General features: G+C 41.8%; 1 protein-coding gene across 3 annotated transcripts; it reads left to right on the top strand.

Moving 5' to 3' along the window:
- The first annotated feature begins 26,137 nt into the window (after positions 1–26,137).
- On the top strand, positions 26,138–53,560 carry MYLIP (myosin regulatory light chain interacting protein). 3 transcript variants are annotated; one of them, XR_014295529.1, is made up of 10 exons: positions 26,138–26,434; positions 27,531–27,721; positions 38,815–39,000; positions 40,317–40,514; positions 41,012–41,176; positions 42,116–42,536; positions 44,105–44,519; positions 46,084–46,244; positions 49,324–49,462; positions 53,375–53,560. XR_014295529.1 is itself a non-coding variant. In XM_082638702.1 (7 exons), the coding sequence occupies exons 1-7, from the start codon at positions 26,348–26,350 to the stop codon at positions 44,192–44,194; spliced, it is 1,338 nt and encodes a 445-aa protein (XP_082494828.1). In that variant the 5' UTR covers positions 26,138–26,347; the 3' UTR covers positions 44,195–45,892. The 3 variants fall into 3 exon arrangements, 1 of the variants encoding a protein (XP_082494828.1); XR_014295528.1 differs by lacking the exon at positions 46,084–46,244; XM_082638702.1 differs by lacking the exons at positions 46,084–46,244; positions 49,324–49,462; positions 53,375–53,560 and having other exon boundaries at positions 44,105–45,892.
- Positions 53,561–72,089: the final 18,529 nt, after the last annotated feature.

The following is a 72,089-nucleotide window of genomic DNA, read 5'->3' as shown; positions in this document are numbered from 1 at the left end:
ACCAAGACCATAACCAAGTTTTGAAGAACTAGATAAGGAGGCAGAAGACACAATCTCAGGGCTATTAGCATGAACCAGAAAATCACCAGGCTAATACCAGTTGTAGGGTGCACAAGTTTTGCTTGCAGCTGTAGTTTGCTGCTCCCTAAGTAGAAGATCCTTCTTCCTTCTTCTCATCTTGATCATTTCCCTCAAGTGTCTCTTACAGTGATGATGAATAATCATAATCCTTGGAAAGGTATGATCATAGCTTCATGACTATATAGATTTAAGTGTGGATTCGTACACCCAGGAGCAGGTTGACAAGGGAGACCAGCCGCTCCATCATCAAAGTAACTTGATAACACATATCATACATTCTAAATGTTTAAAACATAGCTAACAAAAATATTCCTAATTTTTCACTCCCTCAAGGTCATAGCCCTTTTGTTCTTCAATAAATACTGTGACTCCCTTTCTTTTAAAATGGATACCTGAATCTCTCTTCAGATATATACCACACTTTGTTTATTACCCTTGCTTTCAAAATATATGCTTGGATCTGGTTTCAAAACATGGGCTATGGGGCTCCCCTGGTGGCGCAGTGGTTGAGAGTCCGCCTGCCGATGCAGGGGACACGGGTTCGTGACCCGGTCCGGGAGGATCCCACATGCCGCGGAGCGGCTAGGCCCGTGAGCCATGGCTGCTGAGCCTGCGCGTCTGGAGCCTGTGCTCCGCAACAGGAGAGGCCACAACAGTGAGAGGCCCGCGTGTCGCAAAAAAAAAAAAAAAAAAAACAAACATGGGCTATGGGACTTCCCTGGTGGCGCAGTGGTTGAGAATCTGCCTGCCAATGCAGGGGACGCTGGTTTGAGCCCTGGTCTGGGGAGATCCCACATACTGCGGAGCAACTAAGCCCGTGAGCCACAGCTACTGAGCCTGCATGCCATAACTACTGAAGCCCGCGTGCCTAGAGCCCGAGCTCTGCAACAAGAGAAGCCACCACAATGAGAAGCCCGCACACCGCAAAGAAGAGTTGCCCCCGCTCGCAGCAACTAGAGAAAGCCCGCGTGCAGCAACAAAGACCCAGCAACGAAGACCCAATGCAGCCAAAAATAAATAAATTTATTAAAAAAAAACAGAAACACAGGCTAGAGTTTATATGTTTGGTAACTTGTGAGTACAAAGACCTAACTAACTTCCCTTGTGGACTGCAGAACAGTTTCCAGAAAGGTGGTGAGGAGGGAGGCTTAGGTTATAGTCAAAACAGTAAAAAACAATGTGTTAAGAATTCAGATGAGGTAGTGACCTGACTCCTAGCTGGTGGATGCTCCTTCATTTCTTCTTGCATGCAGATTTTTTTAGGCAAAAGCCTTTTTATTAAAAAAAAAATCACTAGTGGAGCATTTGCTAACATAGATCTTTAGAAGACTTTAAAACGTTATTTAATGTGTTCATAAATGTGAAGCATGAAAGTGTGAACAAAAGTGTCATGGAGGGCTTCCCTGGTGGCACAGTGGTTGAGAGTCTGCCTGCCGATGCAGGGGACATGGGTTTGTGCCCCGGTCTGGGAAGATCCCACATGCCGCGGAGCGGCTGGGCCCGTGAGCCATGGCCGCTGAGCCTGCGCGTCCGGAGCCTGTGCTCCACAACCAGAGAGACCACAACAGTGAGAGGCCCGCGTACAAACAAACAAACAAACAAAAAAAGTGTCATGGAGACCTGATTCCAGGTACTGTTATATTTTCATCTCTTATGTTAACAGTAGCCATCTGTGTTGTATTCATATTACTAATTGGAAGAAAGTTGGTATCAGGCAGGCTGAAACAGTTTTTAAATAGCATGAGTGAGAGCAAAGGGCAAAGCCACTTAATGAATCAAGCTATGTTTTACAGCACTCATTCACTCATGCATTCAGCATTTATAGATTGCCTTCTGTGAGCCAGACCCCATGCCCAGCCCCATAGTTATAAAGCTTAGTAGGGTGAGATAAAGAATAAAAGTACTAACTGACAAGCAGAACAGTGGAAAGATTGACAAGTTATAAGAGTAGGGCAGAGAAACGAGTGCTTAATTCTACCTGGGAGAAATCTCTCAGAGAAGATCTCTGGGTACTTGAACTGATTTGAAAGAATGAGAATTTTTTTTCCATTGGGTTTTAGAGGGAAGGAACGAAGAGATTCTAGGAGAGACAAGCACATGTTCAAGTGCGTGATTCAGCATGGCACGTGTATAAAATTTCAACTATTTAATATTATTGGAGCAAAGTATGCAAAGGACAGAGCAGCAGTTGATAAGGCTGAATTTTAGTTAATATCCAATCTTAAGTCACTACTGTTCTCTGTCTCTTCTTTATTCTTTTTCCCAATTCAACAACTAGTTTCTTTTATTACCTTTCCATTCTCTCTGCAATTCCCTAAAAAAATGGAGTCAAGGCAAATGTTTTTAAGGGTCATTGAATTAAATTCCAGATATGCAAGGAAATGCTGCCACCTGCTACTCTCAGAAACCGCCTCCTTGTGCGTCGATGTGCCATGCCATCAAATATTCCAGTAGGGTTGCTAAGGTGATGGCAGTCTTCTTCGGGGATGCAGAGTCAGAGTCCCTATCCCAGCTTCTCCCTCTGTGAGCTCTGTGCCCCGAGTAAATTACTGTAGCTGAACTCCGGTTTCCTCTTCTGTGAGATTTGGGCAGCTTCACAGGGTTGTTGTCTTAAACACCATGCAAAGCCCTCAGACAGAGCCGGGCATGGAGCAAGCACTCTGAAAGGTGGCTGTAGCATTGGGGTGGGGATTCATGCCCACACAGGCTTCAGAGCCCAAGCCCCACTCTGCAATCTTTAAGCAGCAAAGCAACACTGCTGCTCCCGTGGGAGAGAAGGGAGAAAGTTGAACGTGGTCCCTCCCTTGTTGTACGGCAGGGTGTATTCATTTCCTGTGACCTCTGTAACAAAAGCCCACAAACTGAGCGGCATAAAACAACAGAAATTTATTCTCTCGCCATCCTGGAAGCTAGAAGTCTAAAGTCGAGGTATTGCCAGGTTGGTTCCTACTAGAGGCTCTGAGAGAGAATCTGTTTCATGCTTCTCTCCTACCTTCTGGTGGTGGCTGACATCCCTTGGTTTGTAGGTGCATCAATCCAATCTCTGTCTCCATCTGCCCATGGCGTTCTCCCCTGTGTGTGCCTGTATCTCTGTTTTCTCTTCTTTTAAGGACACCAGTCATTGGATTAGGGCTCACCCCAATCCAGTATAAACTCAATCTTTTTCCAAATGAGGTCACATTCACAGGTGCTGGGGATTAGGACTTCAATGTATCTTTTGGGGGACACCATTCAAACCATAATATAGGGTGAAAAAGAAATAACATTGTTTCTGTTTAGTGTTCCACTTCCTTCACTGCCCTGGAATACCTTGTACCCTTTGTCTTGGCAAAGGGACAACAGCGAAGAGAGAGCTTTTCCCACAGAAAACCTAAGATCATTCAATCTACACCAAGCAACACTTGGACCAGCCCATGGGAAAGCAGAGCAGTGCCTGGCAGGATTTTGGATGAGAGCTTATTTCTCTCTTTCTCGTTGATAGTTTCAGAGAGGAGGACCTGGGGTTGTCCACTGACCATTTCTACATCTTCTTCCCTTGAGCCTCTGTCTTGACTGACAGCATGAAAATAAAAAAGCATGTTGAAATCCCTCCTGAGCTGAAGGATAGTGCAATGGACACAAAGAAAATTGTCCCTGTGAAATATGCTATCTCCTTCCAACTCTGCCCCATTCAGGTAGGAAGAGGTTCAAATTCAAGGTGTTCATCATATGGTATCTTTATTAAAACCTGCTCAACTATCTGAGTTAACACTCTAGCTTTAGATCAGAATGGATAAGACTTTTCGGTGATGCTTGTCAACACCCAAAGGTTGGTACAGGCATATCTTGTTTTATTGTACTTCACAGATACTGTGTTTTATTTGTTTTGGGTTTTTTTTTTTTTTTTTTTACGAAGTGAAGGTTTGTGTTAACCCCACATCCAGCAAGTCTATTGGCACCTTTTTTCCAACAGCATTTGCTCACTTCGTGTCTCTGGGTCACATTTTAGTAATTCTCAAAATACTTCAAAATTTTTCATTACCATTATATTTTTTATGGTGATCTGTGATCTGTGATGTTTAATGTTACCATTGCAAAAAGATTACTGAAGGCTTAGATGATAGTTAGCATTTTGTAGTAATAAAGGTTTTTTTTTTTTTGCGGTACGCAGCCCTCTCACTGTTGTGGCCTCTCCTGTTGTGGAGCACAGGCTCCGGATGCGCAGGCTCAGGGGCCGTGGCTCACGGGCCCAGCCGCATGTGGAATCTTCCCGGACCGGGGCACGAACCCGTGTCCCCTGCATCGGCAGGCGGACTCTCAACCACTGCACCACCAGGGAAGCCCTAAATGTAACTTCTATATGCACTGGGAAACCAAAAAAATTCATGTGACTCACTTTATTGCAATATTCGCTTTATTGCAGTGGTCTGGAACCGAACCTGAAATATCTCCGAGGCACGCCTGTAATACATTACCACACCTCAGTTATTTTATTTTCTTCTTGGTCTCTTCAACTGTTCTGTGTCTGTCATGAGAAATAACACTTGGAAAGAAGGACATACAGGGCATTAAAAATATCAAATTATCTGCATGCGTGATTAAAACTTATACAAATCATTTAAGATAGCAGAATTGCTTTGAGAAAAAAGGTTTCAATCCTGAACTGTGAGTGCAGTTCAAGATTTGGGGATGAAGACCAGTGCCTGTAGCAGCTGTCTGAATTTTGTCATGATCAGCAATGACCCAAAATCCTATAGTAGTAACCCTTGTTGACATGTCTTAAAATATATGACAGTTAAGGGGACTCCTCCCCAAATTCATCTTGGGCACTATTTTAATTACTGTTAAATGGATTTTACCTTACAGATAATCAAAAAAAGTAGACCATGGAGTCTGCATTATTGGCTTATTGAATATAATTGTTCAGCCTTTGTTTGTAGTTATAAAAGAAGAATGAAAGGCATACAGCACAGAATTCTTTGGAAGCAGCAGTGCACTTCTACTTCCCATATGTATCCTATTGGGTCCTTTTAAATTGTTCAGAACCCTCAAGAGGGGCCACTTTCACATCAAATCACTTTGACCAAACGAAGGTGTAATTAATACTAATCTTTCAGCCTGGTTTGACAACAATATCTGATCTAAAGTACAAGTGTGAAGTCAGCCTACAAAGGATTAAAGCTGCTACATGGTATAAGATGAGACAAAGTCCAACAAAAGACCAACAGGTGTTTAAAGCCTGGTAAGTTAAAGGTGTTACAGTAAATATAGTATTGAAAAAGTCATAGCCAAAGCTTTGGTTGAGACTTGTTGATTATGACAATAAGAGGAAAAGGTTGAGTTTTGATGTTGCTGTACTGTCTTAGTCTGTTCAGGGTGCTATAAGAAAAATACCATAGACTAGGTGGCTTATAAACTCAGAAATTTATTTCTCCCACTTCTGGAGGGTGGGAAGTCCAAGACCAAGGTGCTGGCAGATTCAGTGTCTGGTGAGGAAGGCCCACATCCTGATTCATGGGCATCTTTTCACTGTATCCTCACATGGCAGAAGGCACAGGGACATCTCTGGGGTCTCTTTTATAGACATTAATCCCATTCATGAGGGTTCTAACCTCATGACCTAAACAACTCCCAAAGGCCCCACTTCCTAATACCAACACATTGGGGGTTAAGATTTCAAAATATGAATTTTGAGGGCACACAAACATTCAGTCCATAACATGTCCCAGGCATATTCCAAGAATTCCCTTAACTTAGTTTTTTGTAATGCTCAGAGATCTTTAAGATGACATCAATATGGCTGACACATAAAGGTAGTTACCTATGTGGGTTAGATCTAGCAAGGGCATTTTTATATCAGGAAATATACAAATTATAACAAACATGAATATATATATAACAATATATGAAAATATAACAATTTGAGCTTTCCTTAGATCATTAGATATATTGCTATGAGTTAAGCCAAAATGAAATGTCCAAAGGAAGAAAATCAAATCTGTGTTATATTAGTTATACTGGAAACCATGCTGTTGTTGTGTTTTTGTTTTGTTTTGTTTTGTTTTGTTTGTGGTACATGGGCCTCTCACTGTTGTGGCCTCTCCCATTGCAGAGCACAGGCTCCGGATGCTCAGGCTCAGTGGCCATGGCTCACGGGCCCAGCCACTCCACGGCGTGTGGGATCTTCCCGGACCGGGGCACGAACCCGTGTTCCCTGCATTGGCAGGTGAACTCTTAACCACTGCGCCACCAGGGAAGCCGTGTTGTGTTTTTGTATAATAAAATTCACCCAAAAAATGAAAGCATGACTTTGATAAGAAAAAATAATACAGCATCTAAAAGCACAGACTATCTTGCTTCTTAAAAATGTCATTCTAGGGCTTCCCTGGGGCTCAGTGGTTGAGAGTCCGCCTGCCGATGCAGGGGACACGGGTTCGTGCCCCGGTCTGGGAAGACCCCACATGCCGCGGAGCAGCTGGGCCCGTGAGCTGTGGCCGCTGAGCCTGCGCGTCCGGAGCCTGTGCTCCGCAACGGGAGAGGCCACAACAGTGAGAGGCCTGCGTACTACAAAAAAAAAAAAAAAAAAAAAAGTCATTCTAAACTAAGAGCCTGGAACTGTCGTCTTAAAACTGAACTGCTTCCTCTTTTAGTCTAACATAGTACTGAAGTGTACGGCTTTATCCTAAAGTAGAACTGACTAAAATGTAGCATGTAGAAAAAGTATAAAGATTTTAAAAATAAGCATGTAAAATCTAGGCACTGAGAAGTTTCTGAGTTAGATATTTTGTTATGGTTAGGTAAACAGTAGCTAAAGAGAGGGAAACATTCCAAGGTGAGTTTTAGATGATATCTTAGTTCCTCATTGGCTTTAAGCAAACTTGTGATGTATAAGGACAAATTTTTTCCATTCATTTTTTTCACCGTGAAAATATTTTCCATTGTAGTTCAGGGAAGGATGGAAGAATATCTTTTTTTGGCAGGCGTAAAATGCCAAATAGTATTGGCAGTCAAAACTTGTTGTGGTACAAGTATACAGATCACACAGACACACTGTGTGGTCGCTTCTATTTTTATTTTCTATATTGTTAATGGAAAATAACCGACTAGATGGTCATCTCTCTGGCCTCTACCCCCGCAGGTGCTCTGCCAGATGTCTGAGAAACACATGGTAAATGTGTTACCTAGGGGATGGCATCTTTCTGATGTCTGGTATTTCCCTTTGCTTGTGGCCCTGGGTCTCTGAATCTGATGACATTGCAATCCTATTTCAACCAGCAGTTGCTGGGAATGTCCCAACTAGAGGTTTTGTGAATTGCCGTACCAGATGGTGCATGTCTCAGTCTTCCCCAACGAGGACTGAGTTTATCACTGGCAAATTGAAAACAGTGATTGATGCAATAATTGCTGACAAGGAGCTTTCCTCCTTATTCCAGCCACTGTTTATTCCAGCATCTGTAAATGTAAACTTCCTTAAGTAGATTGGTTATGGGTGGCAGCACAAAAAGAGAAGAACTTTGTTGAAACCTTTGGATCCTGGTAAGGAAATCCAATGAGAGAAAACTCTTATTGTGGCCTGAAAGTTGATTAGTGCTCACTCCTCCTGAAGAAGCAAAACTCTTCATTCTAATTTCTGTCTTACTGCCGCCCCTATAGGAACATCAAGTAAATGAAGTATTGGATTATAACAATTATTTGTTGGAAAGGTACCAGCCTGGGCTAATATGGGTAGGAGGAGGGATGGGATTGATCCTAACCTGAAACCAGAGGTTTGTTCTGAAACACACTATGCCTGTGTAATTAAAGACTCATTTTCTCATTTTGAAGGTAGAGCCAGGAATAGGTTTACCTTCTGCTAAGCTGCTAAGGTTGTGCTCAGAAAGTGGGCTTGGTACTCACTGGGTACAAGGGAAACACAAGAAAATTTGAATGCCACCGGCCATTAGATCCCTAGCAAGAAGAGGACAAGAGATTCTGTTTCTCTCTACTCTGTAGGGGGCCCTGAGCATGCAAGGGGGTGGGAGAGGGAAATATCCTCAGAGTCTGCAGGCACATCTCAGGCACATCAGTCTGCCCCAGAGTGCGGGGCCACCATTTTCTCTCTCTTTATGGAGTCATCTGTCATGGAGAATCCCCAGGCACAAGCAATTAAGCAGTTTTTAAGAATATATTGCAATATACCACTAATATTCTTTAGGTTTTAATATAGAAGTTGCAACTAAATTTAAACTGCCATCCTAAATTCAAGTTGCCTGGGCCAGCTGTATGTGTTAGGGTCACCAGCTTCAGCTAACTCAGGAAAGTCGGCCAGCCAAAGGAAGGAAGTCTATTACAAAGCGGTATTTGTTTGAGAAAAATACAGACCACCCCCAAAGTCCCAGGATTCTTCTGCCAAAAATGCAGCATTTACATCAGAGTCATCTGAGTTTCAGTAGACATTTGGAGAGTACCAGTTTCCATGGCAAGTCCAAGGAAGATATAGTTTCCCCAACTGTTGATCTTTGAGTACAACCTAAAAATGGCATCACATAGGAAAGCCTGACCCACTTCAGTTTGAGGCATAAGATCACTTTCTGATTAAAGCTGTATTAATTCAGAACCTCCTATGCTATTGTATATATAGTAGATAATTAATGCCTGAATTCCTTTTCATGGAGACTGAAGGAAGCCGTAGGATATCCTGGAGAAAATTCTAGGAGTGGAAGCCAAGTGTTCTTCTGCTGGTCCAAAAATTTGTTGTGTGATCTTAGGCAAATGACTTTAAATCTCTGGACCTAGCCTCCCAGGCTGCACAGTGCAAAATTATACCTGGGTCTCTTAAGATCAGACTCAGCACTAAAACTCTAGCAACATCTAGCTGTGCTATAGCCTAGAAAAACTGTTCAGCATTCATTTTAAGTCTTATATCTAGAAATATACTTTCCAAGTTTCCTTGACTTGTTCAATTAATATTCGCATAGGAGAACTTCCACAATAATATTTCAGAGATAGTTACTCTATGCAAAAATGCAGAACTCTTAAGTGTTTCATCACGTTACATTTTTGTGTGTTTGCATTGTGATTTTTCACAAGACTGTTTCTTCTTCTTTTTACTCTTGAACATTAAAATATTGTTAATGATTATTAACACAACTGTGGATCAGGATTGAGTTTGCCTGCATGAGAAAGGGTTAATGTTATCCTTCTAGAGTGTTTTACTCTCTCCTGTCATAAATTTTGGATTTTCTGACAAGATAGGAGTAAGTAAACATTTTTAACCAGTCATGGGAAGTTAAAACACACACACACACACACAAACACACACACATATGTACGTATGCACATAGGCATATATGTCTATGTATATATGAAAACCATGCTAATTTTCATCAGATGTTAAAAGCTAATTACCAGGCTCCACTTACATAGTGCTCTAGAAATATCTATCAGGCAAAACATATAATATTTTAAAAAAAGAGGCTTTATTGGGCAAAGTTCCTAAACCACAAGGTATCATATTCAAATCAAGATTATAAGCACATTTAAACTTCTACCTGTCTTAAATGTCTACCTGTTTCATTTCAGATCCCAGTAAACCAGCCTTACTTTCACCAGTCTTTACAACTTGGAAAATGATTTGGCTTAAGTTTCTTAGGAGATTCTTGTCCTAAGAAATCTCTCCACGGTCTCACCATTACTGTGAAAGTCTCACATTTAAGAAGGCTGCTGTAAGCAAGTCTAGATTTGGAGAACTAGAGATTCTCTTCCTCCAACCTTACACAACTCCAGACAGTTTTTAAGGGTGTGTGTGTGTGTGTGTGTGTGTGTGTGTGTGCGTACACGTTTCCCCCTCTCCTTTTAGCTTGAGCAAACAAAAGTAATATATGCCAACTATTTATTTACAATTCCAACATACCTAAATAAGATTCAGTAAAAAATCTTTTAACCAGTTTTATCACAGTAACTGTAATAACCAGTCTTCAAGTTGTATTCAGCATCTGTCACAAATTATCTCAAATAGGAGTTGAATTTTACTTACACGCCCATAAAATAGAACCATTTTATTAAATATTTATAGCAGTATCATTTATGCACTGTACAAATATTTATGTAGCTCTTCGTCTATGCTAGGTACTTTGCTAAGCACTGAGTACTCAAAAAGCAAAAATCCAAGAAAATAAAGATATTATACTAAAGGCTATCACAAGACACCCTCTTATAGACACTCGCTTCATCTAGAGCTTGCTTCTTCTCACTCCCTTCAGAAACAAATCGTAAAATGCATAGAATCCAAGCAACGCACGAGGTTCTTACCATGTCTTCTTTCCATGCCAGGCTACTTTAAAAATATGCAAACTGTGTTGATGAGTATAAATAAGCTCACAATCTATTCAATGGGATTCCAATGTGCAAAACAAGAATCTTTATTTTCTTTAATGGATCTTATCTTGCTCTTGAGCTCAAAAGTGCTCCATTTTTGGTCAATTAAAAAGCGACAGATTGGGCTTCCCTGGCGCAGTGGTTGAGAGTCCGCCTGCCGATGCAGGGGACACGGGTTCGTGCCCCAGTCCGGGAGGATCCCACATGCCATGGAGCGGCTGGGCCCGTGAGCCATGGCCACTGAGCCTGCGCATCCGGAGCCTGTGCTCCACAGCGGGAGAGGTCACAACAGTGAGAGGCCTGCATACCACAAAAAAAAAAAAAAAAAAGTGACAGATTATTGTAACATACTGTGCAGAAAGAGTAAATGTGGCAAACCCGAGACTGCTGTCTTTAGAAAGGCCAGCTTGCAAGGTTGGCCCTTGGCTGGCATCCGGGAATTTGGATTTGGGAAGGGTTCTCACCAGTCCCAGAACTGATAAGAATGATTCATGGTTCCCAGGCTGTCTATGCAAACAACATGGTTTATGCCGCACACCTGCTTTGCTTTGGGGAGTCTGAGATTTTGGCACCTGCCAGGCAGAGGGTGCTTATGTGTGTGACCAACTTGCAAAACAAACCCTGGGCCCTGAGTCTCTAATGAAATTTCCTGGTAGACAACATTGTGTATGTTCTGTCACAACTCATTGCTGGTTGAATTAAGGGTGTCCTATGTGACTCCACTGGGAGAAGACCCTGGGAAGCTTGTGTCTGGTTTCCCTGGACTTCATCCTCTGTACCTTTTCTCTTGCTGAATGCACCAGGTAGCCTTTCTCTGTAAGCAGTCTTAGTTGTGAGTACGACTCTGTGATGACTGCTGCCAGTCCTTCTAGAAAATCACCAGATCTGGGAGTGGTCTTGGGGGCCTCCAACACACACATAATTATTATCTCCTATGTGCCAAGCACTTTTCTAGCACCTGAGGATATAGCAGTGAGCAAAACAAAATACCTGCTCCAGGAAGCTTACATTCTATTTGGAGGGGGTAGAGAGAAGACAGGGAGAGGAGGAAGGCGGCGTCAAGCAATAAAATATAAACAAGCAAGTGATGGACTGTGCCTGATGGTAAGAGGTGCTATGCCAAACAAGAAAGCAGGAAAGAAGGTATGGAATGTAGTCATGAAAGGCTTTGAGTTAAGAGTGGAAGGAGGTAAGGAAGTGAGTCATGGAAATACCCAGGGACAGAGCTTTCTAAGCAGAGAGAACAACTGGTACAGAGGCCCTGAGGCACAGCACGTTCAATTCAGGAATAGCAAGGGGGCCCGTGTGGCTGCAGGGTAATGAGCAACCAGCAGGAGGGGTAGGAGGTGGGCTGGAGAAGGAGGGGGACCAGATCACATGGGCCATTACCAGTTTTCTGGCTTTTATGCTGAGTGAGACAAGAAGCCATTGGAGGGTTATGAGAAGAGGAGTGATTCGATTTTAAAGCATCACTGTGGCTACTTATGGGGGACACACTGTAGAGCAGCTAAAGCAGAAGTAGGGACATGAGTGTAATAGCCCAGGATTTGTGGATGGATTAGATGTAGGGTGCGTATAAAAGAGAGGAGCCAGAAATTCTTTTCTCCTGAGCAATTGGTGAGGTGGTCATTTATTGAGGTGGGGATACTGAGGAAGGAGCAGATTTGGCAGATGTGGACGTAGGTTGGAATCAGAAATTTTGTTTTTGGGTGTGTTAAGTTTGAGATGCCTAATAGTCTAGCAAAGATGTACAATGATTTCCATTTTGTAGATGAGGAAACTGAAGCATAGAGAGGTTAAGTGACTTGCTCAAGGTCACACTTGCAATCATCAAAATTAAAGTGACTCTCCCATGGTGCAAGAATAAGCACATTTTCATAATAAATACATAAACATTATTTAAATAAGAGTATTATAATAAATACAATAAAAAACAAATATCATTGTCATTAATATGCTGCAGTTTATCAGTGTACGGTTGGTGGCTAAGTGATCTACCAAAGCCCAATTTTCCCCAGATAATTGTCTATTGGGAACAGAAATTCCAGGATTGTGCATTGCCATTTGATACGGGTTTCCAGCCTAGGATCAATGAATGATAGTTTAGGGATTGTTGAAATATTTCTTCAACAATATTGTCACAATGATTTAACATTTTGATTTGCGTGCAGTTTACTTTTAGAACTTTTTAACTTTAATATGGCAAAGAAAACACAGAAATAATCTTACTATGCATTCCAATGCAGTCACTGCACAGATATTTTAAGATAAGTAATAAATTGAATTATTCATTTAAAGGAGAGACAGCAATATCACTGGGATAAATATATAATCATTATTTGAATAAGTGGTATGCAATTGTAATTAAAATTCAATACTTTTTATATGTCAAGTTCATGTTTGTAAATATCTTACTTTACTATATCTGGAGGCTGCATTGATAGTTTTTTTTTAATTAGAGATAATTACATTAACCTGATATACATTCCCTTAACCAAGGGATCAAGGGCAACGATAAATCATGTTGATATCTTCTACCCCGACAGGGTGCAACGGGAATGGCACTTACAACTCTGCATCAAACTCAAATTGAGGGACATTCTACAAAATACCCAAGCTGTACTTTTCAAAGCTGTCAAGGTTGTGAAAAATGAAGGACGTTTGAAAAACTGTCACAGATCAGGGGAGACTAAGGATACATGACAACTAAATGTAACATGGTATCTTGGAGAGGATCCTGGAAGAGAAAAAGAGCATTAGTCGAAAAACTGGTGAAATCCAAAAAATGTCTGTAGTTTTATTTAATGGTATTGTACCAATGTCAGTTCTTAGTTTTGACAAATGTATCACAGTTATGCAAGATATTATCATTAGGGGAAACTCAGTGAAGGGTGTATGGAAACCCCCCGGGGACTATCTTTGCAAATTATTCTAAAATAAAAAGTTTGTTTTAAAAATGACTCCCTTAATATATATCGACTCATAAGTTTGCTAAAATATAACTTGCTTTGGGAGCTGAACATTTATTAACTCAAAAACATTTCCATACCCCTACTATTTGTCAAATAGTTCAGAAAGGACTGGTTTAGCCTGCTGAATACATTACTAAGCAATGAGAACTCAGGTTATATTAGCCCAGATGACAACCCATTTTCTACTTTAAAGAGTGGAGGAGGAGGGCTTCCCTGGTGGCGCAGTGGTTGAGAGTCCGCCTGCCGATGCAGGGGACACGGGTTCGTGCCCCGGTCCGCGAAGATCCCACATGCCGCGGAGTGGCTGGGCCCGTGAGTCATGGCCGCTGGGCCTGCGCGTCCGGAGCCTGTGCTCCGCAACGGGAGAGGCCACAACAGTGAGAGGCCCGCGTACCGCAGAAAAAAAAAAAAAGAATAGAGGGGGGAGAAGTTTTGAAAGCTTTGGTTGGAAGTGGAGGAAACCAGATAATGAAACCACAGACATAAAATAACAATCTGTGAGGATTCTATTCAAACTAGGAGTTTTGAAGAATATTAACTATTAATAAGTTGGATTGATGACCTGGAAAATAACTTCTGATTGAGGGGGAAAGGCCATGCTATTAGATTCTTTTTCATGAAGATAGAGGAAAGTAGATTTTTTAAACCAGATATGAAAATCAAAAGGATAAAATGTTTCACTTCCTCACACCTGTATAACTTTATATTGTATGTCAGCTCACCCTTTAGAAAACCGTATAATGTACAGTAAGTCATGACCAGGAAGGTAGAGACTAAAAAAGGAATGCCAGGGCTTCCCTGGTGGCGCAGTGGTTGAGAGTCCGCCTGCCAATGCAGGGGACACGGGTTCGTACCCCGGTCCGGGAGGATCCCACATGCCGCGGAGCGGCTGGGCCCGTGAGCCATGGCCGCTGAGCCTGCGCGTCCGGAGCCTGTGCTCCGCAGCGGGAGAGGCCACAGCAGTGAGAGGCCTGTGTACCGCAAAAAAACAAAACAAAAAAACCCCAAAAGAAACAAAAAAAAAGAATGCCACTCTTTTACTGAAACAAAAGGACAAAATAGGAGAAGAAAATTCCAGGATCAGCACAATTTTAAAGAATTCTATAATTTTAAAGCTCTGCATTTAATCTTAAAATCAGTATTGCTAGTTCAAAGAAACCATTTGGAATAAACTGTTTTGCTAATAGGTCCTTTTTGTTTGTTTGTTTATAAGTTAAAAGTCTAGCTAAGCCAAATAATAATGAAACTACCAGCATAACAGTTTAGTGATTTTTTTAGTAGTAAAACAAAAGGCCTCATAGAAATAACCCTGACTTAGAACTATAGTCCACACTTGATCATCTACACTTACCTAGATTATGCTACAGTCTCTACAGATGATCTAGAAGTGCTTTTCTGCCGTTCGACTATCATACCACCTACTTGGATTATATTAGTAGCCATGACTATGCTGAATGAATTGTGGTCACCACAGAGGACAGTGTTGATAGACCTACTTTCCAAGAGCCCAAGGCAAAAGACTATTTAGGACAATGCGCCCAGTTCAATAAAATGATGAATCAAGTTCAACAACAACAAAATGTAGCCCAAGTTAAATATTTTCTCCCATATTCAGTACAAAATGAAAGAAAATCATAAATTGGAAACCAGTAGAATTAAACTCAAAATGAAATATAACTGGTAATTAGAATTTTGATAATGAAGTTTCAGAATATATACTCAACAGCAGTGATTTTTAATCATTTACCAAGTAAGTTCCACTAAGGAAGAACATATAAGAGTCTGGTTCTTTTTAGGTAGCAGTAGGAAATTCTGAAAATGATTTTGACGTAATCTAATCAACCACCTTCTTTTCCAAATGAGGAAACCTATGGAGTTGTAATAATGGCCAATAATTATTGTAGGCTTATTGGGTGCCAAGGACCCTGCATAATTTCATTTAGTTCTCACCAAAATCAAACAGGCAAGTAAACTCCTCAGAGATTATGAAACTTAGGCTAAGCAAGGTGAGTAATTTACACATGATCACATAGAAAGTGGCAGACTTACAACGGAATGATCTTACAGTCAACGACTAGGAAACATTGGAGGTTGGTAACAAATGACTTACCGTTTAACTTAGCCCATAAGCTTTTAGAGAAAGCATCTCTTTATTTCTCTCTCGAAGTATCTCAGACATTGTCATATAAAATATATACTTGGTGTGTGTGTGTGTGTGTGTGTGTGTATATATATATATATATATATATATAAAGACATCCTTCCGTATGAAAATCTCTTTATTATGATACCGCTTGTTCCTCCAGTTAAATTGGTTCCTTCCTTTATATCTGAAACTACATATTGGTGTTACTGGAAGAACCGTCAAAAGGTTCTGCCTTAATATTTGTCCTGGGGCAATGAGATGATATTATTATAATTAACAAGGTTCAAAGGACTTTCAGGTAATTAGAATGTATGGTATTTTGGAAAATAAGAAACATGGGCTTAGTAGAATTTAAAGACTACCAGAACTACTACTTTTCCAGTAACCTACTTGTCCAAGTATAAATACCTGCTAAATATTATTTGGGGAAATAACCTGAATAGTTAATTAGTATCTTGAATTGACAGAGTGGGTAGAATAATATTAATATTTATCCTTTGACGTATAACTAATGGAGTTTCAGTTATTCATAGTGGAACTCCATATCAAAGTTCTATTTCTTTGGTTAGTTTAAAATACCTCATTAATATTTCGAGTAATGCCAAGGAACTACAACAAGACTATTTTTAATACTTTTTTTTTTTTCTTTTTTTTGCTGTACGCTGGCCTCTCACTGTTGTGGCCTCTCCTGTTGCGGAGCACAGGCTCCAGACACGCAGGCTCAGCGGCCAAGGCTCACAGGCCCAGCCACTCCGCGGCATGTGGGATCTTCCTGGACCGGGGCACGAACCCGCGTCCCTTGCATCGGCAGGCGGACTCTCAACCGCTGCGCCACCAGGGAAGCCCATACTATTTTTTTAGATAGCAAAAGCAAGAGCGACTCATTTAAATTTCTAAAATAAAGAAAATTGGGTGGTTTTTAAAAAAATTTCTTTTTATAAATTCCTCTTAACCAAAATAATCACAGCCAACATTTTTGTGTATTTCCTTCCAGGTTATTTTCATTCATAGATTTGGTGTGTAGTTTACATTCTATTGGTAGTTATATTACCCCACTGGTTCTTAAACTTTAATCAACAGTGAAGTAAGGAGGGAGGGGTGATCCTAAAGGCTCTGCTACCCTGGCAGATTCTGTCTTCTCTCTGTTCTTCTCTTCTATTATTTTTGCTGGGTATGGGGGATGCTGAGCCCCCAGGGGCTGGTCACCGTCAGAGGCCTACAGGAGAATCTTCCTCTGGGGTGGAATATGCGACAGAGGCTGAGAGTACCCTGAAGGTGAGCACCTAAGGGTTAGACAGGGCTGAGGTATCTGATAAACCAACCACACAGGACTTGCCTGCTATGTGCCCCTTGACACCTGCATACTTTTCCTGCTCCTTAGGTGGATGTGACACTCATTTTCCATTGCCACAACAAAGGGAAGGAGAGCTGACAACAGGAGCACCAGCAGGAGAGCTGCGAGGCAGTGAAGCAATCTCATCAAGTGACCAGAGTTTCGTTATTAGGGAAGGTAGGAAGGTTACTGAAACTGGTAAGAAGGTCAAGGGAACTGAATAGTCCCAGCGATGAGGGAGGGACTGGTGAACAGTGAACCCTTTTCATAGTTTAATTTCTTTTGATGAAAGCATACAGTGAGGGCTTTGTAGCTTTGAAAAACCTGCAAATAAATGAAGGTTAGTCCATTGAGGAATGGCCGAGCCCTCACAAAGCTGACTGTCAACCCATCTAATTGGAATTTGATCGCAGCAATTAAGGGCAAGTGTCTCAGCCTTCTCTCCTTATGACCTCCAAATAAGATTTCAAGTTTGAAAGCCCCATCTATGACGACAACTGATTTCGGAGACTGCAAAATTGTGTGAGGGACGTTAAGGAGAAGGTCTGGCCTTTAATAAACCCTTTACATTTCTTTGGAATAGGTGTGTTACATTTGCTTTTACTTTTAAAATGATTATTCTCAACCTGAGGCATATTCTACAAGATCTATAATCTTCAAAACATCAATGTCATAAAAGACAAAGACTGATGAAATGTTCCAGATCAAAGATGGATAACGTGTGACAATTGAATGCAAAGCATAACCCAGAGTTTTTCTTTTGCTATAAAAGACACTAATGGAATAATTGGTGAGATATGAATAAGGTCTGGATATTAGATAATAATATCACATCAAAGTTAATTTCCTGATTATGATAATTGCATGTGATTCTGTAAGATAATATCCTAATTTGGGGATATGTGCATGTTCATTTCAATTAATTCTTATCCTTGAAGTATTTAGGGTTAAAGGTAGCATCATGTCTGCAATTTACTCTCCAACAGTTCAGGAAAAGATTACATACATAAAGAGAAAGAAGGATAAAGCTAGTGTGATCAATATTTGAGGATTCTGGTGTAAAACTGCATGGAAATTCTCTGTACTATTCTCTCCTGTAAGTTGAACGTTATGTCAAGTAAAAAAAATTTAAATAATAAAAGATGCCTTTTAAACCTTAAAAAATGTTTAACATGGTCTTATTAATATTACATAAATATTGCAAGGCACCACTGTAAATACTTAGGATAGTTTTAATTATTGATAATGTGTTTTCCTTTTCATGACATACACTAAAATTCTAATGGCCCAACATGATTTTACATTTATAGGAAGGAATGATCTAACTGGTCTTACTATATATCACCAGAAGCAGCAAATCCCGCCAGTCATCCACCAGCAAGAACTGTCCCCTAGGAGAGCTGATTTACACAGCAGTACATCAAATGGATAATAAAGGCACAGAACACAGGTGAGCGATTTAAAGGAATACTACCATTTTACACTGTACATTTGAATATCACTTTTTCTTTTCTAAGTATTTTTGCCCATATTATCTCATTTTATACCCTGCATTCATGTACCATCTAAGACTTGCTGTTTTTAAAGCAGGCATTTTAACAGCTAGATGAGATTTTTTAAAAATCTATATATATTTGAAGCTGGTTAGAAACAACTACAATCTGAGAAAGACCTCTTAATGACTGGAGCTAGAAAAGGAAGGGGAGGATTTCATTATTCTCAAAGCACCTGGAAATGTGAATATTGCTTATTCTTAATCTATCACAATGCTGAAATCCAACACCTGCCTTGGGCTGTTTGTCTATGATAAATCAAAATAGGTTTTAGTCGTGACAAGAACAATGATATCAACCCAAATAGAATCTTGTTTCCATGAGTATATATTTGCCCTACTCTATTAAAATGAAGCTAATTAGAACTTTGTATTACAAGTTTTTCCATCTAAATTCAACCCCAATATAAAGAGATTTGCTGTTTGAACATTGTTTTCCTTGCATTTACCACTGGTGGCCAGATTCTGAGAAATGGATGAAAAAAAAATGTTTAGATTTGATGGAAAAGAAAAAAATAATAATGAATTTTAACTTTCAGTATTTTAAAGGAAAGGCAGGTTCAAATGTAAGGATTTTTAACAGATAATTTGTCAATTATTTACACATATAATTCTCTTGGACTTTATCTTCAAATATGAAGAAAATAAAATGCAGTCTTTTTTTTTTTTTTGCGATACGCGGGCCTCTCACTATTGTGGCCTCTCCCGTTGTGGAGCACAGGCTCCAGACGCGCAGGCTCAGCGGCCATGGCTTACGGGCCTAGCCGCTCCGCTGCATGTGGGGTCTTCCCGGACCGGGGCACAAACCCGTGTCCCCTGCATCAGCAGGTGGACTCTCAACCACTGCGCCACCAGGGAAGCCCAAATGCAATCATTTTTAACAATGGATATAATTCAGATTCTGCTGTCACTCCTCTGCCTAATTTCCCCCTTACCTTCAAGCTCATACCCTGCCCCCAACGCCAAAGCTTTTCACTGGGGATTTCCGCTTCTGGGAAGGCTTTCCCCTCAGATATTCATTCACAGGACTCCATCTATCCATCCCCTGCATCCTTTGGGTCTTGCTTCTGTAACTTTCTCCATGAGCCTTCCATGGCCAATTTATCCAAAAGTGCAAATCATACCCCAGCCCAACTCCCCATACTTCCTGTCCCCCTGCCCTCAGTCATTTTTTTCTTAGCATTTACAGTTTACTTGCTTATCTTGTTTATGGTTTATTTACCTTCCTGGAATGTAAGTTTCATGAGGGAAGTTTTGTTATTTACTCCATCCCTAGTGTCTAACACTTTTTTAGCATATCTTTCATCTGTTGAATAAATAAATGAGTGAATGCTAAAGACCAAATAAATAATAGCAATAATAGCTTATCAATGAATAATAACAACAACAATAATAATAATAATAGCAGTGAGCAAATTTATGAACTGTGTACTGCCAAAACTATCAGTTATAAGCATTCTGTTTGCTGGTTTGTGTCCTTACTTTAAAAAAATTTTTAAATTACTCTTAGTGTGGATAAATAAAAGAATATGTTCAAATTTCACAGTAGTAAGCAAATTCCACAGCAGACCCTCAACTCAGTAAACACTAGTGTCTCCTGTAAGCATGTGCTAGAAAGAATTTTACTCTGGCTAACAAGTTACTATGTTGCTCAGTGAAAATGTGAACCAAACTTCAATTGATGAGCTAGTAATAATTCCTTCCTCAGGTCAATATGAATAGATATATACTTGAACTTATTCATTATATAGAAAATGTATTAAGATGGGAAATGTGTGTGGGAATACATGGAATTGGTGCATTCCTAAATGCTATGGACTAAATTGTGTCCCTCTCCACCCGCAGTTCGTACATTGAAGCCCTAACCCTCAATATGACGGTATTTAGAGGTGGGACCTTTGGAGGCAATTAGGATTAAATGAGGTCATGATGGTGGGGCCCTCCTGATGGAATTAGTGCCCTTATGAAAAGAGACACTAGAGAGCTTGCTTCTTCACTCTCTTTTTTCACCATGTGAGGATACGGGGAGAAGGCAGCTGTCTAAAAGCCAAGAAGAGAGCCCTCACCAGAAACTCACTACGCTGACACCTTGATCTTGGGCTTTCCAGCCTCCAGAACTGCAAAAGAAGACATTTCTATTGCTTAAGCCACCCAATTTATGGTATTTTGTTACAGCAGCCTGAGCTAACTAAAACACTAAACAAAATTAAAAACCAGATCCTCCAAGGTGGAAACTAAGAAGTAAACATTCCATATATGTAGGCAGGTGGACTTCTCACCTTTCTCTAGAATTATTCCTTGTAATTACTATTATTGCCTCCATACTGTCCCAAGAGTGGTTCTATATAATTTAAAACTCAGATGCAAGTGAGATCCTGAGGTCATTCCCACCATATTCTGTACAAAGCTAAGACAGGGCTGGGCTGTTTGGACAAGTTTTACATGTGATTAAGGGATAACCAAGGGCAATTACATAAAAACTAAGGTCAGCACAGGACCTGGTTTGCTCTCTCGGCTTCACAGTGCCCATCTATGCCTGACTCTTGGTGGGCACCAGATTCACACCAACCACTGGGGCGCACGTGCTCAGACTCTTCTTCTCCTGGAAGTCTGGGCCTTAGGAAAGGCAGCCTCTTTTGCTTGAGCCAACCTGAGAAACTCCCACAACCCCCACCTAATGACTGCTGTGTCCCTGGGCTCTGGTAGCTAAAACGTCTCTGATGGAGGGCTAGGGTCTGAGGTTCAGATCCATCAAAGCACAGAGGGAGAGACAAGGTTGCTTTCCCTCATCCATGGATGCAGATGGCTTCTTGTCCAGCCTCTCCCAGGAATTCTGAACCAGGGGAGAGAAGAGGGAGGAAAAAGCAATGGACAGAGGATGCTGGGTACTTATAGCTACTGAGAGATTGCCAGGGAGAAAGCAAACCTTTGTTTTCAAGTCATTTTCAAATCATTATGATCTCTAAAATCACAGCAAGGACAAAATATTGAATAACTGAAGCAGGGGTAAGATTTGCATATCAAGTGCTATAATATATGCAAATGTCAGGCACAGTAAGTGAGCTGGGGAGAGGTGGTGTGATTGAAGCTTAGTGAGAAGTTGCTTCACCCCGAAGCACTCAGTTTTCATTATCTTGTTTAATAAGAGCTTGTGGTTCTTCCAAAGTATGTAACTGATTTCATGTCCTTTCGCTATTTCTATAGCATTTCTAACAGTTGTCATTTTATCCCTGGAAAGTTGGTACTACCTCATAAGCCACTGATTTTGAGAATGGCCACCCTCACTAAGTTCTATGTCACGCACCCCCACACAATATATCATGCTGACCCCTTTTTACAGAAAGGTATGCTCAGACATGGTGTGAGGGGCAGGGAAGGGGGGTGTCATTACAGAGCAACTGGTTAGAATACCTACCAATTAGGACAGGTTTGTGAGTTTGAGCCTCGGGCGCACTGGGTCTGTCCTCTGTTCCATGGCTCTCAGCTGCATCCCTAGCATCTATCTACCCAACCTCATTCAAGATCAGAATGATTGTACACCTTGTTGTGGGTGGAATAGCACTTGCATATCGCCAGATCTGAGAAGCAACTGCCTGATCATTGACCATCTCCATAAATAGAAGACAGGTATTAAAGTATTACACAAAATATTTTTGTTGTTACACAAAACCTGCCAAATTGGAAATTATTTCCCAGATCTGAGCATCTCTCAACTAAAGGATACATGCCAAATAAGTAAACATGTCATAAAGTGTGACATATCAGGGCATACTAGAAGTAAGAAGGAAAACAAACAGAGAAAATATTTCAGAAAATTTTTTTAAAAAAAGAAGAAAGCTGAGAAAGAGTAATAGTTGGAATTTCTTCTTGGAGGTTGTTCTTTCTGTTTATAATTGTTTATAATTTTCCTAATATTCGTAACACTAGGTTTAGATTTGGAACTCCCATGGCAAGTGTCTCTTGCTCTCTTGATATTTCTCCAGAAGTTCATATGCAGTATTTGATTATATCACAATCAAAATTTAGAGCACATGGCATGCAAAATACAAAAGTAAAACATCAGTACTAACTGGAAATGCCTGATAAAATACACGTACTTCATTTTTCCCTTGTACTTTTCAATCTTTTCTAAGTAGATTACCATAACTCTCACAACTAGGAAAAAAACCATTTAAACTGCCTGCTAATTAAGACAATGCCATTTAATATGTTCCAGAGTTTGGAACACGGGCATTGCCTATTCTCTCTCCATTCCTTCTTTGACTCTTCAGACAGCCAGTTTTGGAAATGAGATGCTCTGCTTTGATGGTAGGCCAACATCAAATTAAACTACTCCTGAATTTCACAGGTCTAACATTTCAAATGAGAGATTTCAGCTCACTCCACGCAGTTTAGCACACTTGTGCCCGATGAAGCATTGCTGATAGAATAATTAGCTTGAACAATGTGTGAAAGCCAAGGGACAGTTTTTTAGGCAGTCGCTAACTGTTCTTCCCTCTATGCTCTTACAAATGAACGTTCAGGAGGTGAGGAGGGAGAAGGGCCTTTCCTTTGACCCAGCACAGGATTTCTGCAGTGGTGTGTGCAGCGTTTAGAGAGGAATGCACATGGAGAGGTATCCAGCCAGCCAGATCAGACTTCGTTTGCAGCCGGATGACCATCACATCTTATCCTACAAATATTATCTGGTGCCCAGTCTTGAGCCCTCATACATGAGAGAGTAAAAGTGTGGAGTCTGGGTGTATTTGAACAGCCACTTAAGCTATGGTTTCTATTTTTAAAATCTACCTTCATGCAACTGATCCTTTTACTTTGCTGGTTAATTTTAATGCTATCTTTAAAAGATGATAGCTAATCGAGAGCATAAGATAGCAGACACAAGTAACATGTAGCACCACTCTGGCTAATCGGGAACTGCCAGTCACAGCTCAATCCAATATAGTTACCACCCCCAGGCCTGGGTGTGCAGGCTTATTTTGGAGTTAGACCCAGCTGAGGCTTGAAACTGGCTCCAGGCATTTCCTAGCATTACCAGACGGTGGGATCCTCTAGGAAGCAGTTCTACTGCGGGATTTCTATTCCCGAACCAGGTCTTTGAACAGAATCTGCTTTCTCACCCAGTAACCAGCAAATTTAGCCTTCTCATTCCTAACTAACCTGTCTCTCCATCTCTCTACTCAAGGAAGAAATTAGGAAAGAGAAAGACAAGGAAGAGAGAGGTAGATTAGGGTCTCCCATTTCCTGTATATGCTAAGAGAAGCCAGTATTCCTTTTCTTCTTGGTCATAATGATTTCTATCCCCTCCCCAAGTGCTGTTTTTTTCCTATTTTTAGCATTGTTTTGTTTTAAGAAATCCTTCTCCTCTTCAGTCTTACCTGGTGATTCAATTTCAAAAGCAACTGGAATCTTTACCAACCATCCCATAGCCAAAGTATAATATGGGTTTGTATTAAGAAATATCCCTGGGGGCTTCCCGGGCTTCCCTGGTGGCGCAGTGGTTGAGAGTCCGCCTGCCGATTCAGGGGACACGGGTTCGTGCCCCGGTCCGGGAAAATCCCACATGCCGCGGAGCGGCTGGGCCCGTGAACCATGGCCACTGAGCCTGCGCGTCCGGAGCCTGTGCTCCGCAACGGGAGATGCCACAACAGTGAGAAGCCCGCGTACCGCAAAAAAAAAAAAAAAAAAAAAATCCCTGGTAAAATCCCAAATATTTGGTGTTTGGTTGTTTTGTTTTTGATTTTTGTTCTTGGCCAATCAATATGTTTCTCTTTCCATTCATTTTCATGCCTAGTCCCTGCTGATTCTGTGAGCTCCCCAAATTTGTGTACTAAATTCCCTTTTGCTTAAATTAGCCAACTTTTGGTTAGTCGGCGTTGGTTTAGCCAACTTGGTCGCTCAATAAACAAAAATGTTAACCAATACACTTGGCCTCCGTCTTCCCCCTCACCTCTTCTCCCGGATCTAAAATTCCTAGAGATTAAGCATAGATTAGATAACAGTTATCCAAATGTTATCTCCCAGATAAATTTACCAAATCAGTAAACTGAAATTAAGTGAATGAGGAACAAGAGCTGATACTAGACGGGACTATTTCAGCAGCGCAATATCATGAGGTGTATTCTTTTTTTTTTTTTTTTTGCGGTACGCGGGCCTCTCACTGCTGTGGCTTCTCCCGTTGTGGAGCACAGGCTCCGGACGCGCAGGCTCAGAGGCCATGGCTCACGGGCCCAGCCGCTCCGCGGCATGTGGGATCTTCCCGGACCGGGGCACGAACCCGTGTCGGCTGCATCGGCAAGCGGACTCTCAACCACTGCGCCACCAGGGAAGCCCATGAGGTGTATTCTTAAAAGACACAAAGAAAGATGTGAGTGCGCATGCCCGTCTGCAACACTGGTGGTCAGGACTTGGTTTCGTTTTAGCCAGAGTCGGCTTTAGTGAAAGACTATTGGAGGATCCTAACCAGTAGTCTTCTGCTCTGATATCCTTCTTACTTCTTCAGAAATGAAGACAACCAGAACAGAGATAATTGGAACTTCGGGAAAGGGATAAGGACAGAAGTCATAGGCGGGCAGTGACAGAGCTGACGTTACAGGTTTCCTTATATATATCATGTACCGGGTCATTCAAGTGCTTTTATGAACATTATCTCTGCTGCTCTTCACAGCAATGCTGGGGAAAGGCGGGGCAGAGATTGTGGTCTCCATCTGACTGCTGAAACACTGAGCTGCAGAGAGATGAAGTCAGTTTTCAGCGGTCCAAAGCTGAAACCCACATCTCTGGCTTCTCCTATAAAGAAACCAGAGGTAGGCTGAGTAACGCGTTGACTAAGAGAAACAAGTGGTAAATGAGGGAAGACTTGTAGACCTTCAATTATTAATACATTCTATTGAGATAAGTCCGTTACTCTGAAGGTGGGGATAACACCTGGTTGCCTGAGAGAAGGGACTGGCATTGGAGCAGGTGCTCCATTAATGTTTAATGAAAAATGAGCTAAGACGTGAGATAGGTCGGACAACCTGAGAGAGGGCCTTAGCGCCCGTACGGTGTTTTGATTCAGCACAACGGGTAAATAGAAGCCTTTGGAGAGGTTTCATAGAGAAAGCACTAGATCAAGCTCCCTGGCTTATTGAACGACAGCAAAAACTTTGATACTCATATTTTGTTTTTTCAATGACGAGGTCTAAAATAAAGAAAAAATTCCGCCTTCCTACAGCCCACTGAGGCAAACCCCAGGGAAATCATCATTTTCTTTTCAGGCTTTGGGGTTGCTCTCTTTGCTGTCTGCTTTCACTACGACGACCACCACCCCGCCCCCCAAACGCGCTACTGGAGCGACCCAAGGCTTCTGAAGAACAGCGGTAGCTTGGAGGCGTTTAATCACTGTAAATTCAAGCCCGACAGAAAGGCGACCCCACGTGGGAGCCCCGGGCGGTCGCTGGCTCGGAGCAGCGTCTCCCAGCGAGCAGAGGTAGCAAGCGCGTTCCGGGGCCTCCCTCCTTTCGCAGCACTCAGCCCCCGCGAGCTACCACCTCCCCAGCGGCCGGGGGAACTCAGCCGGCTTTGGGAGGTCGGGCGGCGGCCGAGCGGCCGCTGCTATTGGCTGGTCGGGCGGCGGCGGAGGGGCGGGGCCTCCGTGATTGGCGGGGGCCCCAGCCGAAGGGGGCGGGGCCGCTATATCAGAGAAGTCCCCGCTGCGGCGCAGGCAGTCGGGCTGCTGGAGTGCGGCGCCGCCGCGGCACCCGGAGAGCCAGCTGGCGGGCGGTCTGGAGAGGGGGTGGCGGGGAGGGCGCGGCGGCTGCCGGGGGCGCAGGGCAGTGGTCTGCAGGGCTTCAGCCTCCCGAGGGCCAGCCTCGCCGAGCCCGGAGCTGGGTCTGAACCCCGCGCACACCAAAGACGAGGCGGCTGTGGCGGCAGCGGCGGCCCCAGCCATGCTGTGCTATGTGACGAGGCCGGACGCGGTGCTGATGGAGGTGGAGGTGGAGGCGAAAGCCAACGGCGAGGACTGCCTCAACCAGGTGAGGACCAGGGGCCAGGCGCGGGGTCCAGGCCGGTTCCCCGAGGCCGAGGGGCCTCGCTGTGGCGCCGGGACGCGCCGGGGGCCGGCGGCGCAGCGGCGGCGGCGGCGGGGTTAGTGCGCCCCAGGCGCCCGGCCTGCGCCCCCTCCTCCACGAGGCCGTGGGGCGCACGGCCGCTTCGTGGCGCGCCGGGGGCGCGTGTTGGGGTGGGGGTGGAGGGCGCGGGGGACGCGCAGCGGGCCTGCCCCCCCTGCCCCCCAGCCCGGGACTTTCCCGGAAGAAGGCGACCCAGCACACCTGCCTCAGGTGTGTGAATGATGCCTCCTGTCGGGTCCCCGCGGGGCCTGGCAGCGCCACCTGCGTCCCGGGATGAGGTGGCTGGAGGGGTCGCAGGTCCCTCGGGTTGCTCGGCAGACAAGCAGTGCCCTTGTCTCTTGATGCTTCTCAAATGGAGAAGCATTTCTTCTGCACCTCCTTGCATCTCCCGATTCGCGGGGGACGAGAGGACGGTAGGTTTGGGTCGTGGACTCCTCGGTTGTCTTTAAGCACGCGTTTCCTTAGGAGTGAGGAGGAACGGTTCCAAACAGTGCATAGTGGTGTGGCAGAAAATTTGATCTTATGTGAAACGCTGTGCCCTCCAACCCCCTCGACCTGAGATGTTTGGAAAACCTCCTGCAAAGCTTAGCTGACACTTGTGGCGTGTTTCCTCAATGTGTTTGCTTTTTTGGAGTCCAGATGGTTAAAATTGTCCAGATAATAAGCTGCCAAATCAGCTGTGCAGATTGTGCTAGTGGAGGGAATTCCAGTGATTGGAATAAGAAGGAAAATACCCCGTGGATTCCTGTCCTCAGCCTTTCTGGAAGGCTACATTTTGAGAACTCCTTTTGTGCCTCTATACTACATCTAGTGGTTTCGCATCACTGGAGCCTTAGAACTCTGTTGTTTTAGCTGACAACAGGAATTGTAACACCGTTGTTGAACTTTGTTTAAAAAAAAAAAAGAATAGGCAGGAATCTTAGACTCAGATGGAGTCTTTGGGTTTGCTTTGACCACATGGACCGCTTGCTCATCCACACTGCATTCATTTTTGTTTTAGGTGTGCAGGCGATTGGGAATTATAGAAGTTGATTATTTTGGACTGCAGTTTACGGGTAGCAAAGGTGAAAGTTTATGGCTAAATCTGAGAAATCGGATCTCCCAGCAGATGGATGGGCTAGCCCCTTACCGGCTGAAACTGAGAGTCAAGTTCTTCGTGGAGCCTCATCTCATCTTACAGGAGCAGACTAGGTAAAGTGACGCTAAAATAAACCAATGTCAAATCGACCTTTGATTCCATTTAGGAAGGGCCACTGCACCTTCCCAGAGATGTTCACAGGCAAATTTGTTTTGATACAGAGTTATAGCTTAGAAGTTTTCCATAGCACAGTTCTTTTGTTGAGGTGAAAAGAGAGCTGCATAGTTGGCTTGGGGTACATTTTCCAACTCTTCTGGTGTTTTTCTTATTTTTATAGACAATGGGAGAGTAAGGTTGAATTCTTACAAACACTTGAGATCAGTGCCACAATGCAAAAAAATTAAAAAATAATTAAAAAAAGAAAGAAAGAAAGAAAAAAGACCTGACTTCTTGATAGAGGCATCTACTGCCCGATAGTAACCTCTGTCTCAGCAGTGTTACTACAGGTCATTGCAGACTGCTCTAACAGAAAGCAGGAAACAGTTCCTCTTGGGTTACTTAAACTTGGTCAACTTCTTCAGCCTAGTGTCAAGTTACAGTGTGTAGCAAAGAGCTCTGTCCGAATTTTAAAAGTTTTTCAGTTTCTTGAAAACTTAGTCAGAAAACTCTTTTAAGGCCAGTAGTAATCGAACGCTACCCCACAGATAGTTTATACATGATTGTTGAGTTCAGATTGTTAACTTTATCTCTTCTAGAAAGCCACCACTAGTGGTAGACAATTGGAGCATGTGGCTTCCTTTTTCAAACAGAAAATGGATTCTCCCCTGGACTGGCTGTAATACTTTTCTCAAGGATGAGCCAAGCTAGGAAACTGGTGTTTAATATTTACTACTGAAATGCAGGAGACCTAAATCTTATAGTGGCATGTAAAAAAAAAAAAAAAAGAAGAAAAAGAAAAAGGAAAATGACTACTTTTAAACATGGTAAACTTTGGATCTTAGTTCTAATGTTTTTCATAATCCTTTGGATTGGAAATTTGCTGTGCAAATAAAAAATGCGAGTGTGAGAATTATGAGTAATGATGAGTGAGCCATATCCTTTAAGAGCTTTTAACATGTCATTTTTTTGGTTGTTTACCAAAGGACGTATAGACACATATTTTGAAATACTATTTATTTGAATTTGAAATCTCTCCTTTGCCTTTTTATGGAGCTTTAAATGGTGAGAGAAGTGTTCAATTTTGTATCTGAGGGAAGCTAGTATATTGAGTTCTTAGTGCTCCTGAAAATGTGTTGCAAAATATTCAAGTGATTTCATATTTAAGGATGTTTTAGCTGTCTATATGAATCAGGATAGGTTGGGTTTTTTATTTTTTTATTTTTTTAAAATTAAAGCGGATTTGTGAATGCTTCCACTTTGCACTTCAGTGTGATAACTTGCAGTTGAGTAAGAGAAAATAATACATATGTATATAAAACACCTTGGAATTTTCATTGTGTAGCTTTATCATTATTTTGCAATTGTTTCAGGGCCTCCAGATTCAAATCTGTTTTGATGACACAGATTTAGTTTTTAAATCTGCAGAAGCTTGGAGGACCAAATACATCATTTAAACAATGACTAGGGGACTTCCCTGGCGGTCCAGTGGTTAAGACTTCACCTTCCAGTGCAGGGGGTGCGGGTTTGATCCCTGGTTGGGGAGCTGAGATCCCACATGCCTCGCGGCCAAAAAACCAAAACATGAAACAGAAGCAATATTGTAAAAAACTTCAATAAAGACTTTAAAAAAATGGTCCATATCAAAAAAATCTTTAAAAAAACCCAATGGCTGCAGTCATAATATAATACATCTGTATTATAAATGCTTACAGATTTTACAATTTGCTACTAGTCTTTACCTGTGCTTTCTTGTAATAGAGTTAATAACTATTATCAGCTCCATTCTATTCATGCAGGAAATAGAGATATTTTATGAATTAGAATTGGAATCAAATTTCCTACTTTATTGACTCAATTGACTTTGACTCGAGATTCATGTCTAATAGCACTCAAAGATTGCACATACCTAGTTAGACTAGGTAATTTTAATTGATTTTCATTCCTTTTGAAATCATACTGAAAAAATTCATGTGATTTTGACTTTTAAAATATTGGTGTATTTTACTTGTTTTTGTGGGGTTGTCTGAAATAAATACAGAATTTTAAGAAAATGCCACCTAAAGTTTATATAGCATTCTGCTTTAATAACTAGCTAAAGTGAGTTGTAATTAGCATTGCACCTTTTCATTAGGATCAGTAGTTGTGCTGGGTCGAATTTAGTTACAATTAGCATTGTGTTTATGTGCATGATACTACAGAACAGAAATACTTATTTTCCCTAATATTATGTTATCAAGATAAAGCTGGTTGATAAACTTTTTTGATATTTAATCATTTGTTATAAAATATTTATATAAAATGCCATGAAAATAAAATAGATCTGTTTACATAGTGAGTAAGCTTTGCCAGTCCAGTTATGAGAGGTGATATTTTACCAGCTCTTCATCAAGTCATGAGGTCAAGTCATAAGTCATTTCCATTTAATGCACAGAAAGTGTCTGGACAGTTTATTAAATGGTGCTGAAATATCCTAGCCAAGTTGTCTCTGTGGACAATTAAAGCAGCCTGCTCACAGTAGCTGGCCTGACTGGGGGCAGTTAATATATTAGTTTGCATTAGATTAGGGAAGCTGCTGTGAGAACGACAGGCAGGAAGGCCCGTCTGTAAGAGCAGAGTTCTAGGGGCAAGGCAGAAGCCCCTGCGTTCTAGGTCCAGCTCAGCAGTCTGCCACCAGCATGTACAGCCTTCCAAGACTTGAGCCCAACTGAAAACCCTGCAAGAGATTCTTTAAATCCCTTCTAGCAGTAGATTTTTTTTTCTTGGCTTCTGCTTCCTCTCCATATTATTTTCCTAATGCTTTTTCTAAATACATTTCTCTGAAGAGAGAAAAAATATATCCAATGTCTGCTTAGATTGGTAGATAGAGTTAGACTGGCCTCTGATGTGGCCTAATTTTAGATTTGATTCTTTACCTGGATTATTATGTTTGCTCTGGAATGGGGGATTCTGGAAAGTAACCAGAGAGTTTTGTTTCGACTCAGCTGGCATCTTTCAGAGATTGGTGACAGCAGGTGTTTTCAGCAGATGTTTGCCATGCTATGGATTAAAACGAAAAGTGAAATTAATATATTCTGGAAGTAGATCTGAAATCATAATCATCTTTGAAATTATTACCTTTCAAAGGCTTTCGGTTATTCACAGCAATTCAGACCAGATTTTGTCAACATTTTCAAAACCAGAGATTAGAGAATTATATGCTTCATCTTCAGGGATGGTAATTATACCATCCATTCCCAATAAAATCTTTCTGTTTCTCCTGACTGCCACATTTTAGCAGAGCTCTGTGTTCTTTGCTAGAGGCACCCTGCTTGGTTAAGACTCACCAACACCTGAATCCTCTATCCCAGAAGCCAATCCCAACACAGGGGCTCCGTGAGTGCTGAACTACATGTTCATGGAAATGCTATAATCCTGAACGTTGCATCTCATTAGGATCTTAAAAGTTGCGAGCAGTGATGCATTTGACTTCAGACCCCAGCTCACTCATCACTCCCCGGGGAAGCCTTCTCCAGGCGTGCTCAGGAGACTAAACTCTTCCAAGACATCGTGTAGCTTTCCTTTATAGCATTTAATGAGTGTGTAACACTCCATTTACTTATGTGACAGTTTGCTTATCGTCAGCCGCTCTAATAATCTAAAATTCCATTAAGCAAGGAGCTGATCAATCTTGTATAGCCAGAATCTAGCAAGTGCTTGATGTGTAAATATTTGTTGAATCAATGAATTAAGAACTTGGAAATAAAAAAAAATAGGGTTAACTGATACTGTGATAATATAAATTTTCTTATAGGTATTGAAATGTTTGCCAGTTTGCTTCTATAACCTGAAAAGTTTGAGAATGTCTAAAAGAAATCTCACCACTAAAAAATGTTTTGTAGTGATTTTTCTCAGTTAAGAATTTGCTCAGTGCTTGGCATTCTTTTGTTTGCTTGCTTCCTTCCTTCACCCCCTCTACCTCATTCCAAGCCATTTGTTCATTGTGGTTGTTAGTTCTTATCTAGAATGAACTACCATGCTCCTGGACCTTTTATGAAGTTCAGATAGTTTTCAAGCCACAGGCTCACTTTATCTAATTTCAACCCATTTGTAGGTCCGGACTACTTATTAAACTCAATTTTTCCCTGTCTCTCAACAAATATTACTTAGACAAGTGAAAATCGAAGGAAGATGGCATCACTGAAACCCACAAAACAAATGCCACCTGCAAACTAGAGGCAGGTGGGGGTGATAATCTCAAATCAGTACACAGCTGAATCGCATTGACCCTAGCCAGTGCCTGTAATCATATTCAAGGTCTTATAAAACATGATCACGCAATGAGAAGCCCACGCATGGCAGCAAAGAGTAGCCCCCGCTCACCACAACTAGAGAAAAGCCGGCGCGCAGCAACGAAGACCCAACGCAGCCAGAAGTAAAATAAATAAAATAAATAAATTTAAAACAAAAAACATTGTCACGATGATAAAGGTTGATTGCAGAATTTACCTTTGTGTGATTCAGGATGGGTAAATTCCATAGGATGGATTGCAGGAGTATTATGTTCTTCATATCAACTACATGCCAAAGAGTGGAATGACACGTTCTCTATTTTTTTTTTTTGGTATGCCCAAATACAACATAGGCCCCAGGAAAGTAAAAAATGGTAAAGATAGACGTGTATATTATTTCCAAAGAAAGTATTAATTACATTTCTGAATTCTTATTTATCTTTTAAGTTTTCCTTTCTGTTCAGAGTATGGGATGTTTGTGGTGGTATATGGTTATTTTAGCCACAGACCACCTACCTGGGCCCCTTCAGTCTCTTTTTGAATTTCTGATACTTATATATGTGTATGAAATATCAGAGAACATTGAGAAATTGATTTTTATGTAACCAAAATGAACTGTTCATTTTGAATGTCATTATAAATAAAATTTGAGTATTTAGATGGCACAAAGGGCAGATTCAGGGTGACCAGTGGGGTCAGGTTCCAGGTTTATTTATTCTCTGAGTCGTGTACCACTACAGCCCGATCCCAGACCTCTTCTGGACCTGACAGCCCTCCACACTAATCTAAATTGTTGAGAAAGAGATTGTAGTTAATGCTCTTAAACTACAAGATTGTCCGGACTGTTGTTTGCCTAGGGACAGCTATCTACTGTGAGTAATCATATTTTTTAGAAGTCCAGGTTTTATGCTTCCAAGTGTTTTTCTGTGAGTTGTAACTACTTTTGAAATTAGGAATTTCCCTCACCGGTACGCTCCTTATCTTTTAACTGCCTTGGAGCCTGAGGAGAAAGCAAATTTATCAGTGATTCCCATTTTGCATTTTGGGCTTTGCGAAGGATTTCCTTAAACCTGAATAGAGACCTGACTTGGTAATTATTGGCTGTGACAGGTTTCTCAATTGTAAGCCTTCCATGAAGTGTGGTAGATGTGATGGTTCATTTTAAGTGTGGCTCTTCATTTGAATTCTGAACCTTGACCCTAGGGATTTTTACTGGTGTTATTTTCTCAACCTCTTACTATGAAAAATTTCAAATGTACGGATAAGTTGAAAATGTTTACAGTGAACACCCAATACCTAGATTCTACTATTAACAGTTTAATATACTTGCTTTATCACATATTTATCCATTTATTGATCCCTCTATCCATCCATCAGTCTATTTTTTCATGCTTTTCAAAATAAGTGTGTGCGAGTACACATCCCCCTAAATACTTCAGTATGCGTATCACTAACTAGAACTCAGTATTTGCCTACAGTTCTTTTTTTTTTCTTTTGATTGATACAAAATTTATATATGATGAAATGCCTAAATCCTAATATGCCACTTAATGAGTTTTGGCAAATGGATGTACCTGTTTAAACAAAACCCTTATCAAGTATTACCATCACTCCAGAAAGTTCTCCCATGCCTCTCTGCAGTCGTTCCCGCCCCCCCTTCCCTACCACCACCCCAGAACCAGGTTGTATGTTTTTCCAGCATAGTTTAGTGATGCCTGTTCTACTTCATGTCAGTGGGATCGCACAGTGTGTACTCTTCTGTGTCTGGCTCCTTTTGTTCATCATAAATTTTTCGAGACCCATCATCTTGTGGTACACATCAGCGGCTTGTTCCTGTTTATTGCTGGATAGTATTCCACTGTAGGAATGTGCTGCTGTTTGTTCATGCATACTCCTACGATGAACACCTGTTTTCCAGCTATCGTGAATAAAGCTGCTATGAGCATTCAAACACAAGTCTTTTGTAGACATGTGTTTTCATTTCTCTTGAGTAAATAAGAATGGAAGAGCTGGGTCATAGAGGAGGTAATTGTTCAGCTTATAAGTAACTGCCAGACCTTTTCCCGAAGCAGTTGTACCATTCTGTACTCCTGTCAACAATGTACAGGGGACCAGTGCGTCCACATCCCTGCCGGGTTTCAGGTGGGTTTATAGTGGTAGCACATTGTGGTTTTAATTTCTACATCTCTGTTGATTAATAACACTTTCATGTGCTTATTGGCCTTTGTACATCTTCTGCGAAGTATCTATTCAAGTCACTGGCCCTTTTTTATTGAGTTGTTGTCTTTATTTTTGAGCTGCACAAATTCTTTATATGTACTAGCCCTTTGTCAGATATATGTTTTATACGTGTATTTTTTTTTCCCTGTGGTTTGCCTGTGTTTTTGATGCCTTTTGATGAGTAGAAGTTTTTAACCTTGGTGAAGTCTCATTTATCCACTTTTTTCTTTTACGGTTTTTGCTGACTGCATCCTGAGGGGAACCTACCTCCAAGTCATGAAGATACTCTCCTATGTTTTGTTCTAAAAGGGTTACAGTTTTAGCTTTTATATTTAGGCCTGTGATCTATCTTGAACTGATTTTTGTTTCACTGGAATTTAAGATACAAAACAAACCTATAGCAATTCTGTTGTGACTTGATAATTTTTAAATATAACTTGACAGTTAGAGCTTGTGGTTTAATGACTCATTGGACTGAGGCGGGCATACGGGTGATCTCAGTGAGTGTCTCGCTCTGTGAGGGACAAACCAGCCATTACAACGGAGGGCCAAGTTCAGTCAGTCTCTTGGGGAGAGAATCACTTCAGTTATTAGGACTGGAGACTTTTTAAAAATAGCTACTTAGCCATTTTCGAGATGTTTTAGGTTAGTTACTTAATTTTGAGTTTAATAGTAAATGTGGAGATAGTTGTTTTGTATTTGTGTCATGAAAAGCCCTTCAAAATTATGTAACTGGGAAGATAACTGGAGGGCAGTAATTGAGAGTAACTGTGATGAGCAGATCGACAACTCCCGATTGGTTTTGCAGAGAGTTCTGCTTTGATTATTAGATGATTTCTTTATGAGACAAGCCAGGGTTTAGAGGAGAGTGCTCTGATGACAGTTCTCAAAAGATAAATGACCTAACTTTATTCCGTAAAGCTATGGAAAGGAGTTCATTTTAAACATAGAGGAAATCTGAAGTACATACTCTGAAACAAAAATATATTAAGGATATGTGACTTTTTTTAAATTAAGATATGACATATCCTTATATTTATCCCCCCCCCCTTTTTTTAAGTCTTCCCTAATGCAGCAAGTGTGAATTCATTAAATGCAAAGACATGAGTTAGCTAGAATGTTTCACTTTGGGGCTCCAAACCCCATCCATATATTGAAAGTATCCGTTTTCTTAGTAACTGGGTAAAGCTTGAAGAATCATGAATTTCAAGGTGCAACCAAAAGAATGTTTAGAAAATGAGCTTATGTCTGTTAGGACATATTCATAGACATTTGCTTAAGACACAGAAATCATTTTTTCCAAAGGCTTTCTTTCTGTTTATGATTCTAGCATGTAGCCTAAATTGAATTAGATAGGCCAACCACTTTTGATCTGTAGTTAAAAAAAAAAAAAAAAATTCACTGCAGGCCTGACTTCTTTGACCACATCTGCTTATTTTGATATTATCGGTAACTTTTAACCGCTTTACGAAAAGGGAGGGCGGGGGGGAATCCATGAGCCAGACAGTTACAGGCCAGATGGTTGGAGAGAAAATAATAGGAGAAAATACTTGACTGAAAACCACCCCTAATTATTGAGCCATCACTGGATTCCGTGTGGAAATGTTTCTGCATGCCCTGCCATTCTCCCTCTTCGAAAGAGCACATTAAATAGAGTCTACTGATGGCCTGCCACTGCTGTGACCTTTGCTGTCACTTCTGCATGTGCTCTTCTCCTGGAGAGCATAAACTTATCACCCAAGGGCCAGTTTGTAGCCAGAGTTATTTTGATAGGATACATTCCTTCACACCAAAAGGCTGTACCTTCCATCGAAACAGGAGCCATCAGATATATTCACCCTGGGAGCCCGGCACAGGGCTTGGCACAGTGGCGATGTGTGGCAAATTTGTTGACTTGAAATGAAAAGGTTGCTTTATAGCCATGAAACGGCAAAATGCAGGAGGGGCCTTACCAGAAAGTTTCTGTAAATGATAAGGAGGAGGATTTTTGTACTTACAGGGTATCGACCCCAATGCAGCCGAGAAGGTGGAGTATGTTGAAAAGGCCATTGTCCCCCACCTCCTTTTTAAAAATTCTGACTCACAGACTGAGAAAGGATCACATTACTCTCAGGCTGCTGACCACCTGTTAATACTTTGTTACTGCTGCTTCTTTGCCTTTGATTTTGGCAGCTGTCTGTCCAGCAGTCATCCTGGATAGTTTGGAAAAGGAAATTGGATCAATTTTGAAACTCTTCTTTTGCAGGCTAAACTAGTCTCTAACTTAATACTTAGGAAATAAGTTAAAAGACACTTTCACATAAGCAGGAATTAAATTGAGAAGACTTACTTTGGGTGATACCCTTGAAATCTTTCAGCACATACTTTCTTCTTTAATGGAAGTATATATTTAGGTTTTTGTTCCTTACTAACATGTCCACTGATGAATGCAGAGACAGAGGTACCTTAACCAAGATGACGTTTACCGAACAGTCCTCTAAAAAGCCTTCTGAGGGCTGAAGCAGTGTTGTAACACCAAGATTTTAAGGGATGGCTAGACCTCAGTCCTCAGATAGCTATTTTAAAACAAGTTATTTTTGTAGTTATTTCTTTGCCCCAGTAAGGACCCCCTTCTCAGTTTAGCAGTATGTCAGAAATACTTTAAAGACAAGCAGATGTTTGGGTTAATAAAAACCATGCTTATCTTCTTCCAGTGCTATTATGCATTCTTACTGTGATTTCTTCATAGGGGGCTTTGAATAAAGAAAAAACTGCAGTGTTTGGCAGAGTCTGATAATTTTAAACATTTCTTTATCATTATAGAAGGCACAAAATGTTGAATTTAAACATTTCTTAAAGGAGGATTAATGGCTCTTGTCAGCCTGAAGTTTTGAGACTCTCAACAGATCCCCTCCTTGTATTTCTAGCCTCACGTTCCCTTGTCTCCTTTTTTTGCATTGTTCACGTTATCCCTTCTACCTAGATGTCAGACACAAGGCTAGCATATAAATAAAAGCATCTCGAGGACTGGAATAAGGGTATCCAGCCAAAGGGGAGGAATTTAGGAACCCTGTTCAGAGCTTTACAATGATGATCATAATTCATTTGTTAACAGAAGGAATAGTATGGCATTTCAGCATGTTGGAGAGGCTGTATTGAGTCATCAGAGGAAGGTTATACATTTGCCAGAGACAAATTTCATAATCCAGGCCAGTCTGCCTATGACAGTTTAGATACTCTGTCCAGAATCTTAGGCAACATGGATTGGCAGGCAACAATATCTGAAGTTTTCCAGGATTTCTAATTCTCACATACCTTTTGGTAAATGTAGAATACAGTGTTGTATACAATTAGGACAGGCTCAGATGGAATGAAACTAGGATGGGAATATAAACTAGTTGCAGACAGCGTGTAGTTTTATGTACATTTATAGAACTCTCTGATGTTAGAGGCACTTATGAAGTCAGCTTAGGTGCAGCTAAATGTACTAGAAGTTAGAACATGTCAAATATTATAATAGAGGAATAAATAGTTTGCATGTGATATAGACAAAAGGGTATCCAAATGAGGGGACAGGAGGAGTGGCCTTCAGGACAGAGGGAACAGCAAGACCAGAGATGTGGGGACGTGAATGTACTTGGTTTTTCCAGAAGGAGGAATTGTCCCTTTCCTGGGGCATAGTGGCTGGAGGGAATGACAGGAGATGTGGCTGGAAATCTGGGGCCAGATACGGAGAACGCTGGGTTCATGCTGACAGTGTGCTTCCTTGGCAAACAATGGGGATCCCTTGAAGGATTCTGAGCGGAGAAATGGCAAGTTTATATCAGAAGCAAGCAGCTTGGAAGATGGATTCACAGAGTCTAGAAGAGAGATCAGCTTAGAGGATATTGTAAATTCTCTGACAGTTGAGAGCTGCAAGTAGGATAGAGGAGGTAAAAATGGGAAAAACGGAACTGGATTTAAAGAGTTTTCAGAGGCAGAAGGAAGATGAAGAGTCAAAGTGAGTCTGTGGTAAAAATAACTAATCAGTCTCTGGTTTCCACTGGGAGAAAAAGTGGGTTTGGGAAGAAAGTTTGGCTTTGAAGAAGGTGAAATTGGAATACTGAAGACCATCTAGTGGCGAAGTCTGTTAGCACTTGGATATTTGAATATGATCCTTAGGAGAGAAGTTGGGGTTAAAACTAGAGATTTGAGGGTCATTTGAATAAAGGTGAGGCTCTTAAGATAATAATTACACATCAAGATAAAGTTTTTCTGATTAAGATAATTTCTTTTAAATAGTGTAATGCAGAAACATGTATATAATTATTTTACATTTTGTAACTTGAATGTTACCGAACTTGTCATAGTTAGACTTGTTTTGTTTGGGTTAAGACTTTGTTTCAGAGAAACTTAATCCTTAGGTTTATTTTGCCTTACTACTCATGATAAAAAAAGGTCTGTAACTGTAAGCATTTTTAAGGTAGCTTTCTTCCTTGCTCTCTTTTCCTTACTTAAATGGGATCATGAAATTGCTAAGCAGTTGGGTCCGATACCAAGTTAGTCCCCCAGCATAACCTCACTCTCGCATTGCATTGCAGGCATATCTTTTTCTTGCATATCAAGGAGGCCCTCCTGGCAGGCCACCTCCAGTGTTCTCCAGAGCAAGCGGTGGAACTCAGTGCCCTCCTGGCCCAGACCAAGTTTGGGGACTATAACCAGAATACGGCCAAGTACAGCTACGAAGAGCTGTGTGCCAAGGAGCTCTGCAGTGCCACCTTGAACAGGTGAGGCTGTAGTTCAGGCTCACGTTCATTGTCCGAGATCTAGCAAATGTATAAGAATTTCCAGAAGAAAAGCAAACTATGATAGATACAGGTAATTGGTGAGGTTGAGACTAGACCATTGCCCCATATAACCAGCTATTTTCAAAAGGTGCTTAGCCTTTTCATTGAGAAACTTATAAACACAAAACATAGTCCACACAAATGCCCTTATACAAAATACTGTATAACAGGAATGGTAAAATCTCTGACCTTTTAAGAATGCATATCTCTTAAAAAGTCTGTCATGTTTATCGGCATTTTCTTCATCCCAGCAAGGATTAAACCAAGAGACCTAACAAAGATGTCTTAATTATCTATTCCTGGGTAACAGGGTTGCCCCCCTAAACTTAGGGGCTTAAAACAACAAAATCATCTCACAGTTCTCTGGGTCAGGAATCTGGCCATGGCCCAGTTGGGTTCTCTGGCTCCAGATCTCTCAGGAGGCTGGTGGGGTTCAGTCTCAGCAGCTCTCAAGCTGCTGGTGGGGTTCAGTCTCATCTGAAGGCTCAGGTGAGGGAGGGATCTGCTTCCAGTTTGGCTCAGGTGGCTTGTTGGCTGGCCTGTGCCTTCACCACGGCGGCCTCTTCGGAGGTGGGGGGGCTGTTTGATAACATGGTGACTGGCTTCCCCAAGGACGAGCAGTTGAGTCAGAGCAAGAGCAAACACCCAAGACGGATTCAAAGTCTCTTTCTAACTTAATCTCAGAAGTGAGCGACAGCACATCACTTTGGCCATATTCTGTACATTAGAAGCAAGCCAGTACTCCAGCGTACACTCAAGGGAAGGAAGTTACACGAGGCATGGATACCAGGAGGTGGGGACCTTTAAGGATGGTATTGGATGCTGTCCGCCCCAATAGATAAAATAGATCCTGCATTTTTCAGTTGCAAATGACCTAATCAATCCCATATAATGCTATATTATCATGAAACTTAGAAAGCAAATCTAGACAAATGGCATGAGACATTGCTACGTATAAATTTCTTGTGTATAGTTTTAGAGATTTTCCATAGTTCTTTTAATTCATCCCCGTCTGGCATCCCCAATAGTTTTTTCTCCTAATTATTTACTAGTTGAGATCTTGAACAGTGTCTTAAACGTATTTTTACAATACGTTTGCTAAATAAATGAAATAGCAATAGTATATAGCTTTGAGTTTTTGTGATTCATAAATGAGTGTCAGTATAATTCACTAGTAAAAATGATACCGATTTATCTCTGAAGACTGCATCAGTTAATCTCTCTGTATGCCTCTATGCCCTCTTGGTGTCTTGCAGCATTGTGGCAAAGCATAAGGAGTTGGAGGGGACCAGCCAGGCTTCGGCTGAATACCAAGTTTTGCAGATCGTGTCGGCAATGGAAAACTACGGCACAGAATGGCACTCTGTGAGGGACAGCGAAGGGCAGAAACTCCTCATTGGGGTTGGGCCAGAAGGAATCTCAATCTGTAAAGATGACTTCAGCCCAATTAACAGGTAACCCAAGTCTTAAATTTTTGTTCAGACCTACGTGTGTACGTACTTTTGTAGCTCTGATGGGGAAAATAGGAAATGGAGAGGGATTTACTAGACAGTCATCCTTTAGGATTAATGTGTTTCATTTTAGGTAGGTACATTCATTTTATTCAGGCCTTAATAAACATTCCAATATTTTTTTAAAATATAGGCTCAAGTGTACTGATGTGACAGAGTTAATATTTTTCAAATGTCACGTCCACGGCTATAAAAATCTCATTTCACACACACACACACACACACACTCTCACACTCACTCCAAGACTTGCTCCAGTGCGCCTCTCCAACTTCTTTTCAAAGAGCCTTCATACCTAGGGAGCAAAGTGCTTATCTGATGGTCCCAGGCAGAGCGTCTGGCGTTATGGCTGGGCCCTGAGCACATGGGAACCCTGCAGAAGCACACACACGGTGACCCATCTCCCCCTGGGCTTGCTCACTTTTCTCTTCCCACCTTTCAGGATCGCTTACCCTGTCGTGCAGATGGCTACCCAGTCAGGGAAGAACGTGTACCTCACCATCACCAAGGAGTCTGGGAACAGCATTGTGCTCCTGTTCAAGATGATCAGCACCCGGGCAGCCAGCGGGCTCTACCGAGCCATCACCGAGACACATGCTTTTTATAGGCACGTACCCCTGTGCACCCCGTAACCCCAGCATCTGCCACAGTGCTGAGGTTTCCGGCAAGGCTCCTATGGTTCCTGGTATCGCTGTGTCAGTGAACCTTGTACAGAGCTTAAGAAATGGGCTGTTTTCGAACCCTTCATTTCTATCATAGCAGTGGGGTCCTTAACATCATCCTGCTTTTCCCTCGGGGTGTGTGTGTGTGTGTGTGTGTGTGTGAGAGAGAGAGAGAGAGAGAGAGAGAGATGCATGGATTCGCTCTACTGCTTATCTCTTAGCCCGTTTCCTCAGAGCTCCCCCTCCCCGAGGTGACTGAGCAGTGGGGCCCGTTCAGCCGCTGCTTTTGCCCTTTTCCCGCAGGATGACCCAAGTCATCTTTCCTTCCTGGGAGAGCTGCTACCCTGAATCCTCAGTGTGTAGTGAGGATGTCTCGATAACGGTATTGATAGCCTTATTTCCAAGGGTGCTTTAAAGTAGACTTGTAATTTGACTCAAATATTTGGAAAGTTTTTTAAAAGCTAAGAAGTTTAATTGGCAGGCAACCAACCCTTTTTTTATGTTAAAGTAGACACACATTGTGGAGCAGAATGGAAAATTTGTAGAGATTTTTAACATAAAGCCAAGACTACAGAGAAGAATTTCCTTTTTCTTGCCATAAGCTGCTTTGGACTGTAGTTCTGTCCCTGGAGGTGGAGGTGCCCTCTGGTTTACAGCTGCCTGATCAGGGGTCCTTCCTTTGGAGACACTTGAGAAGCATAGAGGTAGAATCATTGAAATACCTAACACCTATGAAACTGGAAGAATTCATTTTCAAGCACACAAGCAAAATATTTAATGTCTGCTCCCATGAGCATCACTATTCACATCAGTGTTTAAGGTCTGGCTCGTGGGGACGCCCAGGCCTGTCAGTACTGAGGTGGGTGTTCCATCTCTATCCGTAGGTGCGACACGGTGACCAGTGCCGTCATGATGCAGTACAGCCGAGACCTGAAGGGCCACTTGGCTTCTCTGTTTCTGAACGAAAACATCAACCTGGGCAAGAAGTATGTCTTCGATATTAAAAGAACCTCCAAGGAGGCGTATGACCACGCCAGGAGGGCTCTGTACAACGCGGGTGTGGTGGATCTCGTGCCGAGAAGCGACCCCAGCCCTCCAAACTCTCCCCTGAAGTCCTCGGAGAGCAGCATGAGCTGCGGCAGCTGCGAGGGTCTTGGCTGCCAGCAGACCCGGGCCCTCCAGGAGAAGCTGCGCAAGCTCAAGGAGGCCATGCTGTGCGTGCTGTGCTGCGAGGGTGAGATCAACTCAGCCTTCTGCCCATGCGGCCACACCGTGTGCTGCGAGGGCTGTGCCGCCCAGCTCCAGGTGAGGATCTTCCCAGCTCCAAGTGAGGGGGCGTTTCCAGCTCCAGGTGAGGGGCCTCCTGGCTCCAGGTGAAGGTCCTTCCGCCTCCAGATGAGGGGATGTTTCTAGCTCCAGGTGAGGGGGCATTTCTAGCTCCAGGTGAGGGTCCCCCGGCTCCAGGTGGGGGTCCTCCTGGCTCCAGGTGAGGGGGTGTTTCCATCTCCAGGTGAAGGGGCGTTTCCAGTTCCAGGTGAGGGGTCAGCCGGCTGGCATGGGCCAGGTGCTGACTTGTGGAGGCACAGATGGAGAATGTCCATCTCCATCCAGAGGGTCTTTGTATCTGTGATTTGGAAGGTGTTGCCCTTTGGAAACAGTTTGGATTAGCACACTCTTGTCAACAATGTAATTACTAAATCACAGGCTTCTTTCAAGTCCTGGATATGAGGTTCAGATTCACCAGGTACCACATCTAGTTAGTGGCTGAGCCGGGCACTGGAATCCAGGCCTCCTGGGGCCTGCACCTCCTTCTCTTCCCTTTCATGTTGTCTCTGCTTCTTGACACTTCGGAGGATGGTCTTTTTTACTTACTTGTATTATTTGGGAAAGAATTCTTAGAGTTTTGAGTGATAGTTAACTCTCAGTTATCCATGGGTGGGTTGTTGCCTAGTTTTTTGTGATTAATTTCCCTTTAGTACTGCCTGTGCCTCCTGGGTCCCCTTGGATTAGCTCTCACCAAGTCAAACTAATTTGAATATTAGTAGAAAAAATAAAAGCACCTCTTACATAGTATCTTTTTCTTTCTTGCACCTTGCATTTCCTTTTACAATATTTTCAATTTGTTTGCATTTCCCAGAACCGTTGGCTGTCACTGTGATTTTATGTAAAATTAGCCCTAAATAACATCTAGTCCCTCGGAAGCTGCTAATTTCAGAACTATTTTTAGGGCTACATATGAGCCAAGAGGATACCCAGGTCCTTCCTTAGAGTAGATCACGCTCCTAAGACGAGTTATTTCCTCAGGAGTGGTCGTGGATTTGCCTTTTTCATCCACATAGTCTGATTCTCATGCTTAAGGCTCCCCGTGTGGCTGAGGAAGGGACATGCTTGCTGAGAGGCCAGCCAAGGGTGTGGAGCTGTGACCTGTGACTAGGAGCGGCCATGCTCACCGGCCACGTGGCATCCCCCGCCGTGATGCACCCTGAGCCAGCTGAGCCAAGGACACAGTCTCCAGAAGGGTCTCCCGCATCCCTGCCTGAGACTTCATAATCAGCCCATGTAGGGACCACAGGCTCATTGCACAGCAAGAAGTCTTCAGTAAGCACTTTACTCACGGTGCCTTGTTTAGAGTTTGACTGAAAACCTGATTAATTTCATTCATTTATACTTTTTCCTAGTATTTATTTTTAATCCTTTGTCAAGTATAAAATGTCAGACTTGTTAGAAAGCAAAGATCCCTCCCAGTGGAAAGCTAGAAATAATTGTGACCACAACGTATTTAGAAAAAGCACTGTAATAGGTAGCACGGGTGGACACTGAAGACACACGTCCTTGGAAGTGTCCTAACCTAACTGTCGGCTTCTCTTTTGCAGTCCTGTCCTGTCTGCAGGTCACGGGTGGACCACGTCCAGCACGTCTACCTGCCGACCCACACCAGTCTTCTCAACCTGACTGTGATCTGATCTGCTGTGCACTTACTGGACCTGCCATGTCTCCATGAACTGCACTGGTATAAACTATAAACATGATAGATTGTGGAGAGAATAAATACTCCAATGCCCATCTGCCATGCAACGTTTAGGGGGGCAAAAAAAAAAGGAAGAATAGAAACAGTATGACTACTCCTCACCGCCAAAATGTACCATGCGTAGAATCAGCACCTCCGGGTTGATGACCAGGAAGAGCTCTGGGACCCAGACATGTTCCTTGGACTTTTCTTCTTTTTATGATCAAGTAAAGAAATCAGGAAGATCTTTGACGTCAGTTAAGTGGCAGCATAGCCCAAAAGTGAGTACCTTTTAGAAAATGATGTTTAAGTCTCCTTAACGTATCCCAAGGTAAGTTTCCTACTTGCAGCCAATTTTGTAAGAATTCATTTTAAGGATTTACTTGGTTCTTTTTGTACGGGTCACAGAGCTCTGGACATTTTTAATAGGAAAACTTTTCTTAAAGAGCTGGTTGTCATTTTAATGTCATTGCTGTTTTTCTAACTTGTTCAAGAAAGATTGGGAAGCAAACATATTTAAAAATCGATTCGGGGACTTTTTTTTTTTTTTTTTTTTGCCCTACGTGGGCCTCTCACTGCTGTGGCCTCTCCCGTTGCGGATCACAGGCTCCGGACGCGCAGGCCCAGCGGCCACGGCCCACGGGCCCAGCCGCCCCGCAGCATGCGGGATCCTCCAGGACCGGGGCACGAACCCGCGTCCCCTGCATCGGCAGGCGGACCCTCAACCACTGCACCACCAGGGAAGCCCGATTCGGGGACTTTTTTAGAGTGGACACTAAGTTGTCAGATTTAAACCAGTCTGACCAGTGGAAAACAGATCACTCCACGTGGATGGTTTCCTATTCTTTCCCCCTCCCCCTCTCCTTACCCTGTCCCCAAGCCTTTCAATTATAAAATGCTACCAGTCTGGTTAGACGATTTCTGTGGAGTAGTCAGCACTCCTTGGGCCTCTTGAGTTGGTGGAATATTTTAAGATTGAAAAGGGAGCGCATGTTCCTTGGAAGGAAGAGCATTGCTCGCTGAGATGAAGCTTTGCCACGTACAAAGTAGGGGTCGTTCGTGAGTTCTCCGACGCACCCTGCTCCAGCTTCAGCCGGTGGGGTTGCTTTTGCTTGAGCCATCAAGCCTTTTACAGCCTTATCGTAGGTATCCTAGATATTGTAAGCTTTTTTTTTGGTAGTAAATGCTTAAGTATTAACTTTTTATTGTCCCTCTGTATGTTTAGAGGGGTTTCGGGGGGGGGTTGTTTCTGTATTCTTAATCATGTTTTCCACTCCCACTTGGGCATTTTGGAACCTGGTCAGCTTGTTGGTTTTCTAGGATGTCTGGAACCTGGATGACCTTATTGGGTGCAATACTAGCTAAGTTAAAGCTAGAAACCTACACTGTCACTTTACTGAGATTTCTGAGTATACTTTTCATATTGCCTTAATGTAGCAGTAATGTGTTTATGCATTTGTTTCTTTGCACAGACATTTTGTCAGATATTAAAACTCTACTTTTTTATGGCACATATTAGCATATAAGCCTTTATTCCAAGAGGTATTTATTTTTTCACTTGTAAAAAAAATAATGTTTCACATATAAAGAACTCTGTTATATCTTAAAGGATTTCTGTCTTTTATATTCAGGATAATAAAGATGTTAAAGCAAACACGGGTGTTTGTATCTTCACAGTTATTGTCATTTAAGCCAGATTTTATTCATTTAATAGAGCATGGATAACATCATGGTTGGTATCTAATGTGGTCCTTCGTGGAAAGTTTGAAAATGTTTAGGGTATTAGCTCTGATCGAGGAGACTGTTTACCCAGTTACTCATTCATCTATGTTTTCTGGTTTATAGGATTGGAATGTAGGTGAAAATAGGGTAATACACGCAAGCAGATGAAAAATAAAAATTGGGAAAAGGACTATAAAGTATTGGAGAAGGAAGGGAATGGCGAAGTTGGAAGTTAAAACTGTAAACCCAGATGATGCCGCTAGTGTGTTGCCTGGTCAGGACAGGTGAGTGCCAAGCTGGGTCCCAGCAGAGATGGCCTCAGCCTACAGACTCTAGGGCTGCATTCTATAGGGCAGCTAGCCTGCTGCTGCTGGGACCTCGCTGCCCTGAGCGTGCTCATTTGTGTCACTCAGGAAATACTTTGTGGAGTAGAGAACAGTGCACATAATATATGTAACTCAGAACTATCTGTAGCAGTCAAGTAATTTCAGCTGCTACAGAGGTTCAGTTTGGTACAAGTGCAACGATTTCAAGCAAACAACTTTTTAAAAATCGAGAAAAACAAGATTTGTTTTCCACTATGCCTATACCTAAGTCGACCTCCCATCAGTTTCTAGGAATTAACTTATTTGTTCAATCAACACATTTATTGAGCACCTGCTAAGTTATATTGAGCACTGGAAATTTAATAATGATCAAGACACGAATGATACAGGATGCCCATGTCATGTAGTTAAACCTGTAATTTACACTATTTTCTTTCTATATAGAAATTAAATAATATTCACAATGATAGAATATTAACACTGTAGGGGATCTTAAATGTGGTAGTCTCAAAATGCTGGCCAGAATAACGGATGGATGGATGACAGGCCAACAGATGGATAAGATATTGTACACCCCACTACACCATGGACTCCTCAAGCTCAGTGACTAACATGAAAACTACTGTATTACAAGGTCACTTAGGAAAGCTAAAAGAAAAGTGCTGTGTAGGCACAGAAGGTGATGGTTAATTCTCCTTAAGAGCCAAGGGTAAGGGTGCTTCACAAAGACCCTTTGAGCTGAGCCTTAACATTCTAGTTGAACTTTACCAGGTGGAAAAGAAAGTATATGGTGCATACAGGGTTAGAATGTAGTTTGGGAGGCTGGCCCATCCCCCTGTGGTCAATGAAGTGGTAAGAAATGAAGTTCTGAAGGGAACGTGGTTAGAGTTACCGTGGTGAGCGACCTTGAGTTCCAGGCTTCACTTGGACTTGGTTCTCCACTGCCTTCAGAACCAGGAACTTTGGGGATGGGAGAGTGGCAATCAGATCTGGTTTCTTGCACAGGGAACACAAGGAACCACAGAGGAAAGCATACACAAGAGCAGGAAGAGAACAGAGGCAAGAACTCAGTTTTGATCATCTTTCAACATGAAAACGAAACACATCAAGAGCTTTCGGAAGTATGAGCAGTATTTAGTGAGACAGAGAAGTCATACACCAATTCTGCTTATATCTTGGAACAAATAGTCATTAACAGAGGGGCAAACGGGAGCAAGCCATGGGGGTAGGAAGGGAATCGAATGTGGTTTTGAACATGATGCATTTGAGATGCTTGATGACTGGCAAACCTGGGGTCTGTTGAAAACTTGGGCTGGAACTTACAGAGGATGGAAAAGGTAAAGAGAAGCCTTTAGTGGCCATTACATTTAATTGATATTTGAAGACATGACAATGTAAGAAGTCATCATAGGGAGAGCATTAAGGAGAGAAATGAATAAAGCTGAAGATGGAACCCTGAAATGACCTAGACCTAAGGTGGACGGTGAGACTAGGAAGGAGTCTGTGAAAGACAAAGGAACGAGGAAAAATCAAGGGACTGAAAGCCAAGCCCGGAGACAACTTCAAATGGGCGCGTCCACTCCGTCCAAACAGGCAGGCCAGCAGAATCAAGGAGCTGGAGGGCCAGAAAAGGCCGTACGAACGTGGCAATATCAGGTGGTCCCAAGTTCCAGGAAAGAGTGGGTGTATATTGAGATTGAGGGCATACGCCAAGGTTGCCAGATTGTAGTGAGCTGTGTATGAAAGTGAGACAGGGACATGGAAGTGATAAAGGGGGGCCGACATGCATTGGTGACAAGGTGGAGTAAGTCAAGATGGTACCGTAGGAGGAGGCGGGCTCAAGCAAAGCGTTTGCTTTTTGCATTTTAAATGGGAGGACTCGGTAGGCATAGAGGAGGGGGCCGTGGAGAGGGTGAGTCAAAAGGTACAGCAGAGAGGAATCAGCGTTGGAATCTGGAGAAACAGAAGCCTCAAGAGGCTGTCCTGCCAAAAGTCACGATCTGTGAGATGTGAACAAAAGCATTCTTTCATCCTTTTATTAAGGGTTACAAAAATTAGTGGTGAAGCTAGAGACATTTCCCCCACCCTATATGTGTACATTGATCCTGCTGCAGATGTCGAGCTCAGGTGCAATGTGGGTACATTCTGGGGTTGTCCCCTTAACCCTGCCATTGAGCACTGAGGACCAGAAGCCCCACGGGTGACTACTCTTGGGCAAAGCATGAACTCTTCCAAGAAAAATGTGAGAAAGAAATGCCCTATAGCCCAGAAGTTTGAGCAAATTTCCACACACAAGCCTTGGGAGAGTGCATGTATGAGTCACCGCAAGTAAGCCTGAAGCAGGATGGTGCAACGGATGCTTTGGCGCTGAGAGAGCTCAGAATAAACCAGGAAGCCAATGTTTTTAAGATAGTTTTACCAAGCAGTGGAAGAAGAAGCCTACGTGGAGTTTGAGCACAGTCAGAATTTAAGACCAGATGCGGCTATTTTTGCCTTTCTCATTGCTTATCATATTTACTACCTTCTCACAGAAATCCTATAACATTGCAAATTACTTTTATTCATATTTGCAGAATCTCCTTGAAATGAGTGTGTTTAAAAACTGCAAGATGTTAAAGAGTTAGCCCTATGCCTTTAAAAAACAAAACTATGTCAAGACCACACCAATTACACAGATTTAACACACCTGCCAGATGCTTATGGAAGAAAATACACTTCAAGCAAAAGCTAAACATCTGTTGTTCATAAACTTGTGCTAATGCTAAGGGGAAGAAAAATCTCAAAAGCGTAAGCAAGCCTTCTATCAAGGAGCGATTCTTCTGGTTGAGAAGAAAACTCCTGTACACTTGTGTGAAACAAGATGATAATAGTTCTAAGACCAATAGTATTGCACATGTATGTATATACGTATATATGCAAATATATATGCTTAAAATTTTTCATAAATGTTTAAAGAATGTGAAGAAGACACTGTGGATTGGGTGCATTTGGGGAAGGCTTTCTGAAGTAGATAAGTTGTTCTTTGCCTTGCATTCAGTACAGAATTTGGATTGGCGGGAAGGAAAACAAAGCAGAGGATGTGGAAGAGCCTGCAGGTGAGGGACAAAGGGTGATAAAATAGGAAGAAAGTAGAACCAAGTCATAAAGAGACTTCTGGAACAAAGATCCTAAGTTTGGTGAGTGTGTGAAAGATACAGTAAGATCTTTCTTCATCTGCGGTTCATTCGGGGTTTTTTTGGGTTTTTTTTGCGGTATGCGGGCCTGTCACTGTTGTGGCCTCTCCCGTTGTGGAGCACAGGCTCCGGACGCGCAGGCTCAGCGGCCATGGCTCACGGGCCCAGCCGCTCCACGGCATGTGGGATCTTCCCAGACCGGGGCACGAACTCGTGTCCCCTGCATCGGCAGGTGGACTCCCAACCACTGCGCCACCAGGGAAGCCCGGTTCATTTGGTTTTTATTCATTAACTTGGACACTGATTTATTAACTCAGAAAATATATAGTAAGCACCTGGTATATATCAGGCTCTCTGTTAGGGCTAGAGCTGTAGTTCTCATCTGGGCTGATTTTATCCCCAGGAGGCACTGGGCAATGTCTGAAGATGGCTCTTTATCATCACACTGAGTACGGTGTGCTACTGGCATTTAGTGGGTAGAGACCAGGGGTGATGCTAAACATCCTACCGTAGCCCTCACACCAAGAAATTTTCTGGCCCAAAATGTCAATATTGCTGCTGTTGAGAAACACTGGACTGGAGGGTTCAGATATCCTAGGTGAAGTCCTTGCCCTTTCAGGATCACGGGGAACTGACACTGTAAGCTAAGAATTCCGGTGCACTACGCTCCATAATAAAGCAGGTACCGGGTACTATGGAAGAGCAGAATAAGATGCCACTAACTTTGCTTGGGGTTGAAAAGATTTCTGGAAGAAAGTCACATTGCAGATGACTCTTAAAAGATGAGTTGAAACTTGCCCAGGTAGGAGATGTGGGCGGAAGGAGAGTGTTCAAACATGCAGCATATTTGGGACCAGTGGGTAGTTTGGTGTAACTGGAATATAGGGTATGTGGCTGGAGGGGATGGTGAGAGATGCGGCTGGGAAGTTAGGTTGGGCCTACATCCAGGAGGGTGCTGTGGGCCCTATTCATCTCTATCCCAGCCACACTCGAGAAGAAGGACAGTGTCTGCCAAGGCAACCTCGAAGTAGCTGGGTTCTGCTGTTCTGTTTATGGCACTCTTGTCTGTAGATTTCATTTCCTCATCCGGGCTCCGGTAAGCATGTGTCCTCTGAGTTTTGAGTAAAGGTAATAGCGAAATAAAACCCTTGCTGATAATTTGTCCTAAAGATAGAAGCTGTCAGATAATCATTCAGAGTTTAAAAGCTCATGTCAATATTCCTTCAGATGAAGAAAACGGTAGGATAAAAATATAGCAGGGCTTATTAGTAACATCTTACCCATTTTTTCCCTAAATGGTTAGAACATACTGCCTTTCTCCGCTCTTTACATCAACGTTTCTGTTATAAAAGCTGTCTAGTTTTCAGTTCTAAATCCTGGGAGGATTTTCCCCATGAATTTAACATGACTGAGGAAACTTGCTCCAGGGTAGAACTTTGCTGCAAATTATCTAACTGAGACTAGGCTGCTTAATAAAGAGACTAAAAATGAATCACAGGCTTTTTGTAGCTTCAAATGTGGAGTTGCCTTTCTCCTTCACCCCCAATTTCATGATTCGTAACAGAAAGAGGCCAGCTTTATACAGTGATTTCATGGAACAAATGTCCTTTGTGTTCAAGACTGGAGGCTGCCGCTGATACGGGCCAGGAGAGTGTATGTGGAGAGAGTTAGGGGGTACTACCTAGTACTCCTAGTTAGGGGAGCTGCCATTTCTAAGCTTCTTCAAAGGCCACTCCTGCCCATGCCACACGATGCTTATCACTGGGGGGGCGTGCATGACACTCCTAGGGTCAGGCAGTGCCTTCTAAATGGCACTCAGGTTATATGTTCAAGCCCAAGTCTCTGCATGTGTATAACCATGATTTTACTGGGTTTTAGGTATCATGTAAGTTCTACCAAGAGCAAGTGTATACAAACAACCCATTATACTGGAAAAGGAAACTTAAAGCAGAATTACAAATCCTTCTCAGTGCCCCCCCTTCTGCTTTCTGACTCTTTGCAGGGGAAAGTGTAAGGGGTACCGTACACTCTAGTCTGTGGGAGCCATGAACCCTGCACTCATTTTTCAGTGATTGATTCTGGAAAGCTTTTCCTTCTTCATATCATCCTGATGTTTGAAAGTTCTTTTTCCTTTGGAGAAGCCACCAAGCTTCCCCTCTCCCCTCTGGTATTTAACCTAAATTTTTTTTTTTTTTTTTTTTTTTTTTGCGGTATGCGGGCCTCTCACTGTTGTGGCCTCTCCCGTTGCGGAGCACAGGCTCTGGACGCGCAGGCTCAGCGGCCATGGCTCACGGGCCCAGCCGCTCCACGGCATGTAGGATCCTCCTGGACCGGGGCACGAACCCGCGTCCCCCACATCGGTAGGCGGACTCTCAACCACTGCGCCACCAGGGAAGCCCTAACCTAAATTTATGCACAGTACTACTTAATACTCTTTGGTAGGGTCCCTTAGCATGGATGTCAACAGAGGTCCAGCACCAGAGGCTAGAACATTCTAACGGCTTTACGGGGATCAACTCGTTTCAGCCTCACAATGTGCCTGTGAAGTAGGTACTCTTTTTGGCCTCATTTATAGATGAAAACTTGAGGCACAGAAAGATGAAGTGACTTCTAAAGGTCACGGAGCTAGAAAGACGGAGAGCCAGCAGGCAAATTGTGATGTGATTCATAATAAAAATATATATTTGGTCTTTGTCACCATTTCTGGCACAGAGCTCCTAAAACCCTTGGCATTTCCTTAGTGATGAGAGCAATAAATACGTCTTTGGTTATGTTAATGAGGTAACTTTTGGACCTCACCTTGCCAGGGTCCCCAACCATGAGATTAGAGGGTCAGAACTCTCAGTCCCGTCCCCGAGCCTCTGGGAAGGGGAGAGAGTCTGGAGCTAGAATCAATCACCAGTAGCCAGTGAATTAATCAATCATGCTTATGTAATGAAGCCTCCATAAAACCCAAAAGGAGAGGGTTCAGAGAGCTTCTGGTTGGTGAACATGTGGAAACTTGGGGCGCCTAGAGAGGGCACGGAAGCTCGGCACCCTTTCCCACACACCTTTCCCTAAGCATTTCTTCCATCTGGCTGCTCCTGGGTTTTATTTTTATTTTTTTTATAATGAACCGGTGATCTAGTAAGTGAAATGTCTCTCAGAGTTCTATGAGCCGTTCTAGCAAATTAATCAAGCCTGAGGAGGGGGCTATGGGAGCCTCTGGTTTATAGCCAGTCAGAAGCACAGGTAACACCCTGGGCTTTCGAGTTACCTCAGAAGTTGGGGAGAGCGGTCTTGCGGGACTGAACCCTTACCCCGTGGAATCTGATACTGTCTCCGTGCAGATGGTGTTAGAACTGAGTTGACTTCGCGACACCCCGCTCATATCTAAGAATTGCTCGGTGTGGTGTAGGAAGCCCCCATCCCTGACACCCACACTGGCATTAACTCACAGATGCAGGCCGGTGGGGTTCTGAAGCCCCATCCAACATGGCGGCAGAGTCACACAGGGCCTCAGATGGTCTCACCCAGAACGTCTGAAGGGACTTAATGGGAAATAAATGGTTTTGCTTCTTGTTTGTTTTAATGAGCATGGTAGCCCAAATTTTCTCCACCCCCTTGAGTTTGAGGGTACAGCTGCTGATTGCAAGAATCCTCACTATTCGTGGTTCTTATACTTCTGCTTTGAAACAGCCCAGTTCCACCACATGAAGCAATTTTTTAAATCATCATGTGTTTACTAGGGGGAAAAAAAAAACCTTAAACAAACAAGGTATACAGGTAGATTAGGGAATGGGATTAGGAGTCTGGGATGTCCAGCGCTGTGTTTTTGACCGACTGAAAGGATTGTTGAAAACAACTGAAGGACTTACATCTTGGCTAGCTTGTGCACTTTCAAAGTATCATTGTTAATACCCATTTCTTCACCAGCCCAACTCAGCTGGCTTCAAGTTACCACCAGTAATCCCTGAGGAGAGAACAAGAGCCTGGGCTGGTTAGGCCTTCGAGTTGGAGGGGAGAATGTGTGTGCACTGCATCCTCTTTCTGTAACCAGCACGGTGGACGCTCGGAGGGCAGCCCCCGTTCCAGGCCCACACCCACCAGGAAAAAGGCCAGCATACTAGAGCCAACTCCACAAAGCATTCTTGAGAAATGGATACTTCGCTCAAGACATTGAGGAAAGATGGGAAAGGACTCATATTGTATATAGACAGTGTGGCAAAAATGTCTAAAACCCCCCATGCAAGCATCTCTGTTCTTCCTTCCCAGACACCATAAGCAGCAACAAAGAGAGGAAACAAGAAAATGAGCCTAATAAATATAAGGAAGGAAAATATGGAGGAAGAAAGAACAAAGGAATGGAAAATATTTTTCTTTAAACTCAGGTGAACCAAATATCTTTGTTGGCTGAGTTAGCAAAGGGGAGTCAGCTGGGGGTGATAGTGAAATAAACTCATGAAATGAAAGTATTTGTTCCTTCTCTTCTCTTTAAGGCTGTTTATTACTTATGAACCACGAGGGTAAAGTGCAATGTCAGGAGAGTGAAGATGGTAGAATTCATTCCTTACTGTATGTCTCTGACCATCAACAGTCATCCCTCAGTATCCATAGGATTTGGCTCCAGGACCCTTCACACAGATTCCAAAATCTGCAGATGCTCACGTTCCTTATATAAAATGGTGTGGTATTTGCATATAACCTAAGCATGTCCTCCCGTATTTTTTTTTTCTTTTTTCGGTACGTGGGCCTCCCACTGTTGTGGCCTCTCCCGTTGCAGAGCACAGGCTCCGGACATGCAGGCTCAGCGGCCATGGCTCACAGGCCCAGCCGCTCCGCAGCATGTGGGATCTTCTCGGACCGGGGCATGAACCCATGTACCCTGCATCGGCAGGCGGACTCTCAACCACTGCGCCACCAGGGAAGCTCCTCCCGTATACTTTAAATCATCTCTAGATTACTTGTAGTACCTAATATAATGTAGCTGCCATGTAAATAGTGGTCAGCATGCAACAAATTTCAGTTTTGCTTTTTGGAGCCTTTTGGAATTTTGTTTTTTCAAATATTTTTGATTCATGGTTGAATATTAGAATATGGAACCCACAGATACAGAGAGCTGACTGTATATGCAGTTTGTCAAGAGACGAAGCAAGCAACATCTGTTCATGGAAGCCTTCACGGAGGCTTGGTGCAAGAAATCATTGGGTTATCAGTAGATATCAGCTTTTCAGCTCACAAGTTGCTCAACTATACTGTGAAAGGAAGAAACTGAATCTGTCTGTCAGGGCCTCAGTTTACTGCCCTTGATCTTAAATATCAGTGGCTTAGGAATGAAGGAAAGATCATATTTGAATGTAAATGTCTAGCTTGTTATCCTGAATCACCTGAGTCATAAGATAATGCCCCTGTTTTTTAAGGAAAACCAAAGATTGCTTATCTCAATGCTACTGGGTGTCAGCCACCAGGGCCAGCATCGCCCAGGTATCTCCTGCACCTGGACAAGGCATCCAGCTGACATATTACTGTTTGACACATTGCTGCCTATAGACACATCTGCTCAGGGCACTTGCCACTGCCAGCAGAGCTCAACCCACACTCCTTGTAAGTCAAAATCCTTCCTCACTTAGCCTCTACCTACCTTTCTAGACTGGGTTCTTGTTCCACCTGTTTTCCCACCAGTGCTGAGACTGGAGTAGACTATTCACCTCTTCTGAATGTGGTTTGCATCCCCTCTCTTCACACTCCTGGACCTTTGCTGAAATGTTTCCTAATGGCTGGTGAGCTTTTTTTTCTTGCCTCTTTGCATCGTGGCTGTATTCACCGGACCTAAACTTTCTTCAGGCTCCAGCTTAAATCTCCCCACTTGCACAAATTCTTCCACGAATCTTCCCTCCTCTGTCAAAATGAATTTCTTCTTCCATTATAACTGAGAGCACTGTGCACCAACACACAGCATCAGAGGGGTTTTGTTTGCATTTTAATGCATATGCCTGGATTACAATAGTTCCTCCTTTGTACTTAACCGTTATCTAGCATACTATATATTTACTTATTTATTTCTTTATTGTCTGTCTGCATAAAGTACAGAGACTTTGTCTGCTTTGTTTATTGCTGTATCCCCATTGTCTGAACAGTGCTTAACAGATAGTAGGTGCTCAATAAACATTTTTAAAATTAATAAGTGAGTGACTCATGGGAGCCTAGAAATCCCAGATTGCCCTCATCTTTCCATCACCTCAGAGTGGCCGGCAAAGTGCTTTGCACATGATTCTCGAATCCAACTGGATTCAAGAGCCAGCCACCGGGATCTGGCTATGTATGTCTCCTCTGCTTTGAAGAGGAGATGTGGATTTAACTGCGATTATATAGCTGTAGTGCTGTGAGGCAGGCAGACATGATGGAGGATGAGAGTCTTACAGGAAAATTCTAGGTTAATGGGCAACCCTAATTGCTAAATCTAATTAGGAAGAGGAAATCAGTTAAATTAAGAATCCTTCATGTAAGAGAACCCAGTAAGAAGCCGTTGGGCAAAATTTTTCATTTCTCATTCACTTCAATCAGCTTCCTTAGAGAAGGCAGCAAGGCAGCAGGACTTCAGCAAGAGTATTTTATTGGCCCAAAAGCTAAGCTCTCATGACTACAGAAACCAAGAGGAAAGGACAACCTGGTCTTTGGCTACTAGATTCTTCTTTGGCATGTGCTCGGGAGGAAGTGCCATGTCGTCTCTCCTAAGATGGAAAGGATTATCACTGCGAAAGCTCAGGCTCTTATGCTTGAGTCTTTGCCAGCATGCTTCCAATTTGGAGAGCTAATCCCCCTAATTGGGTACAATCAGACCCATCTCCACTGAAGCCAGCAACACAGAAGCCCCATGCAATTCACCTCTATTGCTGAAACAGTTACTTGTCTTCAGTTATTTGGTTGGAAAAGATAAATCTTTTTCCCCTGAATATTTGCAAGTTTAAAGTGTTTCCATCCTCATCTTCTGCAGCACCTTAAGAATCACAGGGTCAATTCCTTTTTTCTGAGAAATCCAACAAAATATATTAAAAATGAAGAGATACAATAATATGAATATAAGAATTACCAACATCAATTCCAACAGAATTATTTTATGTAAATACATGTAGTCAGAGCTTGTATTCAGAAGCAGAGTGGTAACCTTAGTATCGGCTCCATCAGGATTCTAGCTAAGCTCTGTCACGAGCAGTGTGAATTAGGGCAAGCAATAACTCTGATTTCCTCATCTATAAAGTAGGGATAAAAATAGTACCTATTCACAGTTATTTTGCAAAGATTAAATGAGATAACGCTCATATAGCACTTAGCACTGCACCTGGAATATAGTAACCGCTCCATAAATGATGAATGAATAAGTTAATAACCTGCCAGGTATCCTTCAAACCACTGATCCAGACCTGCTACATTTCTGAGACAACAGGACTTATTCTCATGCCCCAAACAAGTGGGTCCCAAGGCTACTGTTTACAGCTGTTCTGGTTGTAACCTAAGGGGCACCATTCACAGTTTGTACCCCAAGGATTTGTATATTAACTATTACGATTTTACTGCATATTACAATGCTTTTCTAATAGATGGAAAAGTATCAAGAGGAAGGGGAGACGTTTTCTACTTTGCACAAAGGCACTGTACAGGCAAGTCCTGGCCCTGGGCAGTAAAGACAAGCATTGGCGCCAGCTCCCTGCATGAAAGCAAGCTGGGTTAGATGACTGCTTTTAGCCACAGTTGGGCTCATTCACGGGACACTAAACACTATAAGTATTGTTGAATAGGGCTGAAAAGCTGCTCTCACTGGACAGTCATTTGGTTTGTAAATGTTAGCTACTGTGTTTGCTGTCCTTACTATAATCATTATTTCATTTTACTGTATTATTTATTATGTTCGAATTCATCACAGAGGCCATGCTTGCCTCTGTGACGAGAGAATAGGTTGTCAGCATCATCTACCTGCCATAATGAAGATCAAAAGGCAAACCAAGTTAGCATAATGCCATCCTAAAGCCAGCCATCCCTCCCTGGAATTAGGCCCTCTGCAGACCTAGCCTCCCTCTTTGGACTGAAAACAGGTCCTGAATCTGGACAGAGGACCTGAACTACCCCAGCTGGCTAACTGGGGGATGACAAGAAGGATGGGCAAAATGAAACAAGGTTTGTGAGTTCTGGGAAGCAAAGTTAACCATCATGACAGCCACAGGGCAGTAATCAGAGATGGCCTTTTGAGTGGCTACCTGAACAAGGTGTCCTGGGAACCAGAAACAGTCACAAGGACAGGCTGTAGCTCCAGCATAGGAGTCTCTCCCTTCTTCAAGCCCCTATAACACACTATTTGTACCTTCCTATATCAGACTTCTACATTGCCTGGTCATCCTCCTGGAAGTATGTTCATAAAAGGCAAAGGCTATAAGAACCATGACTCCTCTCTTTCTTTCTTGTTTATACGCAATAGCAAGTCCATGCTGGTTGATCCACCCACTTTCGCGATACACTTCTCTATATCTTAATTATCGTGGTGGTGGTGGTTACACAACTATATCATTTCTGGAAACCCACAGAACTGTACACAACAAAAGAGTGACTGTTACGGTGTGTAAGTGAGTGGTGATGGCAGACACCATTGTTGCCTACCCAATAGCCTTTCTCCCATACCCTGCCTGCCAATTCCTCTTGTCATTGGTTGGTGTAAGAATGGCCTTTGACAATGAAAACGCAATGTCAGAGATATTTGTATCTCCACATTCATTGCAGCGTTATTTACGATAGCTAAGACATGGAAACAACCTAAGTGTCCATCAGCAGATGAATGGATAAAGAAGATGCGAGATATATATGATAGAATAGTGTTAAGCCATAAAAAAGAAACAAATCCTGCTATTTGTGACAATGTGGATGGACCTTGAGGGCAATATGCGAAGTGAAATAAACCAGATAGAGAAAGAAAAGTATTGCAACATTTGACATAATTCTTACCAATCAAAGATGTGAAGGTGTGGAAGCTTCTGCTTGAGTCCTGTTCTTTCTTTAAAAAGCGATTTTAGGGGGGCTCATGTGCCCTCTTCTTTTGTGGCTTTCGGTATTGTGTGAGGATGTGATGCCCGGAGCTGCTACTGCAATCTTGTGAAGATGAGGAGAGCTAGCACACGTGCAAAATATGGCCGATCAGACAGGTCATCCTGACAACAGCTGAATTCACTGATCCTGGAGACCCAGCCCACCCTAGCCCACTCCTACTACCTTCTGACCTAACCGCTATGGGGGGTAATACATTTTTTCTTATTATTAAAGCTGCTTTATTTGATTTTCCTATTATTACCTACAGCCAGAAACATTGTGATTAATACACTGGTGCCATGCTGTTAGAAATGGGTCAGGAGTCCTCCTGTAGAGTTGTATCCAAGAACAAACACACGGCAGATGTCTGTTATGCCATCGCCAAGATACCCTGTTTGTTTTGTTGCAGCATTGTCTCTTGATTACCGGTTGGCTTTTGCTACCTATGGAGCCACTTGTACCTAATTCAACCAATAACAAACTCTAGAAACTTAAGGCAACAGCACCTTTAAGGCTGTCAAAGTTTGTCTTGGTTTCCATGATGATCCATTTCCTTTTCCTCCTCTCTTTCTGGGTCCTTTCCTGCTGGATGGATACTCCATTTTCAGCCCCTCACATGTATAGTCCCTTACTGAGTCTGCTCTCAATGGGGCTTTCTGATGACTTCTTTGTTGTCTTCATCTGTCTAAAGCTTCATCTTTCTTTAGCATTTATTTTCATCTGAAAACTCTATAGGGACTTCCCTGGTGGCGCAGTGGTTAAGAATCTGCCTGCCAATGCAGGAGACACGGGTTCAAGCCCTGGTCCGGGAAGATCTCACATGCCGCGGAGCGACTAAGCCTGTGTGCCACAACTACTGAGCCTGCGCTCTAGAGCCCACAAGCCACAACTACTGAGCCCACGTGCCACAACTACTGAAGCCCGCACGCCTACAGCCCATGCTCCGCAACAAGAGAAGCCACTGCAATGAGAAGCCCTCGCACCACAACGAAGAGTAGCCCCTGCTCACCGCAGCTAGAGAAAAGCCCGCATGCAGCAACGAAGATCCAGCGCAGCCAAAAGTAAATAAATTAAAAAAATTTTTTTAAATCTATATTCTTCCTTTCCTTCTTTTCTTGACTTTACATAAAATCAAGGTGGTCCACTGAAAGTTATGTTTAAGAATTAATGTGAAGAAAACAATCTTTAAATCCTTTATGCTTTTTTTAAAACCACTTTATTCATCACCTTATTGTTTTATTTTTGTTTTTCATATTTTTCCCTGATTGAAAATGTTTATCATCCAGGTCATTGGAAGCCTCTTTAATCCTATTGAACTCTTTCAGATTTGACATCTTTGTCCTTTATTAACTCAGATTTGATGATCTCCTTATTAATCCAACAGAAAGGGCCCCTCCCCTATCCTTTCTGCTCCACAACTGCAAGAAAAAAAATTATTTGCCACCGGCGTCTTGCAGGCAGTGTGCCAAGCAAGCAATACATCAGACAGCCAACATTTTTCATCAGAACTCAACCTATTTCATGTATCTTTCCCTAAAATGCCTAGCGTAGTCATTTGTTGAGTAGATGCTCAATAACTTAAATTTTTTTGAATAAAATTAAATTGAATGGTTATAGTCAGTACTAGATGACAAGCAACACACAAATTTTGGCTATTTTGGAACCCATGGAAAAGAACCTCAACACTGGCAGCATCTTGAGATCCCAATACAATTCAAGCAACTCAGGACCATCAAGAGCTGAATACTTATGATGTGAGTTATCTAGTTCTAGTCCATTGCTTCACCTTCTGCTTGCTGACACCTCTTGTTCTAATATCTAAAATATCAATTATAAAATATCTAGTATGTATAAATTAGTTACTTAGTTAAATGCCAGGAGTTTGACCCTAAGAGTAAAGGTTTGGGAATGTTAGGGGAATTGCAGTATCCAGAATCTTAGCCTTCATGAGGAAGGAGGCAGGATGGAACTTGTATGAAGATTCTCAAAATGTCCACTCAGTTTATTATTATTTTTGATTGCAGTATGATATCATACAGGCTTTCATATCTTATTTTTGCTCCTTCTATCACAAGTCCTCAGTTCTCACCTCTGGTGGCAGCCAGATTTCATTTCATTTATTCATTCATTCACTTCAACAGTTACTTATTGTGCATCACCTGGGGGCCCAAGCACACTTCTGGGTGCTGAGTATGTATAACAGGGAACAAAACAGACAGAACTCCTGCCCTCCCGGAGCTTACATTCTAGTGTGAGAGACCCTGGAATGTAATAAATCCATAAACTCAGGAAGAGCTTAGTTCTTTTTAGATAAATAAAGCTGAGTAGGGAACTGTTGAGGGATGGCCTCTCTGAAGAGGTGCTGTTTGCACTAAGGCCTGATTTTAAGAGACTTCTTATTTTTGAACCTTCTTTACCTATTTCCTTCTTTTGTCTCTGTGAGAGGTATCTTGCAGCAGGGAATAGAAAGACTGAAGTCTAGTGATGTGATGTTGGGAAAGTCCCTTTACTTCCCTGGTCCCACTTTCCATGATAGCAAAATGGGGAGGCTGGATCACCCAGAGGCTCTTTGCAGTTCTGAAATAATAACATTTTGTGTTAATAACACTTTATTCCTACAGAACACACACAAGAAATCCCTCTACTCACTATTCGACTTTTCTAACAGTTAACATCTTTTTTTTTAATATCAGGAATCTAAGTGGTCAATACTCTTTTAATGTTTGTCTATGGGATCACTTTGTTTTGTAAATTGTGTAAAGAGAAGTTGGTACAATCCTAGCATTTTCATGAAATAGGAAACATGATTCAGACATGTTGGTAAGATACACAATACTGGGGACATGTCTTCCGTTGGGGTTTAGATTGTCAACATATTAAACCAGAGAGATGTTTAAAGGGGTTCTGATCTTGTCTATTTCCGCTTGCTCTCTCCTTTTTTTTTAAGGGATGAAAAGTTCAGAAAACTCAGGTGAGAAATAAGTAAAGAAATAAATATTGAAATCTCTTAAGGCAGCTGTATCTGACCAGGAAAAACAACCACTAAAATGTTTGTCAGTGCAAGGGGGAAGGAGGTAACAGTGTTGATGTTTACAGACCCCTGGTGCTCATTTTACCTCGCAGGACTTTATGGACATAAGATGCCAGCCCTCTCAACAGTCAGGGCTGCCTGGTTAAAAGTCAGGTCTCATTATCTCCTGGTTAACAATTCACATTTTGAAACGGAAGACCTAGACTCAAATGTAATCCTGTCTTCAGGCTTGAAGAGAAGTAAAGCGCTATTTTAATCTAATACATAAGTAAAAGCAGGAAAATCCTCTCCAGACAGTAGAAGATGTTCATGGTTCTATTGTACTTCCTGACTGTAAATGCGTGAAAGAAAATTTCAAGAGAAAATATTCCCCAAAGTAACCTTTTTAAATGTTGAACCACTGCATTTTGGAAACTGAGATAAAGAGCTTTGTACTCCCAGCTATTTCTCTGTTCCTCTTCCCTGAACTAAACCTCCTGTGTAATGGTTTCTTTGGTGTGCTTTGTTTTGAAGAGATGTTTCATGTTGCTGCAGTGCCTTGTGTCAGTAATCAGAGGCGCACGGGGTCAAACTTGGCCTTTGGAAAACAACCCGGATAATGACTGCCTGTAGTTACATAAATGTTTAAATAACAACGGGTTTTTAATTTAATTTAATGTAGGTAAAACTGAGCACATCCTTACCCAATGCCTCTCCTTGTAAGTGGCTACCGTGTCCTGTGGGTAACCTTAGGATAGAACCTGGTAGCACAATCAGAAACATAGTAGGTGCTTTAAAAATATTTAAAAGATGAATGAATGAATGAATAAGTGAGTGAATGCTTAATAAATGTGCTTGGTCTGATCCTAAAACAACTTTTTCTTCCCTTTAGAAATTTGGCCTTTTAGTCATCACTTTTTAACATGTTAATTTCAAAAGTATATGAACATTGAAGAGTGATTAACGACAGAGTAATTGACAATATGCCTTGTTTAACACTGTCCCTCCTTCCCAAATAAATTCATGCGTTATGACTCTCCAGAGATGGATAGAACAAAACCAGTTGAGATGGGAATATCTGATGGCTTTTTTCCCCCCCACAAACTGTCTTGTATTCAGAGCAAAGCCACAGTTTCAACGGCCTCAGTGGGCCGCACTCCAGGCTCGCTGCAGAATCTTCCCTTACTGACCCTAGACTTGTTTAGCAGAGCCTAAAGTCACCAACCTTCGGGGTAAATTACCCTCCTCCCCACCCCTCAACATTCCCAAAGGTTCATCTCAAATTCTGTTTGTCAAAATGGGAAGTGTGCTTGGCCTCACCGCTTGAAGCCAAAAGTTTTAACTATATTCTTTGCTTTTCCTCCAGAAACACACTCTTCTGCAGTTTCCCAGATCTTACTTTGAAGTGCTCTCTGGAGTTAACCAAACAAATAGGAAAAGTCTAAGTAAACTATGCAAGAACATCAGCCAGTGGATAATTGGGTGAACGTAGCAATGCTGGAACTTGCCTGACCCAGGAGAGAGGGCAGCGCTGAGAGTGCAGTTTTCAGGTCAAAGCCCCGGGGTGCTGACCATCATGGTGGGGAGGTGTGTGTAAAGCAGGGTGCCTTAGGCACCCACTCAGGGAGTAGAGGGAAATGCTTAACCCCTGAGGTATCTCTTCCTTGTGTTTATTTATTCATCAACAACTTGGAGGACCCTTTAGCATTCCTAGAGAAGCGGCAGAGTATGAGGAAGTATGCAGTGGAATGGGGGTGTGGGAGTGCCCCCTTCTCCCCAGACACCCTGTCCTTTTCTCTCCACTTCTCACTGATTCAGAATCTCCAGGCACTAAATCTACTGGTGATCTCTGTGACCAGACACAAGCAGCTTCCCCAGAGGGCAATGTGATCTCAGTATTACACAGTCATTTTTTTTTTTTAATAAACAGCTATTATTTAACTTATGGAAAAATCTTAACAAACAAAAGGAACAAAAAATAATAAGCAAACACCTATGCCCACCACCAGGAGCAAGCAGGTGTGAATATTTTGCTTATTCACTTTAGTTCTTTTTTCTTTAAGGAATAAGATTTTATAGCACCCTCCCTCAAATTAAGTATCTCCACAGCTATTCTCATCATGGTTTCTTTTACAAATTGCTTTGATTTTAATTATGAGCAATTCAAAAGTGCAAAAAAAGAATAGAAAATGATGACTGACTATCTTTATACCCACCATCAAGATTATTTATTTTGCCTTATTTGTTTTAAACCTTGCTCTAATTTTCTATTCTAGAAACTTTCAGGCATATACAAAAGTAGGAAGAATAGTATAATGAGTCCATGTACCCATCAACAAGCTTCAACGATTATCAACTCATGGCCTTGTTTTTTTTAAGAAGATGTTGGGGGTAGGAGTTTATTAATTTATTTTATTTATTTTGGCTGTGTTGGGTCTTCGTCTCTGGGCAAGGGCTTTCTCTAGTGGCAAGCGGGGGCCACTCTTCATCGCAGCACGCGGGCCTCTCACTATCGCGGCCTCTCTTGTTGGGGAGCACAGGCTCCAGACGCGCAGGCTCAGTAGTTGTGGCTCACAGGCCCAGTTGCTCCACGGCACGTGGGATCCTCCCAGACCAGGGCTCCAACCCGTGTCCCCTGCATTGGCAGGCAGATTCTCAACCACTGCGCCACCAGGGAAGCCCCATGGCCTTGTTTTATCTATAATATAGATATAGAGGATATAGATTCTGTACGTCTATTCACTTCTACCCATCACATTAGTTATCTATGAATATTTCAGTATGTGTCTCTTAAAGATAACTTAAAAAACATATCTGTAATGCCATTATCATACTTGAATATAATGATAATTTACTAATATTAGCCAATATCCAGTCAGTGTTCAAATTTTCAAATGTCTTATAAAAATTTTTTTATAGTTTTTATGCTTGAATCAGGATTCAGATAAGGTGTACCCATTGCCATTGATCTGATACAACTTTTAAATCTCTTTTAATCTTTAAGTGTGTCCTCTTCTTTATTCTCTCCCCCAATCCCTATCCCTTGTAATTTACTTACTAAGAAACTAGGTCTTCATTTTTCCTGTAGAATTTTGTACAATGTGGATTTTTCACCCCCATTGTGTTGTTTAACATGATCTTGTGTCTTCTGTATTTCCTGTAAATTGGTTACTGGGTCTAGAGGCTGCTTCAGATTCTGGTTATTTCTACAGGGCTAGATGACTTCATGGGGGGCAGGGGTGCTCTTCCAACAGGAAGCAGATGAAGTCCGGTTGTCACTTTCTGTGATATAAGCAGCCTTGCTGCTCAATGCCTAGAATCATTCACTCATCGGGTGTTGCAAGTTGATTCATTTCAGTTCTATCATTCCTTCATACTTATAGCAAGAATATTTCTATGAAGAGAAAATTCCCTGTATCTCCTATTTGACTATCAATTGCATGGTTCCTTAGGAATGGCTGGATTAATGCTTAACCAGTTTACACAATAAGATATTTGTTTCCTAGAATCTTCCAGTGATGATCAATTAGGTTCTTGTTTGTTTGTTATTATTATAAACTTACAAATTTAACATATTTGATGTGTTTCAACCCAGTGCTGTTGTTTTTGATGGTTAAATTGTCCCATCTTTGGCCAGTGGGAGCCTCTTTAATTGGCTCCTGAATCATTTGATGTGACTCTTGATACCTTCCTTGCTATCTGGTATGACAAGATGTTCCTGGCTCCTCTGATACATTTCCTGCCCCATACCAGCAATCAGTGCACTCTAGGAGATGCTATTAGAAATATTAGTCTGGGCTCTAAGGCTGCTCATTGGTAGTTGGTGGTCATTATTTCTAGGCTATTTTGGTAAACAAAGTTGGAATATATATACTTTCCTTAAGATGAAATATATCATGAGTTTATGTTGATAATTCCAATTCAGATTCTGGTCTAACCTCTTGGATCTTCATCTGGACCTCCTTTTTCCCACATGGAGAATCTTGAATCTCAAAACAACAGAAAGGCTAGAATTCAAAATAATAAAATTACTCACTTGCTGTCTCCCACAAAACACACCCAGCAGTTTCAGAATAATAATATCAACCCTGTCCCTAACAATAGGATTCTTGAACACAGTTTAAGAGAGTTTTGTCTGTGTGTTTTGGAAGATCTTATATTTTCTTAGAGTGTCTTCTGTCAAGACATTGTCAAACTCTTGTGTGTAAAATCACTTAGAATAATTTTTACTGTGTGATTTTTGCCACCTGAATTTATATTCAGGTTCATTGCTTTTATTTTTAATTCTTAGATTTTATTACTTTCAATTTAAAATTGTTCAATTAATTCCAGGTTTTGTAATTAGGTATAAAATATTTACATGGTTCCAAAGTCAAACAAGACAGTGTTTATTCAGAGAAATCTAGCTTTTATACCTTTCCCTTTCCCTAATAAAATTGCCATTTCTTAATGTTTAGCCTTCCATTGCTTGTTTGCTTGTTTTTTTTGTTTGTTTGTTTTTTTTTTTTTTAATTTTTGCGGTATGCGGGCCTCTCACTGTTGTGGCCTCTCCCGTTGCGGAGCACAGGCTCCGGATGCGCAGGCCCAGCGGCCATGGCTCACGGGCCCAGCCGCTCCGCGGCATATGGGATCCTCCCAGACCGGGGCACGAACCCGTATCCCCTGCATCGGCAGGCGGACTCTCAACCACTGCGCCACCAGGGAGGCCCTGCTTGTTTGTTTTTAAATAAAAGCAGAATATATGTATGTGTGCATGTGTGTATGTGTGTGTGTGTCCCATTTCTTAGCTAAACAGTGTCATGCCGTACATATTCTTCTCTACTTGTTTTTTTTTCTTTTTCAATCTACAAATATATCATGGAGGTCACACCATACTGGCACAGAGAGATGTTTCTTAGTACTTTTTCAGCTGCATAGTACTCCATTATGTGGGTGTACCTTAGTTTATTTAACTAGTTTCCTAATGATCAACATTTGTTTCCAGTCTTTAGCTATTGAAAGTAGTCCAGTTACGACAAGCCTTGTACATATGTCTTTTTATGTTTTCCCAGTAATCTTTGGTGGAACTCTCTGAGGTTGCTGGGTCGAAGAGTAATTGCACATGTAATTTTGTTAGATATTTTGCCAAATTCCCTTCTCTAAGGGTTCTACCATTTTGCATCCCCACCAGCAGTGTATAAAGAAGCTTGTACAACATAGCTTTACCCACAGCTTTACCGATATAGTACCTTGTCAAACTTCTAGATTTTTGTTTATCTTTTAGAGAGAAATGGATCCCAGTGGAGTGTTTTTTGTTTGTTTTTGTTTTGCGGTACGAGGGCCCCTCACTATTGTGGCCTCTCCCGTTGCGGAGCACAGGCTCCGGACGTGCAGGCTCAGCGGCCATGGCTCACGGGCCCAGCCACTCTGCGGCACGTGGGATCTTCCCAGACTGGGGCACGAACCCATGTCCCCTGCATCGGCAGGCGGACTCTCAACCACTGCGCCACCAGGGAAGCCCCCCAGTGGAATTTTGATGTGCATTTCTATTTAAATGAGTTTGAGTAACATTTCATATGATTTAAAGACACTTTCATTTCTTTTTTGGTGAACTCTCAATTTCTCTAGTACTTTTTTCCACAGCAGTGCTATTTAACATAATTCCAGTGGTGGAAACATTCTATACCTGCACTATCTAATATAGTAGCCACTAATCACATGTGCTGTTGAATATTTGAAATGGGGCTGGTGTATTAAATTTTTTATTTTATTTAATTTTAAATTAAATAATCACATGTGACTAGTGGCAACTGTTTTAGATTGCTTAGGTGTATCAGGTTTTTAGTCTCGTCTCTCTTTTTAGAAACTCTTTATATATCGGGGTACTGCATGAGAAAGAGAAGCAGTCCCTGACTTTTGAGAGGTGGCCTGCCTCAGCTGGACCTCAACGCTGCCAGGAGTTTGCTAGGTACTGACGGCTAGATGGGTGTCCCCCGCTGGATATAAAAATCTCGTAGAGCACCAGTATGACTCAGACAAGGTCACTCTGCAGCCATGATAGCAAAGCAAAACAACACAAAACGCCGTTTGAGACTCTTTTCTAAGCACAGACAAAAACAAGGTTACTGTGTAAACCACAGAAAACTAAACAAACACACACACACATCTTCCTATACTGGCTAACATGGGCGACTGCTGCTTCTCTACCAATTGTGGCTTTAGCTTTGATTCATTTCTCCTGCCCTAGAAATAAGGTTTAATAAGATATTCAATAATAGATTTGCTTACTGTTTCCTGACAGCATCCAATCCAGAGCCAAGCCCTACTTCCTTGAACCCTCTCCAGTGTTGCCTAACCAAACCCCAACTCCTGTAAAAAGTCATTTTCAAGACTGCCTTCCTGAATCCCACTGTGGTACCCCATGGTGGACAGTCTCCTTTGTTACCAGGGGCTTAAATCCTAACTTGTTCATCCACAGGTGTGTGCTTGGTGGTCCTTGGCTGGAGGGCATTGATTACACTTTGTGATTTCAGTTGCTGTTATTCTCCCCAGTTTGTCATTTTCCATTTTACTTTATTAAAATCTTTTTTACTATGCAAATTTGTATTTTTAAGGAATAAAAAATAATTTTAATTGCTCTGGATTCCAAATCATAGCAAAGGAAAATTTCCCCACCCCCAAGCTATAAAGGAATTTATTCATATTTGCTTCTAGTACCTGTATGGTTTCATTTTTATATTTACATTTACCTGGAATATATCCAGGTATATGGTGTGAAAAAGACATTAACTTTTTCTAAATGGTCATTCAATTACCCCAGGACCACCAATAAAAATCCAACTTTTCCTCTCTATTTTGAGATGCCACCTTCACTGCATTCTACATTTCTGTACTTAATTAGGTCTATTTCTGTATTTTCTCTTCTCTTCCATGGGTCTATCTGTCCATTCATGTGCAATATCACACTGTTTTAATATAGAGGCTTCATAATATGTTACTTCTGGGAGGGCTAGCCCCCTGTCCCTGCTCTGCATTTTGGGGTTTTCCTACTATCCTTGGGGATTTTCTTGCTCTTCTAGATGAATTTATAATCTAGTTGTCTTGTTCTAGGGAAAAGCCCTAATGTTAACTTCATTGGGATTACAATAAATTTATAAACTAACTTAGTGAGAACTGGCATGTTATGGCTGTTGAGTCTTCCTACCCAAAACCGTGGTGTGACTTTCCAGTTTTTCAGGTCTTCTTTTGTATCCTCAGCAGTGTTTTAGAGATGACCTCACATAAGTTCTGAGTATTTAGCTTCATGCCTAGGTTTTTTTGTTTTTGTCTTTTTACTGTTGAAAACAGTGCCCTCTCTTCCGTTGTATCTTATATTGGATTTTAATTAATGTATGAGAAGGTTATTGGTTTTATATGTTAATTTTGTAATCTGAAACTTTTTATTGTTAAAGGTGGTTTTTCACTGGTTCTTTGGAATTTGCATATATGTAAAATTATGTCGCCTACAGAGAGTTTTGCCTCTTCCTTTCCAATTTTTATCCTTCTAATTGCTTTTTCTTGTCTAATTGTATTGGCTAGTACTTCCATCCCAGTGTAAAATAGTAAAGATAATGCATCCTTGTCTTGTTAATCACGTTATTGAAAAGTTTTTAATGTTACCACACGAGCTAAAATTTTGGCTTTTGATCATAAAAAGGAAGTAGTCATCAATTTCTATTCTATTGAATACTTTTAACATGAGTGAAAGTTCATGTTATCAAATGCCTTATCTACCTCTGTGGAAATGATTATATGATCTTTCTCTTTAACTCTCTTAATATAAAGGATTATATTATTGAATTTTCTAATAAGGAATCACCCCTGCTTTCTCAGAATAAATCCCACTTGCTTGTTATATATTTTTAATGAGTTGATCTATTGTGTGTTTTAATATTTCATTTAAGATTTTTTCCATGATATTCATAAGTGATATTGGTCTGGAGTTTTCTTTTTGATGCAATCTAGTGTACTTTTTAGTATAGTCTTTCCAAACCTGGATGCTACAAAAACAGCACTGGGAAACAGAGTTAAAGATAAACCTAATTCCTGTAGCAACTAAAATTAAAAATGGAAAATGACACGAATGATTTCAGAAAAAAAAATCCAGATCCCCTATTTGACAGGAAAAGAGAATTTATATACCGTTCATGTTTGTGAGTAAAATAATCCATTGCTACTTTAATTTTTTAACTCTCCCTTCACAGCAACTATAATTAGAAATGAGTTCTATACACACCTTTTTTTGCAGCAGCTATTGCCAAGCACATCCCCAATTTCTAAAAATGCTTTTATTCTTTAGCAGAGTAAACAGCAGAAGGTGCTTGAAGGCAAATAATAATAAATGTGCAGGGCACAGGAGCAACACATGCCCAGGGTAAGTTTCTTGATGCCTAAAGCCATTTGGCTTTGAAGAGAGCTAAAGAAACAACCATCTGATGTTCAGAAGTTAAGATGAAAAAGTTAAAGAGCTACCTCTCAAAAACCCATAACCCCAGTCTAATCATGAGTAAAACATCAGTTGAATCCTAACTGAGTGACACTCTACAAAATTCCTGACCATCACTCCTCAAAACTGTCAAGGTCATCAAAAACATGGAAAGTCTGAGAAACTCTCATAGCGAAGTGGTGCCTAAGGAGTACTGAAGACTAAATGTAATATGGTGACCTAGATGCGTTATTGGAACAGAAAAAGGACTTCAGGTAAAAACTGAGAAAACATGCATAAATCATGGGCTCTATTTAATAACAATATTATTGGTTCACTAATTGTGACAAATGTGCCGTACAAATGTAAGGTGTTAGTAATAGAGGAAAATGGGTATGATGTTCATGGTGACTCTCTGTACTATCTTCACAATTTTTCTGTATATCTAAAACTATGCTAAAATTAAAAGTGTATTTTTAAAAAGTTAAAGGAGCTTAAAATATAATACAGGTGCACCTTTTCTCCAGATGCCAAAAAATATAGAATTAGACCAACAGGTACATGCAGAGTTGCTCAACATCACTAATCAGGGAAATGCAAATCAAAGCAACAGTGAGATATCGCCTCACACCTGTTAGAATGGCCATGATCAAAAAGACAAGTGATAGAGCTTCCCTGGTGGTGCAGTGGTTGAGAGTCCGCCTGCCGATGCAGGGGACACGGGTTCGTGCCCCAGTCCAGGAGGATCCCACGTGCTGCGGAGTTGCTGGGCCCGTGAGCCATGGCCACTGAGCCTGCGCATCCGGAGCCTGTGCTCCGCAACAGGAGAGGCCACAGCAGTGAGAAGCCCACGTACTGCAAAAAAAAAAAAAAAAAAAAAAAAGACAAGTGATAAATGTTGGCGAGGATGTGGAGAAAAGGGATGCAAATTAGTGTAGCCACTATGGACAGCATTATGGAGGTTCCTCCAAAATTTAAAAATAGAAGTACCATATGATCCAGCAATTCCGCTTCTGGTTATGAATCCAAAAGAAATTAAAACAGAATCTCAAGAAATTAAAGAAATTTAAATTAAGAAATTAAAACAGAAGAGGTATCTGCACTCACATGTTCATTGCAGCATTATTCTTGATAGCCAAGATACGGAAACAACCTAAGTGTCCATCAGTGGACAAATGGATAAGGAAGATGTGGTATACATATATATACAATAGAATATTATTCAGCCATGAGAAAGAAGGAAATCCTGCCATTTTCAAAACACGGATGGACCTTGAGAGCAATATGCTAAGTGAAATAAGCCAGACAGAGCAATGCAAAATAAATGGCATCACTTGCATGTGGAATCTTAAAAAACAAAACAAAACAAAACAAAACAAACCTCATCAAAACAGAGAACAGATTGGTGGTTACCAGAGGGGGTGAGTGGGGTGGGAGAAATGGGTGAAGGTGATCAAAAGATACAAACTTCCAGTTATAAGATAAATAAGTTCTGGGGATGTAATGTACAGCATGGTGACTACAGTTAATAATACTCTATTGTATATTTGAAAGTTACTGAGAGAATAGATCTTAAAAGTTCTCATCACAAGAAAAGAAAATTGGCAACTATGTGAGGTGATGGATGTTAACTAAATTTGCTGTGGTGATCATTTTGCAGTATACACAGGTATCAAATCATTATGTTGTATGCCTTAAACTGATACAAGCTTGTATGTTCATTATACCACAAAAAAACTGGAAAAAATGTAGAACTGTATTCTTGAATTCCCTATCAGTTTTTTCAGACTACCCACAAGTGTCAACTCAATTTGCAGTTTGCTTTTTCACTCAGAGGTATATTTAAGCTTGTTTTGGTGAAGGCGAGTGGTGGGTGGAGTGAAATGGGGAAGTGTTTTGGAAGAAAATCAAGATGCAGAATCGGAGTCCCAGGAGGGACAGACCCACTACCTTCCTTTGACGAGCATTTACTGGTGGACAGTCTTCTTTTCTTTTCTCTGATCCTTTTCTGTCTCTCCTTCATTCTTTTTTTTTTTTTTTTTTTTGGGGACTTGGTGGGTCAAGCCTTCAATGGAAAACAGAAACAATACCACCTTGAGGCCTCTCTAGCTCCTGGTAGTGAAAAC

The sequence above is a fragment of the Mesoplodon mirus genome (assembly GCF_964341445.2).
Source record: "Mesoplodon mirus genome assembly, chromosome: 12".
NCBI lineage: Eukaryota > Metazoa > Chordata > Mammalia > Artiodactyla > Ziphiidae > Mesoplodon > Mesoplodon mirus.
Note: the sequence above shows the minus strand (reverse complement) of the source record. Positions and strands in the feature narration are given on the sequence as shown.

Coding starts and splice junctions, on each gene's coding strand:
- MYLIP (XM_082638702.1), top strand. CDS start 26,348: ATGCTGTGCTATGTGACGAGGCCGGACGCGGTGCTGATGGAGGTGGAG. Junction 40,515..41,011: donor GACTTCAGCCCAATTAACAG/GTAACCCAAGTC, acceptor CCCACCTTTCAG/GATCGCTTACCCTGTCGTGC. Junction 42,537..44,104: donor GCTGTGCCGCCCAGCTCCAG/GTGAGGATCTTC, acceptor TCTCTTTTGCAG/TCCTGTCCTGTCTGCAGGTC.